This window comes from Sorghum bicolor, chromosome 5 (genome assembly GCF_000003195.3).
Source record: "Sorghum bicolor cultivar BTx623 chromosome 5, Sorghum_bicolor_NCBIv3, whole genome shotgun sequence".
Classification (NCBI taxonomy): Eukaryota; Viridiplantae; Streptophyta; class Magnoliopsida; order Poales; family Poaceae; genus Sorghum; species Sorghum bicolor.
This window is the reverse complement of record NC_012874.2, coordinates 67,272,955-67,330,721: the sequence shown is the minus strand read 5'-3', so window position 1 is coordinate 67,330,721 and position 57,767 is coordinate 67,272,955. Positions and strand designations below refer to the sequence as shown.

At 42.9% G+C, this 57,767-nt stretch overlaps 5 protein-coding genes across 6 annotated transcripts; 2 read left to right on the top strand and 3 right to left on the bottom strand.

Annotated features, from left to right (window-relative positions):
- Positions 1,777-4,365, bottom strand: LOC8079106. Its single transcript, XM_002449819.2, has one exon. The coding sequence runs from the start codon at positions 4,312-4,314 to the stop codon at positions 2,101-2,103; it is 2,214 nt and encodes a 737-aa protein (XP_002449864.1). The 5' UTR covers positions 4,315-4,365; the 3' UTR covers positions 1,777-2,100.
- LOC8068295 lies at positions 33,044-36,613 on the top strand. Its single transcript, XM_002451083.2, has 5 exons — positions 33,044-33,236; positions 33,382-34,027; positions 34,166-34,670; positions 34,813-34,894; positions 36,050-36,613. Exons 1-5 carry the CDS (start codon positions 33,204-33,206, stop codon positions 36,317-36,319), a joined length of 1,536 nt encoding a protein of 511 aa, XP_002451128.1. The 5' UTR covers positions 33,044-33,203; the 3' UTR covers positions 36,320-36,613.
- Positions 39,499-45,537, bottom strand: LOC8068294. Of its 2 annotated transcripts, XR_002453709.1 has the most exons (3): positions 45,221-45,537; positions 39,822-40,582; positions 39,499-39,740 (listed from the first exon to the last, which is right to left on the bottom strand). XR_002453709.1 is itself a non-coding variant. In XM_002449818.2 (2 exons), the coding sequence occupies exons 1-2, from the start codon at positions 45,428-45,430 to the stop codon at positions 40,184-40,186; spliced, it is 609 nt and encodes a 202-aa protein (XP_002449863.1). In that variant the 5' UTR covers positions 45,431-45,537; the 3' UTR covers positions 39,499-40,183. The 2 variants fall into 2 exon arrangements, 1 of the variants encoding a protein (XP_002449863.1); XM_002449818.2 differs by having other exon boundaries at positions 39,499-40,582.
- LOC8079105 (DNA repair protein RAD51 homolog A) lies at positions 46,343-51,513 on the bottom strand. Its single transcript, XM_002449817.2, has 10 exons — positions 51,406-51,513; positions 49,477-49,621; positions 49,260-49,370; positions 49,070-49,161; positions 48,891-48,985; positions 48,702-48,815; positions 47,915-48,044; positions 47,629-47,750; positions 47,394-47,516; positions 46,343-46,456 (listed from the first exon to the last, which is right to left on the bottom strand). Coding segments are annotated over exons 1-10 (1,041 nt in total). The 3' UTR covers positions 46,343-46,455.
- Positions 52,431-57,413, top strand: LOC8068293 (proteasome subunit alpha type-5). The gene is made up of 9 exons (XM_002451082.2): positions 52,431-52,588; positions 52,713-52,794; positions 53,402-53,482; positions 53,843-53,956; positions 54,037-54,138; positions 54,765-54,823; positions 56,361-56,463; positions 56,831-56,896; positions 56,986-57,413. Exons 1-9 carry the CDS (start codon positions 52,575-52,577, stop codon positions 57,076-57,078), a joined length of 714 nt encoding a protein of 237 aa, XP_002451127.1. The 5' UTR covers positions 52,431-52,574; the 3' UTR covers positions 57,079-57,413.

The following is a 57,767-nucleotide window of genomic DNA, read 5'->3' as shown; positions in this document are numbered from 1 at the left end:
CCTTCCCTTAGGTGTCTAAAAGCTAGGCTAAAATTTCATGATCTTTTGACACCGTTTGATAGGGTTTTCGATTTTTCTCCTAGAGTTGCACGTGCTTTACGGCGAATACCATACATGTTCGGTAGGCACCTCGTACATGTCCAGTATGAACTATGGTTCTGAGTTTGGTCTGCGTGAATATCGTACATGTCCGGTAGGCGCATCATACATATCCGGTATGAGCTGAGATAAAAATGGTACAAATATTTTCTGAGCGTATTTGAAACTGAATTCGTTTAGAGTGGTTCAGATCTGTCCGTATCCGAGTCCGAATATTCAAAATCTGATACGGTATCCGTATCTGAATACTTAAATTGTATATTTATGATGTCGACATCCAATCGTATCTTATCCGATAGGGTTGACATTACCTGTATTCGAATTCTAATCTGACCAGAAATATGAAAACAAATGTAATATCAGTAACATCCGTCCATATCTAATCCGTTTTTATCCCTAGATATGAGGACCTGAGCACTGTTTTTTTGCAGTTTCGCATCTCGCTCGTCCTTGATCCGTTTCGTGATCTGGTTTTTGCGTTGATGTGCCACAGCCCCAAGGATTATATCTAGGTACTCTTGTCACCATTTGTATTGGTAGATTGAGGAACCTACTTCTTTTCGATAGAAGTTGATTGTCTCATTTTCGAATCCTCGGTCAGCGAGTGTTTCTCGGTTGCAATTGTGGTCTCCAATTGTGTTCCTAAGGAACATCCACCCACTCTCTTTTTTTTGACTGTCAACGGGGGGAGACGTTCCCCACCTGAGTAAATTTTATTGAATGGCCCAAGGTGGCAGATAATATATTACACATTGTAAACTACACAAGAGGAGGGAATCAAAAACCAAAACCAAAACAAGAACAAGAAACATGGAACAAGGAACAAAGCAGCAGCTAGATTACAGGAAGAAGAAGGCGGCGCCTAGCACAAGGTTCCACCCACTTTCTTGGGTCGAGGACATCACCGTTGTTTGCGTCTTGGTTTCTGTGGTGATTCTGGGACAGTGGCCTAAAGTTTCAAAATAAAATTTATGGCTGCCGTTCACACCCCCTTCCCTGTGGTCACTATTTTTGATCCTTCAACTTCTATTAAAACTTGAGTGTAAAATTATATTAGGAACATGACTCCTACTTGCATTTATTGGGGCTTGCAGGGAACTATATAAACAATGAATTGGAGGCTATAGGCATCAACCAAGACAGCACAAAGGTTTAATCCAAAGCTCATAAGGAGCGATTAGGAGTGCTCAAGATGATTAGATTAGATAGTTCTATTAGGAGCTAGATTCTTGTATAAGGCAAGAATCAGAGAGTCCTTAAGGGTTAAGTAGGGTTGTGAGAGTACTTTTCCACTACTTTTTAGTTGTATTTATGGAATTTGTGATCACTAAAATCCTAATATATAATCGCAATTGGCTCATCATCGTCAACTAGGGATTTATACAAGTTGTGTCCATTGATTCTTGATATTATGTAAGTTTGTGTGATACTCGCAACATTCTTTGAAATCTCGAAGAGCTATTTCGCATAACTAGACATGAGATTGCAACATTAGCCACAAATCGACGGCCTGATTGGGGGGGGGGGGGGGGGTGGGATGAGGCAACACCCTAGCTACATGGCATGGTTAACCGGGCTGAAACCACAATCACAAGATCTAGCTCACGACAAACCCAGCACGGCAGCACAAGGGTAGTTATTATGACATGAAAGAGTAATGCACAGAAGATGAGATTCACACTTACAATACAATTCAGCATCGACGACAACTCATGTAATTGTAACATCAAACAAGCAAACCAAATACATGTCCTGGACAGCTGGAGCCGTGTGTGCTAGCACACGTACTGAACGCTACCAGATTATTATTCCAACACACTTACAAGGGCGGCACACACTACACTCATCATGAAGGCATGAACAAATGAAAAGGCATAGACTCAATCAGCACACCAAGTACAATTCAAAGGAATGCAAGGAAATAAAATGAACAAAGCAATCCAGGAATATGACACTGTCAGATTTTTCGCAATTACCAAGGAATGTCCACAGTTGTGTGGTCTAATTATTTCCTTGTTCTTCTTGTTCTTCTTGTTTTACTTCGTCTTCCCCCGGAGGCTCGGGCTTGCTGATCTTATCGGCCAATGTCTCCATCCCCATGGCTGACCAAAGCAGCCAGATGTAGGAGAGGAACTCCCCACCATCACCCAGGCTCCTGGCGTGCAGGTAGCCTGAGCACCGGGCGGCGGAAAAGCAGAGCATCTCCACCCACACACCCAAGACCACCTTCCATCTCTCGTTACCAAGGTTCTCGAGCTGGTCAGTGATGTTTTTCATTTGCAAAACCAGGTCGCTCACCTCAAAAATTTCGTCCGGGTCGGGCGACCACATGAGTCTAACAACCCGGCGAGCAGTCGCCTCCAAGCCTCGCCGCCGCTGCCTCCTCGCTGCCTTGTCATTCGACAACATGGCCGTGATGTCGTCGCTGACAAGGTTGAAGAGACCTGCCCTGGCACCAGGCAGCAGCATCTCAGAACGGATGAAGAGCAGGTAGGCCATGTACTCGGATATCACCCTTGCCAAATAAACCGTGTCTTGAGTAGTCTCTCCCAAGTAGTCTCCGGTGTTTTGGGGGGCCTCCTGATCTTGATCTAGAGTCTTGTAGTAGCAGAGATCCGTGGCCACATGCCAGATGAGCACGCTTTCGTCGAACGGCATCCTCAAGCTCGACTCTAAGACACTCCAATCCACGCCGCCATTGCTGCTGCCTCGGGTCAGCTGCTGCTCCTTCTTGTGCCTCTCGAGTGCCCACTGGCCCCTGAGATTATTGAACCTCCTGTATGATATTGGTCCTTTAATGTAACTTTGCCACCCATCCTTGACGTGCTGGCGCACAAGCTCAGTGATCCTTCTGGCTTCAGGTTTCTGTTTGACGTACCAGTGCTTGTTGACGTTCTCCTTTTGCATGCCAATGGCAGCTAGCCGCATTAGCTTGGTGGGCTTCTCCTGGCGACAACAGAATGACAAGAGGCTGACCTGGAAAACCACCTCGTGCCATGTGGCGTGAAAGTGAGGCACGAAGGGTAAAAACTCGTGCAGAGCAGTGACACCAAAGAGGATGTAGGTAACCCAGACATCGTTCACGTCGTAGCCACCCTTGTGGCTCTTGAGGAAGATGACCACCGAAGTCAGCGTCAGGAACGGGAGCGACGCCTGCAGGAAGGCGCCAAGTAAAGTGAGGGTTACCCGCCTCCTTGTGTAGACGATCACAAATGTGTTGAAGAGGCACTGCTGGATCATCTTGTATGAGTCGCTGGCCCTGAACCCAAGGAAAAACTTGAGCTCCTTAAGCCGATTAGTGTATGGATCTGACAGGTCCACAAACATCTTGTAAAGCAAGGACACTGGTGCGAACACAAGTCCCTCCGTGAAGCTGGTCCTGTTCCGTGTCTCCTTGTAGCACCGCCTTGCTAGTGCTACGAATCCTCCAAGAGTGGTGACCTCCCCTTGTACATCAATTTCTTGAGCTTCTTGGCCATCTTCTAAGATTTCTCCTTCCATCTGTTCGACCTTTATTTCGCCTGGTGCTTGCGCCGTGTGTCTTGTGGTCTTGCGCTTGCGCCCAACCCGAATGACAGGAGGAATGCTGTCCAGGAAATATGGATTCAGGTCCACAAAATAGGTAGTGAAGAGCCTCCACAGCATACCAATGAGACTCTCCCTCCTCTTGTCACGCGCTAACGACACAGCCGAGGAGGCCAGCATGCTGGTGAAGCTAGCACGCTTGAGGGCCCAAGGCTTGTAGCTGAACTTGACGATGCCGACGACGAAGAGCAGCACGGCGGCGTTCAGCAGCTGCCGCTCGCCGGACCACCAGTTGCAGAAGACGTAGAGGGCAACCGAGACCTGGGAGACCAGGGTCATGGCGTGCCGCTTCCACAGCTCGTTGTCCTCCAGGCTGTAGGCAGTCATCGTCGGCTGACCGCCGAGGTGGATGAGCAGGACTGGGGCCCAGATCACCTCCAGGTCGCTGCTGCCTCGGCTCCCACACGCCGTGCGCTGCCGCTGCCGGTTGAACAGAGTAGCCAGGGAATAGATCGCCAGGGCATCCCCGCCGACGTATGCCAGCCACACCAGGAACCTCAACTTGCCCAGGCTAGGGGATTTGCGCACCGTGTCGGCAAAGTAGAGGCTCAAGTAGACGAAGAGGCTGCCGAGCACCAGAACGCGCATCTGCCACTCCTGCCACCAATGCACTGCACTGATGAAAGCCATGGATGCATATGCATGCGGTACGGTGGTGCTGTTTTCACCGTACGTCTCTCTTGCTCCTCGACCTCTATATCTGCCCATTCTCCTGCTGCCTATATATATACCAACCTCTCTCTCTCTCTCTCTCTCTCATATATATATATATATATATATATATATATATAGTTAATCATCATGATTGTAGCACTACTTACCGAGACACGGCATTGTGTTCAGGAACCATGATTTGAGAATTGATGCATACCCCTCGTCCCAGTACCATGCGACAAACCAATAATTTATCTTGAAATCAGATGTTTGGTTCAGATGTGAGCCAGGAAAAAAAATGATGTGAGCTGTGCGTTGTAAAAAGGTTGCAAGCTATTTGGTTAAATCAACTATAAAACATATATATATATATATATATATATATATATATATATATATATATATATATATATATATATATATATATATACCCTTCAACGTCTCTCTATTTTCACCCATTTGAAAAATACAAAATGCTGCGAGACAAAAGCAGGTTCCAATGTGTTGCGAAAATAGTACTACGTGAAAGAAGCTACTTGTGAAAAAGCAGCTTCTGATTCTAGCCGTTTGGTTGCTGTTCTGCTTTTTTGCAGGAGAAACACTTTTCAGTAATTAAATCAAACACGACCATAGTTAAATGCCTGCAACCGTGTAGATGGTCAGATGGGTGGCATGGCGCTAGCAGAATGGGGCATGGCACGAATAGGCATAAATGTCCGAATTGTGTTGTGCCATGGCGTGTTGACAGGCCACGTCCTCCTTCAACCTATGCACGACGACACTATTTATAGTACTTTAGCCATATAGGCTTCAAGGCTTGTGGGGTTACACTTAAGGCCTTATTTGGATGTTGTCGTATTCACCTCAATCCACATGTGTTGATGTGGATTGGAGTAAAATTTAGTTCAAGTTACACTCCAACTCACCCCAACACATGTGGATTGATGTGAATCCGACTACATCCAAACAAGCCCTAAATATCTGTTCAAATTATATATCCCTATATGTAACACCCAAAATTTGAATTTCAATTAATAGGATTTAATTTGAATTAATTAAGTATTTTTGAGAGCATTTAAATTTAGCACTTAAATAATTTTGTGGAAAATAAAATTTATCATAAGTTTTAGAAACATGTTGTTGCATTCATGTTGGAGCACATTTTATTCTATGCTTGTTGTTTTTTTTATGAGAATTTATTTTGGCACACAAAACTCTAGTTGGAAAAGGTTTTAGGAAAAGAAAACAGAAAATAAAATAAAATGGAAAAGGAAGGAATAAAAAAAAAGAAAAGGCTCCAGCCCGACACCCCGCGGCCCAGTACCCCTTTCCCCTTCCCTTTCCTCTCCCCTCACTCGGCCCACTCCCGCTCCCAGGCCCAGCACGCGCACAGCCCAGCTCAGGCCCGCAGCACGCCTTCTCCTTTTCTCTCTCTGTTTCGCTGACAATCGGGGCCCGCGGGACAGCATCCCCATCTCCTACCTCTGTGCAGCCGAACCGGACTCAGCGCCGAATCAATCCCGCGATTTCCTTGCTATTTTCGCGTGCTATGCCCCCATAAAACTCCCAAATCAACCCCGCGACACTCCTTTCGCATCTAAACCAACTAATCCGTGCCCTAGCTTCGTCTTCCGCGAGAATTGGATCTCGCCGAGAGCCTTCTCCGCCTCCTCGCGCGGCCGACCCTCTTCCAAGCCCCCTCGGGTCACGATAGGAGCACCGGTGAGTTCGCAAGGAGCTCCGCACCATTCCCGTGCTCTCGGTTCTGTGTTTGGTGCCCTAAAACGCCGAGGCCGTGAACTCCGGTGAGCCCAACCATGGCGCCACCGCGCCGGAGGCCAGAGAGCCGGCCGGCCCGCCGCCTGGGAATCTCTGGAGTAATCTCGGCCGTCGGATCGTTCACGGACGGTCGAGATTAGAAGATACCCTTTCGCTGCGAGATTTGCTAAAGAGCCCCTGGGGTTTTCCCTTATCAACCCGCGGTCCTTGACGTATTCCACTGAATACGTTTTCTCAACTGGAAAGCGTATTTTTCTGTCGGCCGAGTTCAAATACGTTTTGCAGAAATTACAGAATTGCCACTGATTTTATAATGCTCATAAAATATTCATTTTAATTCCGTTTTTGTCCATTCAAATTGCGTTAGGTTCGTAATTATATGCTCTACATGTTAGAAACATTAATTTACTATTTTGAAGCTTTTATTTCTGCAGTAATATTTAATTAATTATTTCTCTATAGGAAATCTTAGAAAATTCATATCTTTCACGTTTTAATTCCGATTTTCGTGAACCTTACGTTTATGTGATCGTAGCGTTGCGTAGAATATTTTCATAAACTTTTATATTTGTTTTACCACTGTTTGGTGTATTGTTCTAATTATACCTTGTTTGCTTCGTGTATGATTGTCTACATTGGATTGCGTGTTGTTGATTGATGATTGGGATTAGACGGTGAGCTGTACGTTGGTGCTCAAGACCAAGCTTTTGAAGACCAGCAGGCTCAGGAGAGCTTTGAGCAAGGCAAGTATAACTTGGGATCATCCTTGCTACCTATTCACTTATAAATATAGATATATCATATGCATGCTATCACCTTGTCGACCTTAGCAAAATCATAGATGATTGTTACCTGTATTCCTTGCTACCTACTTGATATGCATTTGGTGTAGATGTGCTAGTGCCTGATGTGATTCCATGATCTTGTAAGATGATTAATAGCTATGCAATGAACATAAAAGAATGACAAATAACTGTATGAGATCTTGCCTGTACGTGATCACCCGGGATAACAGTGCAACCATGAGGGCTATTATGGCTCTGGCTTTAGCTCAGTATGAAGCCCTTTTCTAGCTTGTTAGCGGTTACCCGAAAGGGCGGAGGGGCTGAACCGTTTTGGGTATAGTGTGGCCTCTGTCTGTATGAGTATAGGCTGCGAGTCATTGTGCCATCGGAAGGGGGGCTCTATATCTGCGCGCAAAGGAAACCTTGCGGCCCTAACTTGTTAGACGAACTTTTGAAAGGCTTCATAGTGATCCCTGCCGACCTCCCTAGGAAGGGGGTTAAGAGATTAGCTACCTCGGGCGAAAGGGTAAATCATGACTCATGGGTAAAGATGTACAACCTCTGCAGAGTGTAAAACTGGTATACTAGCCGAGCTCACGGTCAGGAGCGGCCTTGGGGACATCTACATTAAGATGATGAGCTTGTTATGTTGTTATGTTCATTTGATTATCGTTTATGCTATGAGTTAATTATGCTTACATTTGATCATGGGATTAATGGATTATTTAAGCTTCCTTGACAATTGCTATTTAATTATGAACATGCTATCCACTATTAAAAGCTAAATGCAGTCAAACCAGTGTCAGCTTTTTGAGCCTCATGAACCCCTGGTTATACTTGTTGAGTACGATATGTGCTCACTCTTGCAATTTCCCAACACCTCAGGATATGATAATGAAGATGACTGGAATGAGGACTATCGTTATGAGTACTAGGTTTGGAGTCAACCAGTCAGCAGTGCCCTGTGTGGAGCTTCCGTTGAGAGCGTTGTTTACTTTATGCTATCATTTTTGTATGAGACTATGTGATATATTATATTCCGCTATGTAATGAACACTGCAATGGTACATTTGAGATTTGTCTACTTATGTGTGCGACTATTCCTGGGGCACATATGAGTCTTTTATGCATCCTATTTTGTTCTTAAAATATGGGTGTGACAAATTGGTATCAGAGCTTTGTTGACTGTCGGACGCAAGCCTAGTAGAAATTGGCCGTCATAAGGTTTTGAAATTGCTATAAAATCCTTGTTCTATAAACCTTGATATTTTCTTCTACACTATATCCTATTCATCTTCACCTTGTTGCTTATTTTAAACGACTTGTTCTCATCACCACTCCTTGCTCTGAATATGCTTTTAGAACCTTCTCTTACCACCTGCTTACATAGTTGAAAGAGAATTTTAGGAATCTTTGCCCTTAATAGGAAGAGAACGATAGTACCGCAAGTTGAGTTAATGCGTGAAATGTGAACCTTTGATGCTTGGATTGGTTTGCTATTATGCTTATGCTTGATTTGGATCTTTGTAATGAGTGCAATGATCTTGTGGATTTCCTCTACAATTTCATTTAGTTTATAGGCTTAAGGCATAAGGATTAATGAACTAAATAGTTGGGGTTGGTTAAAATTCTGTTTCTGCCCTTTGCTGTTTTATGGAGCAGTCTGCAATGAATCTGGTACATCTCAAAATCTGTTCAGGCAATGTCCATCAAAATTTTCTGGGAACAAGTAGACTTCCATATCCTTCCAATGCCGCAAGAATGATCATATTATCTATTATGAGCTGTGAGTTATGACTGTTTAAAGTTGAGGTTTCTGCGCAGTCTGGAATTCTGGAACAGTTTCGGTTGTACCCCGTTTTTGGTTAACCTCACGTTGGAATCTGGTAATATGATCTAAATGAAAGTTGTAGACAATTTCTTTATCTTTCCAACGGTGTACAGCATGCATCCTTTTGAATTCTGGAACTCGAGATATTACTGATTTTCTGATCTGCTGATGTTGGATGTTACCCAGAAAATTTCAGATTCGGTTAACTCTTGTAATTGTCATGTTGGACATTACTAAGATGTGTTTATATACCTTGGAATGCAGATGGCAGTGAGGGGAAGAGGCAGAGGCAGAGGCCGTGGCAATGGCAATGACAATGGCAATGGTGGCAATGCCCCAATCACCGTGGAGGAACTCATGCAAACCCAAAATCAGATGATGCACGTTTTCATGCAGCACCTGCAGCAACAACCTCCACCAACACCACCACCTGTTCATGTGAGGGACAAGCGTGGAGAGTTTATGAAGGGGAGACCCCCAGTCTTTACACACTCAGCTGATCCCATGGAGGCAGATGATTGGTTACGTGCCGTGGAGAGGCAACTGAACATAGCACAGTGCAATGATTTGGAGAAGGTGTTGTATGCATCTGGACAGCTTCAGGGAGCAGCCCAAACATGGTGGGAGTCATATCAAGCTGCTCGTCCCAACAATGCTCCTCCTGTCACTTGGTTAGAATTTTGCAGAGACTTCCGAGCACGACACATCAATGAAGGAATGATGGAGCTCAAGCAGGAAGAATTCAGATCTCTTAGGATGGGTTCTATGTCTGTGGCTGAGTATCATGACATGTTTGAGCAGTTGGCTCGCTATGCTCCAAACGAAGTCAGAGAAGATGCTGACAAACAACGTCTCTTCATGAAAGGTCTTTACTATGAACTCAGATTGCAACTGGCTGGAAATACCTACCCTACATTCCAGGCTCTGGTGAACCGTGCTATTGTGTTGGATAACATGCGTAAAGGTCAAGATAAGAAGAGAAGAATGTTAGCCCAAGGTTCTGGAGGCAACAACCGCCAACGTTTCAATTCTCAGCAGAGCAATCAACAGAGGTACCAGGGACCAGTTAGTCAATGGGATCGCAACCAACAATCTCAGCGTAATCCTAATCATCAGCAGAGTGGACAGCAGACTTCCCGCTCCGGAGATTCAAATGCCACCTCTATGAAGAGAAGTGCTCCCAATACCCCTACTAGGTGTTTTCGCTGTGGGAAAGAAGGTCATATGTCATATAATTGCCCGGAGAGATTCAACCAGCGGAACAACAATCAAAAGTCTAATTCTCATGGAGCAAAGGTGAACCATGTGGCTGCAGAGACAGTACAAGAGGGACCGGAGATTATGATGGGTACGTTCAGTATCAACTCTATTCCCGCTACAGTTTTATTTGATTCTGGAGCTTCGCATACATTCATATCACAAGCATTTGTTAGAGTTCACAGCATACCACTAGTTGCCATGAAAACCCATATGCTAGTAAACTCACCGGGAGGGACGATACCAGTTTCATATTGTTGCCCCTCAGCAAGTCTTTCTTTAAGGGGGGTAGAATTCCCTGTTAGTCCCATGGTTATGAGAACCTCAGGCATAGATGTGATATTGGGTTTGGATTGGATGAAGAAATATGCTACGGAAATTAAGTGCAAAGAAAAAGTAGTAGTTGTGACCACACCCAAGGGAGAGAGAATCAGTGTGGACGTAGCAGTACAAGCTCCACCCACGGCCACAGTGAATCATTTAGAGGATGATGGTGTTGATCTTCAGGACTGTGTAGGGAATAAATTTTCAGATAAGTTACGAGGTATGTTACCTGGTTAGAGACATTGAAGTTGCTAGTACAATGGAATTGGTATTTAGAAACACAAGCAACTTGAAAAAAAAAAGAGAATGTTTGGAGAAGGACATATCCACAGTGGTTTGTTTATGCACTGCTCAATCTCGAGGACGAGATTCTTTTAAGGGGGGTAGAATTTGTAACACCCAAAATTTGAATTTCAATTAATAGGATTTAATTTGAATTAATTAAGTATTTTTGAGAGCATTTAAATTTAGCACTTAAATAATTTTGTGGAAAATAAAATTTATCATAAGTTTTAGAAACATGTTGTTGCATTCATGTTGGAGCACATTTTATTCTATGCTTGTTGTTTTTTTTTATGAGAATTTATTTTGGCACACAAAACTCTAGTTGGAAAAGGTTTTAGGAAAAGAAAACAGAAAATAAAATAAAATGGAAAAGGAAGGAATAAAAAAAAAAGAAAAGGCTCCAGCCCGACACCCCGCGGCCCAGTACCCCTTTCCCCTTCCCTTTCCTCTCCCCTCACTCGGCCCACTCCCGCTCCCAGGCCCAGCACGCGCACAGCCCAGCTCAGGCCCGCAGCACGCCTTCTCCTTTTCTCTCTCTGTTTCGCTGACAATCGGGGCCCGCGGGACAGCATCCCCATCTCCTACCTCTGTGCAGCCGAACCGGACTCAGCGCCGAATCAATCCCGCGATTTCCTTGCTATTTTCGCGTGCTATGCCCCCATAAAACTCCCAAATCAACCCCGCGACACTCCTTTCGCATCTAAACCAACTAATTCGTGCCCTAGCTTCGTCTTCCGCGAGAATTGGATCTCGCCGAGAGCCTTCTCCGCCTCCTCGCGCGGCCGACCCTCTTCCAAGCCCCCTCGGGTCACGATAGGAGCACCGGTGAGTTCGCAAGGAGCTCCGCACCATTCCCGTGCTCTCGGTTCTGTGTTTGGTGCCCTAAAACGCCGAGGCCGTGAACTCCGGTGAGCCCAACCATGGCGCCACCGCGCCGGAGGCCAGAGAGCCGGCCGGCCCGCCGCCTGGGAATCTCTGGAGTAATCTCGGCCGTCGGATCGTTCACGGACGGTCGAGATTAGAAGATACCCTTTCGCTGCGAGATTTGCTAAAGAGCCCCTGGGGTTTTCCCTTATCAACCCGCGGTCCTTGACGTATTCCACTGAATACGTTTTCTCAACTGGAAAGCGTATTTTTCTGTCGGCCGAGTTCAAATACGTTTTGCAGAAATTACAGAATTGCCACTGATTTTATAATGCTCATAAAATATTCATTTTAATTCCGTTTTTGTCCATTCAAATTGCGTTAGGTTCGTAATTATATGCTCTACATGTTAGAAACATTAATTTACTATTTTGAAGCTTTTATTTCTGCAGTAATATTTAATTAATTATTTCTCTATAGGAAATCTTAGAAAATTCATATCTTTCACGTTTTAATTCCGATTTTCGTGAACCTTACGTTTATGTGATCGTAGCGTTGCGTAGAATATTTTCATAAACTTTTATATTTGTTTTACCACTGTTTGGTGTATTGTTCTAATTATACCTTGTTTGCTTCGTGTATGATTGTCTACATTGGATTGCGTGTTGTTGATTGATGATTGGGATTAGACGGTGAGCTGTACGTTGGTGCTCAAGACCAAGCTTTTGAAGACCAGCAGGCTCAGGAGAGCTTTGAGCAAGGCAAGTATAACTTGGGATCATCCTTGCTACCTATTCACTTATAAATATAGATATATCATATGCATGCTATCACCTTGTCGACCTTAGCAAAATCATAGATGATTGTTACCTGTATTCCTTGCTACCTACTTGATATGCATTTGGTGTAGATGTGCTAGTGCCTGATGTGATTCCATGATCTTGTAAGATGATTAATAGCTATGCAATGAACATAAAAGAATGACAAATAACTGTATGAGATCTTGCCTGTACGTGATCACCCGGGATAACAGTGCAACCATGAGGGCTATTATGGCTCTGGCTTTAGCTCAGTATGAAGCCCTTTTCTAGCTTGTTAGCGGTTACCCGAAAGGGCGGAGGGGCTGAACCGTTTTGGGTATAGTGTGGCCTCTGTCTGTATGAGTATAGGCTGCGAGTCATTGTGCCATCGGAAGGGGGGCTCTATATCTGCGCGCAAAGGAAACCTTGCGGCCCTAACTTGTTAGACGAACTTTTGAAAGGCTTCATAGTGATCCCTGCCGACCTCCCTAGGAAGGGGGTTAAGAGATTAGCTACCTCGGGCGAAAGGGTAAATCATGACTCATGGGTAAAGATGTACAACCTCTGCAGAGTGTAAAACTGGTATACTAGCCGAGCTCACGGTCAGGAGCGGCCTTGGGGACATCTACATTAAGATGATGAGCTTGTTATGTTGTTATGTTCATTTGATTATCGTTTATGCTATGAGTTAATTATGCTTACATTTGATCATGGGATTAATGGATTATTTAAGCTTCCTTGACAATTGCTATTTAATTATGAACATGCTATCCACTATTAAAAGCTAAATGCAGTCAAACCAGTGTCAGCTTTTTGAGCCTCATGAACCCCTGGTTATACTTGTTGAGTACGATATGTGCTCACTCTTGCAATTTCCCAACACCTCAGGATATGATAATGAAGATGACTGGAATGAGGACTATCGTTATGAGTACTAGGTTTGGAGTCAACCAGTCAGCAGTGCCCTGTGTGGAGCTTCCGTTGAGAGCGTTGTTTACTTTATGCTATCATTTTTGTATGAGACTATGTGATATATTATATTCCGCTATGTAATGAACACTGCAATGGTACATTTGAGATTTGTCTACTTATGTGTGCGACTATTCCTGGGGCACATATGAGTCTTTTATGCATCCTATTTTGTTCTTAAAATATGGGTGTGACACTATATCCAATACATATGTTGATATTTCTTATGATCCATTTGATATTTTTGTAAGCACACAGAAGATATTGACGCACCACTTCGGTCGTGAGTATCGATCGAGGTCAAATTTATATTTACCCTCCGGGAAAGCGTATGGCTAAGATGATTGATAAATAAGATTTCTTATGATTAAGTTCTAAAGCAATTGCACGACTATGCCACATGTTGCCTTGTTGCCTTACGGTAAAGGATAATGGTAGATAAGGATAATGTAGCTAGGTAAAAGCGTAGAAGACGTAGCTAGTGCGAGAGGGTATGTTACTTCTGCTACTAAGCACAACTTAGCTATAAACTATAATAGCTTAGTTAAACCAAGAAATAAAAGGATTCGATAGCACATTGGTGAGTAGTCCAATCTAACCAACCCATAAGATTAATTCGAACAAATATGCAACAAGCCCTATGCTTTAATAACTTGACCTATTGTGGTGAACTACAGAGGATGGACGGGCCTATATATATCACCACCTGCCACCTACAAAAACTGTCTAAGGCCTAGCCATAAACATAGACAAGTTATAGCCTAAGCACAATGTTTAATCCATAAACTCACTACTTCGGTATGAGCTCCGATGAAATAAGACCATAACCACTAACACAAATGATTTTTTGAGGCGGTGCCCTTTATTAACCGAGACGGTCACACAATCCAACCGCATCATAAAATACCTGATGATTAATGGGGCAGTCATTTTTATTTATTGAGGCGGTTAAAATTAGCCGACTAGTAAAATCGATTTACGAAGACAGATTTTTATTTGTTGAGGCGGCCTAGTAAAATCGATTTACAAAGACAACTTTATTTACCGAGACGGTTGAGAAATGCCCACCTCCAAAAATAGATTTACGGAAGCGGTCGTTTTAAGATAACCATAATAGTCTATTTTTGGAGACGGTCAAGGCGTCTGCCTCCGTAAATGCATTTTTGAAGGCGAGCACACTATAAAACCTGTCTCCAAAAAATACTAGCTTAGCTTCAAGCCGAGGAAAAAGCCCATATCTATTCTTCTACTGGGCTCATATATAAGTCATACTTAGGGTTTCTTTCCTAGTTCCTTTCTTTAGGCGCCCCTCCCTACTAAGCCTTATCCCCACAGCGGCGCCCCACTTCCTCCTCTGACCCTTCTGACGACGCCCTCTCCCCATAGCTGCACACTCTCCCTTCCTCTAAGCCCCTCCCTCCCAATAGTGGCCCCTCCCTCTTGTGCGACCCTCTACAACGGCCCTCCATGGTAGAGGTCCCGCGAGGAGGCAGCGAGATCTAGCGCTCCCTTGTAGTGGTGGCCCTCCCCTACGAGCAACCGGCAAGATCTAGCCTAAGGAGGTGGCGGCAGCACGCGGGGTCTGACCAACTGCTCCTTGAATGGCGGCGGCGCGTGGATCTGGCCAGTTGCTCCTCTAGTGACGCACAGGGCCTGACCAGCTAATTCTCTTCTCTATCCCCGAGTGCCACGGATATGTGGTGGTGGCACATGTGAAAGCCGGATCCGGTGGCAGGGAGGCCAGATCTGGCTCAGCTACCTCTTCTCTCTCCCCGAGCGGCGCAAATCTGGCGAATGATGGTGGCGGCGGTGCCGCCGTCACGTGGATGGGCTCGCTGGGCTTGTCCAAGGTTTTTTTTGTTTTTTAATTTATTTCTAGATACGGGCAAACCACCGCCTTCATTAATCCGGCATTAACCGAGTCCTTTTGTTGGAGGTAGTTGTGTTGCCTGCCTCTATTATCCAATTTTGCCCGGGGTTATGCACTATGTAGTAGTGAACACTTACTAAAAGCGGTGAAGTCCGTGCAAGATATAACCACACTAAACAAGGTAGTTAACTATGATACTAAGCTGATGACAAAGCTCCAAGTACAGTAAACAAATTAAAGTAAGTAAGCTTGAATGAAGTACTTGAGTAAAGTACAAGTATATATTCCAAATAAGGACTTTTGCTCTAGAATAACTCATAAAAATATTATTTTTTCTTTTGCTAAGATGTAACTGTATTACAAGTGTATGACTTTGCTAGAAGTTTTTATAAGAACAAATTTTGAAAATCATTCTACCAGAAGATGATATTGTATATTTTTTAGTACATTACATAAAATACACCAGCCATCCTGAAATATAAGGAACCCAATTTTGTCCTAAGTTAAAGTATAGTAACTTTGACCAAATTTAAAGAAAATAAGATTGACATCTACCACAACAATAAATATCTAATTAAGCTAATTTAAAGTCCTACTTATTTTCTTCTTTTCTATAAACTTGGTCAAAGTTACTATAGTTTGATTTAGGATAAAACTAAATTCCTTATATTTTAGGATAGAGGAAGTGCACATTATAACGTCATGTTCAATCGGGCACACGTCCACATAATCCAGGTGTTGGACCATACATCTTATCAATAGATCTAACTATGAATGAGATCGATATGATCCTTATCTATCACATTAGAGATAATAGATCCAATTACAAAGATATTTTGCCTACTATTTTGTCTACTTTAAAAAATAAAACAAAACATAAATACATATTTCTCCTGTCCTTCTAGGACTAGGAGTAGGAGGGAATGAATATGTACTAATAGACATTCAGATCAATGATTCACAGTTATTTTGGAATACATAGCAAAATCCTATGCTGATATCAATATGCTGAACTAGTTCTAACTAGAACCATGCCTACGCATTGTTGCAGAAATTATGAATGATATTTTTTATAAAGGAAGGATTTTACTAATTCACAGTCATTACATCGAGTTGATACAATAAAAGTGAATTCACTCTAGTGACAATCAATTAGATCGCCACCCATGTGCCCGGGAGAAAAACACCGTAACTGCCTGCATCAATTGTTGTAATGCCTTCTGCACCAAATCATGTGTGTAAGGCTTTTGGAGGATAACCCATGTACGCAGCCAATGGATTACCGAATAAACCACCTGCAAAGGAGAGTAAACATGTTTCTTTTCAAATACCAAATCATTTCTGCATAACCAAAGCGACTATCCACCGCTCCCAACAAAATTAAAGGTTTGAGATCCTTATGAAACCCTCGAAGCCATATGAATGATTTGGAATAAAATTAGACTATATATAATCACATATATGAAGGGATAAACCATTATAAATTAATTTTAGTATAGATGGTATGGTATACCAGTGTGTGGATAACTAATTGTGTGCTAATCGATGACGTGTTTCGTTGACGTGCATATAATCGCAGATGTTAGTGGGTTGTAATTGCACCTGATAGTGGGGATGCTGAGGTGGATGGTATGTGTACTCTCAGTGTGTCCGGCTCTTATATTATCACAAAACTGCAAAGCAACAAGAGGGAAATCACCTTGGCGGTGGTGCCTCCCATCAACGTAACTTTTGCATGTTCTTTGCGTGCGTTAATAATCGAATGTCCACTTGTTTATCTTTTTCTTTAGACATTCATGATCCCTTGGCAATGTTTGCGTGCGTTAAAAATTGAATGTCCACTTCTTTATCTTTTTCTTCAGACATTCAGGACCCCTTTACTTTTTCCTACAGCAGTATTCTTTATTTGGATATGATCGATGTTGGCAATATTCCAGCAAGCACGCAATGGTAATCGTGTTCTTTAGCTTTTTATATGTCTTTATTTAGGCCTTGTTTGGTTCCCCTCACTAAATTTTAGCTAGCTAAAATTATTTTAGCTACTCTTGGATGACTAGTGAGACTAAATTATTCTAGCTCTTTTTTAGTCAATGTGTTTGGAACTTTAGCTACTAAAGTGATTAAAATTTATTTGGCTAAAATTTAGCAAGAGAAACCAAACGGGGCCTTAGTAACGGAGAAGCAAGGCATTCCTGTCTTCAATTTACTTTGTTCAGAGAGCAAATTGTGGGGCTGGCCGAGAAAGTACTTTGTTCAGAGAGAAATGGTAGTTCTCCTCCAGACGGACAAGAATCATTTTTTAAAGAAGGCCGACCGGTACTTTTCTTTTGGACAAACAAAGTTACAGTAATTATTACATTGCACGTGCGAGTCCGATCCAGTAATGATCTTGTAGTTAAGCCGGCCAATCAATATTTTTGTTGATATACGAAGGAGAGATAGGAGGGACAACTTGGTTTAATTTCTATGCAACCAACAAGCTAGGTACGGGAGTTTATGCAGTGGTAAACCAATGTGTGTAGCAAGTAAATGTGAGGGAGAATACAAAATGGAATGTGACCCATTAGTAAAAGGTACAATCAATAGTAATAATAACAATAAAACTTTCGTCAGATAAATAGAAGACAATTATTGTATAACTTAACTCTTATAATTTAATTTATAGTTAAGCACGTCACTCTATTATTAGATGTTATTGACCAAATGAAATGAAAGCATCTGACCTCTTCTAGAGATGCAGCCAGCCACGTACAAGCAGGAAAGCTAAAAGAGAGTGAAAAGCATGTTACTGGCGCCGGCTTGCCGCAATGGGATGGACAAATATCCCCATTAAAGTTAGTGCAATAAAGCATTAACCCTAGATAGCAATGATGGCCGGCCAATCATCCAAAGAGGATAAACCAACCATGTGCCGCCTAGAATAAGTCCAGATACAAAAAAAAAGGTTTCAACTCGATTATTATTTTGGTTGCCTGGGTAATCTAGAAACACCGTAATTCATATGTTTTTATGGCGCGCGCAGCCGTGCTTCAACGACCTCCTCTGGATGTTTAGAGAAGAGCAACACCTCTGGTGTCTTGCTGGAGCTTGAATTCTAAGAGTGTTAGGTCAAGGTCAGGGAGACGAGTTGGGACTGTCTTAGTTAGTTTCCTCGCTCTTTCTAGGTGAGGTCTCATCTCTGAGTTTCTTTAGAGTGAGTTCTATTCATGTAAAACTCAACCCCTCTTGGCTCGGCTCGGAGTGAGGTGGTGGTGATTATAAGGGCTAGTTCTTTCTCTCTATAATACAAAGATACGAAGCTCTCCTTCATATACGAGAAAAAAAAAGTTATGTCTGGGCCACATCCATTTTGCACTTCAGTTCTATTCATCCAACTATAAATGGGCCTATACCATATTTGGCCCAATTCTAGTTAGACCAAATACATTTGTTTATGCAACTCAAGACCTAACATATTTCGAGCCTCATTATGTTTGGCAAAGTATATTTTTTTAATAGATCCAAATTATGATTTAACCTAAATAAATTCAGGCCTAATTACGCATTGGCTCATGCCCATGCAACATCAACAAGACAAAACAGGTACAACAAGCTCATATCATACAGATTCATAAACAACAAATAGATAGGTAATAACTTGTTCACATTGGTTCCTATTTGTTCCCGCACCATCTTATCCATGGGCCACACTTGCACAACTTCCACAACATCACTCTTATATCCACGGGCTCCATGGCCCTGAAAACAAGGAAATCACATACAACGCATGCAATTAAACTGAATATCAGCATAAGCAAGCACCGGTTGAAGGAAAACCAAATAACATAATCAACCATCAGTTCACTGAAAGCAAAAGTGAGAGAACCTGGTGAGACTAAGATCTAAAACCCATGCATCTGATTCTGATCAGCCGCACGTGTTCTCGCCATGTGTCCATCGTCAAGCCAGACAGCATGTGAGTGCCGTTGCCCAGTAGAACCACTTGTTTTTCTATTTTCTTTTATAAACACCAAATTTTCATAAATCTGAATTTAGTACAAATTCAACTTCGAAATTTAGATAAATTTAGAAACGCCTAAAATATCCAACACTAAGTTTAACTAGAATGGAAAAGATACATATGCCACAAAACAAAAAAAAGAACGGGAAGATACGAAGTCATCTTATCGAGTCAAGACGGTTTATTTCAGCGTATCTGCAAAACAAACTAATTAACCTCGAATGTTTGGACATATGCATGAAATACTAAATATAGAATATTTATAAAAGTAAAAACATAACTAGAGAGTAATTTGCGAGATGAATCTTTTGAGCATAAACACTATACCACAGCCAAAGTATAGCGTCAAACAACGGTCACTAAAACGTAATACTAACGTCGAACAATCGGTCGCTACAACGGAGGAGGTTGAGATTGGATCTGAAACGCCGGATCTGTGTTGCTGGGATGGGCTTAGTAAAACCATCAGCCAGTTGATCATTTGTAGAGATGAACCGTACCTCAGGAGCTTCTGAGCAACATGTTCACAAACAAAATGAAAGTCAATTTCTATGTACTTTGTTCGAGCATGAAACACTGGGTGTGAAGACAAATACTTTGCTCCCAAATTATCACACCATAACCGGGCTACTCGGGAGTGAGGAACACCAAGCTCTTGTAGAAGCTTCTAGACCCATATCATTTCAGCAGTGGCGTTGGCGAGAGTTTTGTATTCAGCTTCAGTGGAGGAACGGGACACAGTGGGTTGTTTTCTAGCTCTCCAAGAAATGAGATTGGCACTTAAAAACACAGCAAAACCACCTGTGGATCGTCTGTCATCGACATATATAGCCTAGCTAGTCTGCATCGGAAAAGGCACTGAAAACCATGGAGGGTGATCTTCGAATTTTGAGTCCGATGGTCAAAGAGACCTATATATACCGTAGTATTCTTTTGACAGCACTCCAATGAACTGTAGTGGGAGCATGAAGGAATTGGTAGACTTTGTTCACAACGAAGCATATGTCCAGCTGAGAGTGAGTGTAAGGTATCGGAGAGCACCTACCATGCTACGATATTTGGTAGTATCCTCAGCACCAAGAGGCTCTCCATCGGTCAGACTGGGCTTGTCAGAGGTTGATAATGGGGTGTCGACAACTTTGCAGTTTTTCATGCCTGCCCTAACTATGATGTCAGAGGCATATTTCTGTTGAGACATGAGGAGCCCGTCTTGTGTCCTTTTAACTTCAATTCTGAGGAAGTAGTGAAGGTCACCAAGATCCTTGAGAGCAAAGTCATGTTGCTAGTCTTGGAGGAGGGCATTTGTAGCTGCTTGAGAGGAACTTGCCACAATAGTATCATCAACATAGACTAAAATAAAAATAAGTTTGCATAAGACATATGGATTCATGTAAGAGGCTGTTCACATTACAAAATTTTATCGAAATTGACTAGAATTTTTTGCATATGATTTAATGTAACAAGCAGCGACTTCATGCCAATTGATATTGTCAGATCCAACATGGGCCCCACATCAAAATCAGGATACTCGAAATAAAATCTCGCATTGACACTTTAAAATTTTATCAAAACTGATTGAAAATTGTTAAATAGGATTCATTATGTCATGAAGCTATGGGCTGGTTAGCACAGCAAGATCTACATGTGGGCCCATGTCTGAAGCCGAACCCTACAATAAAAGCTCATGTTCACACACCTTAAAATTTTATCAAAATTGACTGAAATTTATTGGATAAGATTCAAAATATCATGAAGCTAATATGTGCCATTTGGCATAGCAAGGTATGCACATAGGCCCGACATCAGAAGCTAGACCCTACAAATAAAAGCTCGCATCCATGCCTTAAAATTTTATCAAAATTGACTGAAATTTGTTAAATAGGATTCAAAACATCATGAAGCTAATATATGTTGGTTAGCATAGCAAAATCTACATGCGGCCTCCACATGAAAAGCTAAACACATTTGAAATCATTATACAACACTATGATATATTGAAAATTCAACATCAACCCATAGATTTATGACCTATTGAAACCCAAGAAGAAAGAATCCAATTCCAACCCATGCAATCCAACCTAATTCGACCCGATAAGTAAATCGACCCATTCACAACCTTCCAAAAATGCACCCACTTAAGAACCCAGCCCATTAAAACCCATTTGAACCCAACCTACTAGCAGGCCACCGTGGCCAAGGGCCAAGGCCATGGTGGACTAGATCGTAGTGGATTTTCGGCCCATGCGAAATCTTGTTGGGGCCTCTTTGACATGGCCTAGCGGGCTTCAGACGAGAAGGCAAAAGCCTGATCCAATTTCAAGTAAACTCCCCAGCCTCCTCTGGGCATTTTGGTTGCTGTTTCAGTGTTTCGCAATCCACGAGCAAGACCAAGTTACGGCCTGCAGAGACTGCTGTCTGGTTCAGGATCATCAACAGGATATAGATAATTCTATATTTTCACGAGCTTATGGACTCATGATCCATGACAATGGCCTAATTGTCTGGTTTCTCTTTTGTCCAACTCGTCGTCGAAAGTGTTGTTCAACGGTGCTCCTAGACATGAAATCCACCATGGACGCTTGTTATGGCAAGACAATTGGTCCCCTTTCACCGTCATGGTAGAGGAAGAGTCCCGAGAGGGTCTTCAGAGAAAATGCCCTGAAGATGCAAGAGATTGTAGCCGATAAAAAGCTTCAGAAGAGGTACATCGACCAATTTTATTCAACAGCTTAGATCGACGTCGGCTTTAGAATTCTTTGGCTCCAATAGATGGCTGTCACATAGATTTGTCGGTTTTGCTTAGTCAAGAACGTTTCTTTTGTTTCCATAGTCGTGTGAGCGGTTGTGTGCTCAAATTTGGACTTTGTAATAATTGGTCTGATTCTACCTTTTGGTAGATCAAGTCGGATATTTTATCTATTATCTAAAAAAACAGCAGCATCTACTTTATTATGGGCAATTTGGCTACCAAGGAATGAAATAGTTTTTGATAAACGCAAACCAAAATCTCTTTTGTAGGTACTTTTCAGAGGGACTCACTGACTATGTCAATAGGCAAGTCTGCAACGGCATGATGATCTTAAGATAACTAGTTTCTGCAGCTAAGCATCTGGAGACGTCAGCTTTAGATATTTTTAGATTTTTTCGGTTCCAACGGATGGCTCTCGCAAAGACATGTTGGTTTCGTTTAGAAAAAGAACTTTTTTCCCCAAGTAGCCGTGTGTGTGGTTGTACGTCGTTACAACAAACTTTGCCTCTTTGCTAGACGTTGTAATAATTGGTCTGATTCTATCCTTGGATAGATGAAGCCGGATTTTATATCCTTTTATCTAAAAAAAATGTATTGGTTCAGGGTTTTCAATTCTGCCTAGGTCCAGCTAATAATTTGATGAGGTGATTCATCATGCATGAGCTTCCAATTAGCACAATCCAAATCATAATGTTTTCCACGCAAATTATTCAGACAAACAGAAACAAATCCATACCGACCTCCCTAGTCTAGCAAAACCATGCAAAAGATGAAGTCCAATCTCCTCTACATACCTAATTTGTAAGCTTTTTGGGGCTCAACCAAAATAGAGTGCAAAATTCTCTTAACCTAAGGCTGTCTCCAACAAGAGACTCATTTTGGAACCCAAACCTAAAATGGGTCTCCAACACAATACCTATAGCCCCCACAGAGAAGACCCATTTTGGGTATCAGGAGAGGCATAACCCAAATTTGGGTATCCTCTCTCCTCGAGACCCATTTGCAGAGAGCGTTGTCTTTTAGGTTTTGTTGTTGGAGAAGACTAAAAATAGGTATGGAACCTTTCACCTGTAGCGCTACCCAAAGGACAAATGGGTCTTGTATTTTGGGTGATGATTGTTGGAGATAGTCTAACAAGTGTTACATTCTTATTATTGAGAAGATGTAAGTCGACGCGAGCTGTCGATCTCGTACGGCCAACAGTCAAGTCCCTTGTAGTTGCCGATGCACCTGACAGGTGGGCCCGAGCCGCTCCCGATGTCGATGACGAACTCCTGTTTTGTATCCAACGATGCGCCGACCACGCACCGGCTCCGTGGGCAGAAGGCACTCAGAAAGATCCACCGTGGGATGTCGCCGGAGATCGTCCGGCGCCGCCAGCTCCCAATTCCTATCGTCTGCTGCAGCGTCCATCCGGCGTCGTCGTCGCCGGTGGTCAGCACCCACACCTTGATCTTGGGGCCCCAAAACGACTGTACCAGAGACAGCCGCCGGCCGTCGTCGGACGTTGCCAGGACCAGTTCGGCGGGACTGCGGATGCAAAAATGGCACTGCTCCGGAAGCTCCGTGGTCCACGTCCGGCCAGTGCGAACGTCGAGGGCGAGCGCGCATGTGATGTTAGGCGCAGGCCCGGCTAGCCAGTGCACGACGTCGTCCCGGCAGACCACCGTGCTCCGGCCACGCATCCACACACAGAGACCGTCCTCCACCTCCCCGGCAGATCGCTTTACTGGCCCCCACTTATTACCATCGCCGTCGCCGCCGGACGCGGCGAAGACCTGGTACCTCAGTGCTTCCGCCGCCTTGAACGTGAAGACGAACTCAAGGTTGTCGTATCTCCGCACGGCGAGTATCCGTGCCACCAGCCGGTCGTCGCCGCCACCGTGGCCGTAGCCGGTGAGCAAGACGTACGAGGAACGCCCGCCTGTGTCGGCCGGGCGCAGGAACGTGCAGTCTCCGGTGATGGGGTTGCACAAGCAAAGGCTCCGGTTCTGGTAATGGCGGCGGCCGCTCCTTGCCATGAGCAGGATGAACCCGTCGCGGGAGCACAGCAGCTCCCTGTACAAACCTCTGTAAACGCCGCCGCAGCCGGAGCCGGACCCGGACCAGGCCGGTATCAAGGAGTGCGCGGCGGCAGTCTTGTCGTCGTCGTCGTCGCCGCCGCCGCCGCCACTGTCGTCGTCTTTCCATGGGAGCACCGACTGGAACGGCCCCGGCGGCGTTCGCCGCAGGCACGCTGCGTATCTGTTGTTGTGGAAGACGCCGAGGAGGAGGTGGAACCCGAGTGTCGGCGCGTTGTCCACGATGGCGCGCCGCCATGGCTTGCAGACGCCGGCGCAGCAGAAGACGGCGGCGGGCTCAAGGTAGAGCAAGATCTCGATGAGGACGTCGGCCGGTAGCGATACCCACGCGTCCACGACAATGACAGCCACATCTTGAGGTTCTTCCCGGACTTCTGCCGGCGATGGAAGAGACGGCGCGTGCCTGGATTCGGCAATCCAGCAGCAGAATAACTCGCGTAACGACATTGCGTATGTTACGCAGATCGATCAAATCGGTCTATATATTCAGGAGGTGCTTTAGGGTTTACCCGAGGACATTAAACAGTCTCCGTCTCTCCGATCAGAAATTGTAGGTTGTATGAAACTCGGAACGTGATTATTTAGGACTAATGATTAGCTGAGTAGTAAATACTTAACTAGTGATTAGCCTAACCATGTTTGGTTCCACTAGCTAACAACTTTACACTCTCTACATACATGTAAAGAAAATCGTTTAGGACAACAACACGGTCTCCAAAGCCTAAATTTGACTTCTTGGTATAAATATATTTATTAAAAAATGATATATGTATATTTTTATAAAAGTATTTTTCAAGACAATCTGTTCATATGATTTCTACATTTCCAAACTCAACAATTTAAAAGTTATTCATGATTTTATATTTTTAATGTTTGGAGTGGACCCAAATATATTAGGGGAGATCATGCAGCTCCCCCTTAATTTGAGGGGAGATGAGTGGGTTTTTCTGTTGACCGCCAAAAAAAATTGAGGACTATCCGAGGGCTGTTGGAATACAAAATATGATTTATCTTTTATAGGGACGACGACGTGTAGGAGAACTGCTAGAGATGCTGTAAAGTCATTCAGGTCTTGTTTAGATGCGAAAAGATTTTGGATTTCGCTACTGTAGCACTTTCGTTTGTTTGTGGCAAATATTGTCCAATTATGAACTAACTAGGATCAAAAGATTCGTCTCGTGATTTACAGGTAAACTGTGCAGTTAGTTTTTATTTTCATCTATATTTAATGATTCATGTATATGCCAAAAGATTCGATGTGACGAGGAATCTTGAAAACATTTTGGTTTTCGGGGTGCAAGCCCTCAGTTCACTGGATACTGGTGATGAAACCTGATGGTCTGCAACGTTAGTAGCTTGACAGGCAGAGGGTGGTATATGGGCTACACTTGACCGGCCTGCCTGTTATTAGGAGTGGGAAGGGAGCGTGGGCCGTGGTCAAGGCCATGTGGGCTGAACCCTAGTGGACAGTCGGCCCACGGGAGATGGCCTGATGATGGGCTGCTGAAGAAGGAGAAGGAGAGCACGCAAAAGTAGCCCGATCCAATTTCAGTAAAGTCGGATGGAAGGTGGTGGGCCGATCTGGAATTGGCAGGCAGAGGCCTCAGTAGATGGGCTACACTGGACCTGCCTGCTGAACCTGGCGAGGACGCAAAAGCCTGGTCCAATTTGAGTATGCTTTTATTTTTGTCGTCGCCTGATGTCTTTGCGAGCGGCGTCCCACGGCGTCGCGGTCGCTGAGGTGGTGATGCGAATTTTTTTTTTATTTCGCTACTGTAGTACTTTCGTTTGTTTGTGACAAATATTGTCTAATCATAGACTAACTAGGATCAAAAGATTTTTCTCACTATTTACAGGCAAACCGTGTAATTAGTTTTTGTTTTCATCTATATTTAGTGCCGTAAGATTCTATGTGATGGAGATTTTTGAAAACTTTATGAATTTAGGTGGGAACTAAGCCTTGTTTAGTTCGCAAAATTTTGGTTTTTTTTTTTTGCTACTGTAGCACTTTCATTTTTATTTGACAAACATTGTCCAATCACGGAGTAACTAGACTCAAAAGATTCATCTCATAAATTTCAGGTAAACTGTGTAATTAGTTTTTATTTTTATCTTTATTTAATGCTCTATGCATTCAACCAAAGATTCGATGTGACGAGAAATCTTGAAAATTTTTGCTAAGGCCTTGTTTACTTCCAAAATTTTTTTGCAAAATAGGAATAGTAGCACTTTCGTTTGTATTTGACAAATATTGTCCAATTATGGACTAACTAGGCTCAAAAGATTCGTCTCGTCAATTTCGACCCAACTGTGCAATTAGTTTTTATTTTCATATATATTTAATACTCAATGCATACGTCTAAAGATTCGATGTGACGGGGAATCTGAAAAATTTTACAAAATTTTTCGGCCTTGTTTAGTTCACAAAAAATTTTAAGATTCCCCGTCAAATCAAATCTTTGGTCGCATGTATGGAGTATTAAATATAGACAAAAATAAAAACTAATTGTACAGTTTATCTGTAAATCGCGAGATGAATCTTTTAAGCCTACTTACGCCGTGATTGGACAATGTTTGTCAAATAAAAACGAAAGTGCTACGGTAGCCAAAACCCAAAAATTTTACGAACAACAAAAGAAGGCCTAAACAGGCCTTGTTTACTTCCATGCAAAAACGCAAAATTTTTCAAGATTCCCCGTTACATCGAATCTTTAGATGTATGCATGAATTAAATATAGATAAAAATAAAAACTAATTACATAGTTTGGTCGAAATTGACAAGACGAATCTTTTGAGCCTAGTTAGTCCATGGTTGGACAATAATTACCACAAACAAACAAAAATACTACAGTGTCGCGAAATATATTACACGGCTCTCATCAGGTGTTGCTACGAAACGATCGAGAAAGCTGCATGGCGCGCCGCTGCCGGCGCTGTAACCGACGACGCCCGCTGTGGAAGTTTGCTGTGCTCCACGCTGCTTGGCAGTGGCAGCCCAGGGCCCCCCTGCCTGCCTTTTGCTGTTGTGAGAAAAGATGAATGCCAGCGTACCGTCCCCCACGTGATCCGGAGCCATACATAGTACTGTACCCATTAATCCTGGAAACAAGGAATCCCTATATGTTTGCATTGCATGCAGTCTACTACTAGGGCCTTTGTTTAGATTTAGGGCCTGTTTAGATTTGGTTATTATAACACTGTTATTTATATTTGATAATTATTATTCAATTATAAATAGGCTCAAAAGATTTATCTCGCAAATTATAAATAAATTATATAATTAGTTATTTTTATCTATATTTAATGTTTCATATATACTCCCTCCGTATCTAAATTAGAGGACGTTTATGACATAAGTGTGATTACCAAGGAGTCATTAATTGGAGGGTATTTTTCCTTCTTTGCCTTTATTAAATAGAGCTGTGGATGGATAATAGACATGAAACAAACTGAGTTTGATTGGCTATCGTAGGGAGGAGTTGGTGCCAGACATCGGCCATGCGTGTGTTAAAGACAACGGAGCGTGCGAGGGAAGCCGGGCCGACGCCGCGAGTTCCCGAGGAGTCGCGATTCGCGTGGAGGGGCAAACGCGTCCATCTCCAGCCTCGCAGTCTCGAACGTCTACTAAATGTGCAACCGGGTGCGGCTCCAGGACGTATTCTAAACAGGATATAGAGGGAGTATGTCGTAAGATTTTATGTGATAGAAAATTTTAAAAAGTTTTTTATATTTTGGGGTGAACTAAACAAGACCTAAGCTGAAAACAGTATGTATGTACTGAAGTGAACATGATTCAGAAAAGCGCAGAAACGACCAAACGAGATGCACAAATCTGTGGGGTTATTACTATAACAGAAGCTGATGGTTAATACTACTATCTTAAGCCACTTATTATATATTACCCTATAATTGTCCCTGGATCACCAAGTAATGAAGCTGTAAAACCTCAATCCAAGTGGAAACGAGGAAAGAGAATCACCAAGCATTTCAGAGTTTCAGACCTGTAACACCCTAAAATTTACTTTTTTTGAAATATAGATAAAATTATTTAATTTGTATTTTTGTGCTCATGAAAATATAGGAAAAATAATATTTTTCATTAAATTAAAAATTATCATAAGGCTTAGCAATATTATTATGCATACATGCTGGTGCATATGTTTTGATGTGATGCTTGTTGCTCCTTTATGTGTTGATAGTAAGAAAAATATTTAAAATACGTTTAGTAGATCGATCTTCCTTATTCGGCACATATTTATCTTTTATCTACAACCAAATTCCTTGTTTCTAAGCTCAAATTTTTATTAGGACCTTTCTAAAATATTTTCTTTATCACTCAAAGCACTTCTTTTAGTTCCTCGTCCATCAATCAATCTCTAAAAACTTACCAGGAATTATTTCAGCACTTTTCTGGAACTTGTTCCCATTTGACTGTGAGCATAATCTAATTTTTAGATGCTCCAAATAATCTTATCATGAGTTTCAAATACTTTATTTGAGTGTCTCATGTTTCATAGTGTCTCTGAAAATTTTCTTCGAATTTTCAGAGCTTTCGAAATATTTTTCATGACTTAAATAATAATTCTAGACTTTTCTAGAAATATTTTATTTACAAAAATAATTAATTTCGAAATTAATAAATCTTTCATTTTACCCCAACGCTCAACCCATGATCTCATAGGCCCATATATTTATTTACTAGAGGGCTTTAATAATTAACTAGGCCTACTAATAAAGATGAAGTGTGTAACATTGATTAGTACCATATCGCTAGTTGACATGGAGGTGAGGAGTTTTTCTCTCTATATATACGTACTAATTCCTTGAGTTAAGCATACCAAAACTACCCTGGAGAAGTCCTCATATAAGAAGTCCTCATATATGGCGTTGATGGCCGTGCGGTACGAGTTGCCATTGTTCGTCTTCTCGGAATCAACCGGCGCTTCCGTGGCTACAGGAAGCCTAATCTACTTTTCTCCACGTGAAGACCCGACGTCGTTGTTTTTTTTTTCTCTCGCCGTCACCAGCGATCCACCCCTTCTATCCCTGCCCGGTGAGGAACTTTCTGTCTTCGTAATTCCGTTTCTTAGTTCTAGCTCGGCGTTATCACTGCCCTGATCTTGTTGTTAGACGACCCAACCTCCAGCCAGCTCTCTCCAATACGTCATAGGCTGCCTACTCCTCCCTCCCTACGATGCCTTCTGCCGTGGATAGAACCGCTGACCGTGTTTGTGTGACAGTTGGCCATAGCTGCAGCTGACCTGCTGTTTCTTGCAAGCCGCCTGCTTTGCTTTTCGTCTTTTATTTTCCTCCTACAACAGATGCAAACCTTCGAGCGAATAGCACCGTACGTGCATGAATGCCAATAATACATGTTAGCAAGTGCCAAGGATGATAAGTTTGTAAGCTTAGTAATGTAATCTTCTATCTAGAAGCAAAGGTTCCCATGCCGAATACTTATAATTAAATATTAATTTGATTAATATGCATACAACTATAGTTTTATAACTAAAAGCCACATAGGTGTCGAACTTTGGTAATTATTAATATAATTAGTTACTAACATAATCATGTTTCTCAACCTTAATTACTTAGCTTGAACATGATCATACACAATTCCAATAGATTTCCACACGTTACTTCTTTTTATAAAATTAGAGATTAATTTGCTTAATTTATACAACCACATTTATAAATAAAATATTATTAGTTTTAACTTGATTTTCTAATTCAAATATAATTTAATTTAATTTAATTTAATCTAGGTATTTCTCTAAAGTATCTTATAGATATTTTATATAACTATTGAAATCAACGAAGCATGTAAATTTTAAAATAATCATTTCTCTTTCGTCGTAGCTCCAATTAGAGTGCTTCTCATGTTTTTGTGATCGTAGTGACGCGTAAAACCATTTTATAAACGTTTCTTACTATTTTGCTATTGTTTGGTGTCTGTTCTAATTGTAGCTTTGTTTGCTTCATGTATGTTTGGTTTCGATTGTTTGTGTGTTGATGATCGATGATCGAGAATAGATGGTGAACAATTCGTGGTGAACAAGAGTGCTTCAGTGATCAAGATCAGTATTTGGACAACTAGCAAGAACAACAAGAGCAATTGGATTAAGGCAAGTATAGCATTTGGATTTTATATTCTGTGACCATGATCGTGTGACTAGATTAATGTTAAGTAATAAATGATAAAAATGACTTTTTAGCCACTTGATGATTTATCTGTAAGTGATAACCGGGACAACAGTGCAACCATGAGGGCTATAATGGCTCTGGCTTTGGCTCAGTATGAAGACCTTTTCTAGCTTGTTAGAGGTTACCCGAAAGGGCGGAGGGGCTGAACCGACACGGGTATAGTGCGAGCCCCTGTCCCTATGTGTATAGGCTGCGCGTCATTGTGCTATTCGGAAGGGGGTATCTATATCTGCTCGCAAAGGAAACCTTGCGGCCCTAACATGTTAGACGAACTTTTGAAAGGCTTCATAGTGATCCCTGCCGACCTTCCTTGGAAGTGGGTTAAGAGGCTGATCACCTCGGGCGAAAGGGTAAATCATGACTCATGGGTAAAGATGTGCAACCTCTGCAGAGTGTTAAAAACTGGTATACTAGCCGTGCTCACGGTCAAGAGCGGCCTTGGGGATTCTTGCATCGACGATGATGATTCTTGTGTGTTATATATGTTCATTATTTATTATTTAATGCTCTACATTATTTATGTCACATTGATCATGAGATTGTGGGAGCTATACAATCTAGTTGCTATACTTGTGGAGTTCGACATGGACTCACTCTTGCAATTTCCCCCATACCTCAGGAGAAGTTTTGGGCTTGTGATCAACCAGTCAGTTGGATCCTGTAGAGAGAAGTTAATACCCGAAGTTGGAGTTGTTTATCCGCTGTTTGCTATCAAAGGTTATCTCTTTTATACTAAGTACGTTATATTTGTAGCTATATGTGAGATTTGGCTTCTAAAACTCACATATAGTGTATATCTGGTTTTGTCCTTAAAATCGGGTATTACAAGACCGATGGTTCCAAGGCAAGTGTGGCAAGCCAAAAAAAGTCTAGGCTAGCAAATTAGTTGCCACAGTTTGTCATGCCTAAAAAATCTTGTCACTCTTTTTAACTCTATGACATATGGAGTCCAAAAAAATAATATCTAAATTTAGTTGTCAACCAAACACTTGCCAACTTAGTTAAATTTGCCTAAGATAAAGTGTGGCAAATTGTGGCTAGCAACCAAACAGCCTCCCAATCATCCGATGTAGAGGGATGAAAATTGCTGATCGTCATAGGGATCCACATTAAAAATAATTTGTGCGTGAATGCATGGTCATCCTGGATTTCTTATGATTCCCATTTGCAAAGGCATTGTTTAGATCACCCTAAATCAAACTTCTTTCAAAATTCTCCGTCACATTGAACATTGCAGCACATGTATGGAATATTAAATATAAACAAAAATAAAAACTAATTACACAGTTTGCATGTAAATCACGAGATAAATCTTTTAAGCCTAGTTAGTTCATAATTGGACAATAATTATCAAATAAAAATGAAAGTGTTACAGTATTAAAAACAAAAAAAATGGAACTAAACAAGGCCAAAGATGGTCAGTACTCCCTCTATACCCATAAAAAAGTCGTTTAAAACAACGACACGATCTCCAAAGCCTGACTTTAACTCCTTGCTTTTATAAAAATATTTATTGAAAAATGATATATGTATACTTTTATGAAAATATTTATCAAAACAAATTTATTCATATTGTTTTCATATTTCTAAATTCAACACTTTAAAATTATTCATGATTTATATACCTAATGTTTGACTAAAATCTAAAATGAGGGCCTTGTTTAGTTCACCCAAAAACTAAAATGTTTTCAAGATTCTCCGTCACATCAAATCTTGCGACATATGCATTAAGCATTGAATATAGATAAAAAACTAATTAGACAATTACCTGTAAATCGTGAGACGAATCTTTTAATCCTAGTTAATTCATGATTGGACAATAGTTACCAGTTGCGAAATCCAAAAACTTTTCACATGGCCTTGTTTTGTTCCAAAATTTTTGGCAAAATGTGTTAGTACCAATTTTGTTTGTATTTGACAAATATTGTCCAATCATGAACTAACTAGGCTCAAAAGATTCGTCTCGTCAATTCCGACCAAACTGTGTAATTAGTTTTTATTTTCGTTTATATTTAATACTTCATGCATACCTCTAAAGATTCGATATGAAGAGGAATCTAAAAAAATTTTCAAATTTTTCTGGGAACTGAGCCATGTTTAGATTGGAAATAAAAAATTTTTGGGTGTCACATCCGATGTGTCGGAAGGATGTCGGGAGGGGTTTTTAAAAACTAATAAAAAAACAAATTATATAGCTCATCAGGAAACTACACGACAAATCTATTAAGCATAATTAATCTATCATTAGCACATGTGAGTTACTGTAGCACTTAAGGCTAATCATGGAGTAACTAGGCTTAAAAGATTCGTCTCACGTTTTTCAATCAAACTGTATAATTAGTTTATTTTTTATGTACATTTAATGTTCCATGCATGTGTCCAAAGATTCGATGGGATGGACGAAAAAAATTTTAGGTGGAGAACTAAACAGGGCCTAAACAACTCGCGCCCAGAGAGACTCGCCGACTGACACAGTGAATTCATGAGAGTGCAGGTCCTGCCTGACCTACCCAGCTACTAGGAGCTCTACTGAAACCACAGGCAGCGGTAAAACAGGTGAGGTGAGCACGGGTTAAAAGTTTATGATGCGAGCAACGTGGCGCGCGTGATGGATCATGGGTGATACAGGGCTGCAGGGCCGAGTGACCACAGAAGGGTCAAAGCAAAAACTGCTCGCTGTAACGGCTGACGACGAGCATTCAGAATGGTCAATGAAATACACCTACTACTACTGTACTACTGGACATTCAGACTGACAGCTTGGTCGTATTGGACACTTCGGACAATGTATGTATAGGCAGTATTTTCATAACTAGCGCGTGCAGGATTCCAGGTAATGTGATGAGTGTGTGACAAAGTACTGTCAATGGTGACTAGTCCTCTCCTAATTAATAGTGTTATGTAGCAAGGTTAGAGCAGGGACCCCCTGATCATAGGCCACAAGCCCACATAAGCTTGGCCTGTTCATAAGCTTGGCCTGTTTGCTTCATACACACACTGACACACATCACTATTGCACTTATCAGCTCTGTCAGGGTGGAGCTCACATAACCAAGAACACACTCCCATGGAGCTCAAGTCCTCGGCCTCCACAAGAAGAGTAAGCAAGCAACAAACACTTGCTTTCACCACTTGCTTCCGCTCTGAAGATCAGCAACAGAGCAAGCACGAAGCTGTTTCTTGAATCAACTACTCTCATCTTCACCTCAAGAACAGTGTCATGTTCCACTGATTCATTGTTGCAGAACTCGTTCCATGGAGTAGGAGCAGCAGCAGCAGCACCACCACCACCAACCGGAGGAGGAAGACGAGGCGGAGGTGAAAGCAGCGTGTTCGAGCCCACCTTCAGTGATCCACTCTCCACCCTCAAGGCCTCCGCCGAGTTCGTCCGCTCCTCCTTCCCCATGGCCACCCTTGCCAGGAGCAGCAGCAGCAGCAACAGCCACGGGCGCCACCACGAGGCCTCCTCCTCCTCCACCACCACCACCTCCTCCTCCTCGTCCTCCGCGGCGGCCTCGGCTCAGAGGCGGCGAGGCGAGTCGCAGCAGCAGCAGCAGGCCGTGGCCGTCCCGGCGACACCGGGGCGGCCGCTGCAGTTCTTCACGAGCCCCGCGCACCACCAGCTCGTCGCACCCAGGCGGTCCGTGCCGTCCAAGTGGGAGGACGCCGAGAAGTGGCTGCGGCAGTCGTCGGCTTCTGACCACGGCAATGGCAGCGGCAACGGCAAGGCTGCATTCTCCAGGCAGCGGAGCAGCGGGTTTGGACACCGAGGCGGCGCCGGAGGCGAGGACGAGAAGAGGGCGGCCGTGACGGTGAGGAGGTCGGTGGACGCGCTCCGGGACGCCCACTCGCTCGCGCTGTACACGCCGCCGGCAGAAGTGCTCCTCAAAGGTGTCATTTGCATTGCATCTCTCGCAGGATTTGTAATTTTTTGCTCTGAAATTTTCAAGAAATTTTGGCGTTTGAATCTGTTCCCGCACGAATGCTGAGCTTGCAACAAGATGCTGATTTGTAATTTCAATGTTGCAGACAAGTTCACCGACAACGAGGAGCCGTCCAAGGAGAGCTTCGTGTTCCGGAGCTCGTACTGCGAGCCGGTGCCGGTGGCGAAGGGCTCGGCGGTAGTGGGCGCCGCCGACCACGACGACCACCAGCGGAGGGACGTCGGCACGGAGATGACGCCGCTGGGCAGCTCGTGCCACACGCCGCTCAAGAGCACGTCCCCGGTGCGGCACAACACGCCGGCGAGCAGGTCGGGCCCGCTGGTGCCGTACACCGGCGGCGGGATGGACATCTCGGAGCTGGCGGATTGCCACCTCGCCAAGCTGGACCTGGGCGTGCGGTTCGACGCCATGCTCGTCAACTGGAGCTCTAAGGAGGAGGAGGAAGAGGAGGTGTCCAAGAGCCTCAGGCACTTCGAGGCCACCGTCGGCGCCGGAGCTGGAGCCGGAGCCAGCGGCGGGCCGCCTTGTGATAAACGCGGTGGCGGCGACTGCCGTTGGGATGATGATGACAGGGCCAAGAGCTGCATTAGGTGTGTGCAAGTGCAACACACAGCACGGCACATTGCATAGTGAATTAGTGATGCAAGATTAGACAAGAGATTCTGAATTTTGATAAGAGATTCAGCGATTCTGACATGATTTTAATCTGTTTTTTGTGCTCCATTCGATTAGGTATCAGAGGGAAGAGGCAAAGATACAGGCTTGGATTAACCTGGAGAGTGCCAAGGCTGAAGCACAATCAAGAAAGCTGGAGGTACAACAAAATTCAGTATCATCTTTGTGCAATTTTTGATAGTACTGATTAAAAATTCATCAGCAAATATCATTTTCCCCTAATTCATGTCATAAAATTTTGATATGACGGCATCCTAGTCTGCATTATTGTTCAAGTTTAGATTACACATAGAAGGCTGTAGGTGCAATGATGCTAGTTTGCTATACTGCTACTAGGAGGACTAGTTTGAACTAAGGTTCAGTTTTAGGAAGGAAAGATTTAGGGCCATTTTGGAGAGCTGTCTATGTAGGAAAAATGGGAATACCTTCTTCCAACCCAATCTGACCCTGACTATACTGCGTGTGGAACCAGTTGAACTGCAACTTGGGCAGAGAACTCCATGTCTATTTGAATCTATTGATATTATATATCCTGTTCAGACATCTCATATTGCCCTCTGAATCCAATATTGAATCCATAATGCCCAGCGTGTCAGTAGAAACAGAAGCCAGTGTTCAGAAACCATGTGTTTAAGCTCGGTATTTCCGAGAAATTCCAGAATTGAAAATCACAGAAGAAGGTTGGGATTAGACCACAGCCCTGCCATTTCCTTCTTCCTTCCTTCCTTCCTGCACCTCCCCACAGCCTCAAACAGAGCTAAATCCACGGCGAATTCTTGTCCGCCCACTTCGTGTCGCCTTGCTAATCCGAGTTGCTTAGAACGGTGTGAGGCATGATTGTTCATTGCTTTCTATGCAATACAACCCCACTCACCTTTTTACCCACGCGGTTCATCGGAACTCATCAGAGTTGTTTAGCTGGTTTTGTTCTGAACTTGGACTAGCCATTCTCAGAGCCATGTGAAGAGCTTCGATCCAAGAGCGCTGAGCGATATCGTGCCCGTTGCTTAACCGTAGTTTAAGATGGAGGCATGTGCTTTGGTAATAATGTAATTATGATCTGTGGCACTAATATACTACACTTACCCATGCGTATGCAATGTACTCCTAACACTAGTACAGACATGAAGGAGTTCAAAGTTTGAAACTTTCTCCCTCCATGCTGCACTGCTCAAGGCAACAACAATATAATGCATGCATGACATACCGCAATGTTCAGCTGGTGATCAGGTTGGTCAGGTTTCGGTCAAGATCCTGACATTTTTGCAATGTGCCTGCCTGCTCTGATCGTCAGGTGAAGATTCAGAAGATGAGGTCGAACCTGGAGGAGAAGCTGATGCGGCGGATGACGACGGTGCACCGGCGCGCCGAGGAGTGGCGCGCCACGGCGCAGGCGCAGCACCTCCAGCAGCTGCGGCGCGCGGCCGCCGACAACACCCGGCGGCTCAGGGCCACGAGCCACCACCGCCACCTGCCGGGGAGCGACGCGCCCTCCTGCGCCTGCTTCCCCTGCAGCAACAACAGCAACAATGTCGTTAGCGGCAACCTCCTCAACTATTACTAGATGGATGATCAGAAGAAGAACGTAGTGTAACTAGGTAGGTTGCTGATGTTGCAGCGGGTAATTGAGGTGGGTGACATCTGAGAATGGAGAGATTGGTGGAAATATGCCAAGAAGTTTGGAACTTTTAAGGTGATATATACCATATTGCTGAAGGAATGCTGATCCATAGTTGAGACTTTGAGACGTGTCAAGGTTGATTCTTTTGTCCTATCCCCTTTCGGTTATGTCTGAGTTCGGAGGGCTTGTTTGGATATTTTCGTATTCATGGGTGGATAAAGATAGAACTTAAATCAACTTGCATCTTAATCCGCCTCAATGTAGGTGAACTGAAATAGATACAATAGTATCCAAACAAGTCTTGAATATTATGATGTCACGCTTGCAAATTCAGAACCAACACCAGGAACAGCAGCTTTCTCCATGCTGATCAAGCATTAAAAAAAGTACGCTTAAAGCTGAATCATTTTTTTTATCTGCTTAACAGTACAAAAGATAAGAGGCTAGCGTGGAGTGAAAAAGATGGTTCGCATCGTTTCATAGTGTCCCCTCTCTCGCAACATAATATAACTACTGTTATATACAATCTCTTTTACGTTTGCTAACATAAAGCTAGTGCTAGCTTGTATTATTGGATACACCCTCAAAGGAGTAATTAAAACCACAGTATGGTGAATTTACACGGTAATCCAATAATATAACTAACATATAAAAATTAACATAAATATTCCTTGTTATACTTGGCAAAATATTTGCCAAAATTCCTCTTGAAAGCTTCCACTAACGGAGACATCAGCATATAGCATATTCGCTTAAGTTTATCAGACAAATCTGTTAGCCATTCAGCAATGTTTTTCTCTCATAATAAATCAACTATATTTTCTATCATAACTTATTGGCCTAACAGAATAAGGCGTTGCTAATATGATCATTACAGAGTGGTCCAGGCACGTGTACACATCCGTAGAGTGAGGCGTGAAAAGCTGTTAGCTGTTGGGGGGAAAGTGAGAGGAGACATGAGCCCATACTTCCTTGTCATACTCCTATCCGGCTATCTCTACTAGATGTTCAGTTATCTGTTTGGTCTCAATTTGTATGTGATAAAATTTAAATATGAATCTCTGTAGTCCGTTTTTAAAATGGAAGCTAAAAATAGATATATATATTTGAACCTACTTTCCGTGATCTCTTGTGTATCCCAATCTATGTTAGTTTTCGTAAAAATGGTGAAATGTCTAACTGTTATTCATATCGTTAGGAATATGTACAAAATGAGAGTATTTAAAAATTTAGCTACTATAATATTTTCGTTTTATTTGCCAATTAGTTTCCAATTATAGACTAATTATGCTTAAAAGATTCGTCTCGGCAAATTGTGCAATTAGTTTTTGTTTTCGTCTATACTTAACATTCCATAAATGAGTCTAAGGTCTTGTTTAGTTCACCCTAAAAATCAAAAAGTTTTCAAAATTCTTCATCATATCAAATCTTGCGTCACATGCATGAAATATTAAATATAGACGAAAATAAAAACTAATTATACAATTTGTCTGTAAATCGCGAGACAAATCTTTTCACTTTAGTTAGTCTATGATTAGACAATATTTGTCACAAACAAACAAAAGTGCTATAGTAGCAAAATAAAAAAAAATTACATCTAAATAAGGCCTAAACATTATAGGTGGAAAACTGGACAAGGCCTTAAACGCGCGCGATTAGCTAGCACCGGCGGTCGCCGGAAGCAGTAACAAAAAGACGGTTAAATCCAAGCAGAGGAGGCAGCTAGTAGTACAGGTGTGCTGCCGGCGACGTGGGCGACGGAGGGGACAGGTCGTCGTCGGGGAGCGAGCCCTCCTTTGACTGCGGGATGGGGGTCAGCATCCGCATCACCGGTGCACGCGCCGGCGGCGGATGGGACACGGACAGAAAAGCCGGACTGTAGCTGTGGACCCGCGAGCGTCGGGAGGGACAGACGACAGAGCAGCACGGCCATCTAGGACGGCAGCGGCAGCGGCAGCGGCAGCGGCAGCTTGTCGTCGTCGTGGAGCCGTGTGTGTGTGTCCATCTCGATCTCGGAGGGAGAGACAGAGGACCCCGAGGCAGGATCGAACGAACGAGGCAGTTTGTTCGTTCAGCAGCAGTGTTTATCGTCTTTGAGCCAATACTTTCAACCGGGCTTATCAACCGAGGCCTTGTTTAGTTTCGAAAAGATTTCGTATTTCGGTACTGTATTATTTTCGTTTGTTTGTAGTAAAAAATATTATTCAATTATAGATTAACTAGACTCAAAAGATTCACCTCGTGATTTACAGACAAACTGTATAATTAGTTTTTATTTTCATGTGTATCTAATGCTTCGTGTATGTGCCCCAAGATTCTACGTGACAGAGAATCTTGAAAAGTTTTTAGATTTCGGAGTAAAGCCTAAACAAACAAGCAGCAGCAGCACCGCCACCGCGGCCATGGCAACGGCCGGCATGGCCACCCACGCCGTGACCATGGAACCTGGCACTGTGCCTGTGCCTGGCTGCCTGCCCTGCCTGGGATTCCATTCATCTATCATGCATGCCTGTACGTGCTGACAATTGCCTCATGCATGCCCCTCTGTCACTGCCCACGTGCAATGTAGAGTATGTATGTATCCGCTGCCGCTGCTCCCCCGTATCCGTATGGGTACGTCCAAAGGAGGACGTACACTCAGCGGCGCCGGCGGGCGGCATCCGATGGCGCTCGCCGCCAAGTGCACAAAAGACACAACCATCGGTAGTGGCGAAGCCAGAAGATTTCAGGAGGCTAGATAATTTTTATTAAATAAAAATATTTAACTATAAAATCATAGAATTTTATATAAATATAAAAAAAAATTTTTTACATTTTGACGAGGAGTCCGGCCGGCCGCCCGGGTGGCCGGGCGGTGGCTCCGCTAGTGACCATCGGTATATAATAACAGTCTTGCATTGGATCCACGTCCACAACAAGCATTGCATTTGCAACGTGCGACTGCGATATGCCCTCACCTGAGCAACTGGCCAACAAGCATCCAACGAGTGCCAGGCAGCACAAGGATCATCATCCTACTACTACATTGATTTCCAAGCACGGTTCACGGACACCACATTTTTCCACAAGGAATCGGAGCTTTACCGTGTTTCCAGAAAGAAAGAAAAAATCAGCTGTCGTCGTCGGCTCTAAATGTCATGTCAGCAATTGTACGCAACGCAAAGCTTGCTCCAAAACATCACAATGTACAGTACGTACAGATATACTTGGCTGCTCTGCTATAGCTAAAACGGTTCAACTGCATTACTCACGCAGTCACACTCCGTTGCACGCTCCATTGCGATGAAAACAATAACTATTTACAGTGTACGTACAGACTTCTGGACGGCAATGAATTGCGGCTTTCAGCTTCACTTCATATATACTGAAAGGAATACTGCAACGTGTTCTATCAAACTGAAACTCTGCACATAAAATCAATCCTTCAACACCTAACGTTACGCACCTGTGTATTGAGCAACATTACGCATGTAGTCTTGCCCAGATTCGTCCAATGATCTGAAAACGATCCGAAAAGCAATAGTAACCAGCTTGTCTTGCTTTTTCCAGTACTCCATGTCCACCCATCTTGCTCTCGGCCACCAAGGCCTCTAGTAGTCTTTTTCTTCTCTTTATTAATCTTCTGCATTCATTTCCCAGGAATTACTTCTTTCACCTTACCGTAGTAACTGGACCAGCTTCAGTAACAGAACAGCAAAGCATGGCAGAAACCACCATAATCAAACCTCATATGTATGTCATTATTTGATCAATCTGGTTCCAAATTACATCGTGGTGTCTCGACCACACTAACGCCTTTGACAGTCATCACCCAGAGCTGTTGTTTTCTTTCGACGACAGGCTATCAAGCACATCGCTTCCTCGGTAGTTCGTCGCACCAGGATCAGGGCTAAACGACTGCTGGTTGTTCAGAGCACACGCTGATGTTGAGGAACTTTTGTCTGCGGCAGCACCCCAGACATGGAAATCTGTATTTTCCACGAGGCCCTCAGAGGCGATCCTTGCATCTCGGAATGGTCCAATGCACTTTGCTTTTGCAAACTTAATGCAAGCCTCCTTTGCTGCCTCGAGACAAGCAGCCATCTCTCGCTCTTCACATCTCTCTCTTTCTTCATAGTCAGTCGGGGCAGCTACAAATAAGCCTTTCCACCAGGGAGGCTTGCATTTGCGTGATGCACTGATTGAGCACCCTGATCGCGCACCAGCCTGCAAATATGTGTATCAGCAGCATCAGCATGTTATTGTTTTCTTTTTTTTTGGGGGGTGGGTGCAGTGGGGGTTGGAACTCTTATGTTTTATTGAAACAGAATCTAGTACTAAGTACACTACACAAATTAAAGCATGTGTCAAATGCGAATGGTACATGCAACTTAAATGAAATATGATAAGCTCAGCCTTTCAGGTCTGCAGGAGGTAATATAACAAGAAATAGTGTCATATCCATATTCCAGGGCAGCATAAATAGATTTCAGAGAATTTGAATTTACTTCTGGGATCATTAATTGACGTGCATAGCTCTTAAAAAAAGCATCAGTAATCCATGAAATTTGACAGACTTTCCTCGCCGCTCTTCATAAAGCCACAGTAAGACATCAAGTTTGAGAAAACACTAGGTAACACAAGCATTTGTTTAATAAAGGCTGATATCATACAGAAGATAGCTAAATCTCATACAATGAGTTCTTTTCCCTCGAACACGTGGGAGAGCTACACATCATTATATATTATTAATATTACATACCATGAGCCGTAACTGCAAATTATGTTTTCCATGTTAATCATAAATTCTTTGATTTAGCCTTGATGTTATATTCGATGACAATATCAATACGAGAATCAGGTTTGCCATGTGTAATGTGGAGCAGTGTCAACCACAACAACTAAAGCTAAGTAGCCATGAGCTGGTTTGACCTCTTTAATGTATGCAGCTGCTATACTTATTGACTGGCAGAACTTGAGCCAGGCAACTCGGCCAGCTGCGACGATAAATAAAAAAAATCCCTTGCAATGAGCCTCAGTGGTGAAACTAAAGATGAATAGCATTTGAGACAAAACAGAAGTGAACACAGGTTTTCACTTACGAAAATAATTGAGAAGATAAACTGAATAATAAAAGAAAACATAACTCATCCAATAAAGAAATACAATATTGTGTGTGTAAAAACATGTATATTTGATTCTAACTAATGTTGTGGAAACAATTGCAAGGGAGGCTGTTTTTCCAGAAGACAGGGCACCGGCGTTTGATTAATAAGCCAACTAATCACTGTTAGATAAAAATAGATTGTGATTAATGATTTGGCTCAGTGTGGAAAAGCATCATAGCTGAGACAGATGGGATAAACTGAAAACTACATCGAGAGAAAGCAAAAACAATTGGAGCCATGGGAGCACAAAAACCTTTGCATCAGAACAAGTTCAAGCACTCAACTGGATAACTCTATAACCGGCATTCCACAAAGAAAGCATCAAAACGTAAAACATCACAGGTGAAACATAGCCCAATGTTATGGAGAACTTCAACCTCATCCACTCACTCCAGATGCCAGGAGATGGTTTGCTCTCTTGTCAACTGGAAAAATCCACTGAAAACGACATTGAAAGATAAACACTAATTTCACATTGAACGGAAACAAACAGAAATGGGGCATGGAAGGACAAAAACCACCCTATCTGAATAAGCTCAAGTTCCCAACTAGCCTTCTTTTACTGATTCCATAAGACCATAACTAGCATTCAAGACATTGTCAACCCCAACCATTCAACTCCAATAGCCAGGATCTGGTTTGCCCTCTTCGATGTCTAATATCAGAAGGGTCACTAAATGCTATACAATAGTGTAAACTGTGCTTGCCACATGTCAATCACACTCTGTTTCAACCTTGACATTAATAAATAATATTAGATGCAGATACCGATACAAGAAGTGACTTTGGACATGTGTACTGTGGAGCAGTGTCAACCATAACAACTAAAGCTAAGTAGCCATGAGCTGGTTTGCCCTCTTTAATGTAAGCAGCTGCTGTACTTACTGACTGGCAGAACTTGAGGCAGCCAACTCGGCCAGCTGCAATGGTAAATCAAATGCTTTGCACTTTTGGTAGGAGAGAGAGAGAGAGAGAGAGAGAGAGAAGGGAGGGGGGCTCTGTCTCAGTGATGAAATCAATGACAATGATCAATAGCATTTAAGACAGAACATAAGTAAAAATAGATTTTTCACTAGAAGAGAACATAAGCTGCACATTCTTGGAAAGCTACATTGAAGAATGAGAGAAAACACAACTCAGATGATTAAAAGTTATTATACATACATTTTTTTGTGAGTACAAACATTTATAGTGTATTACAATTCAGGTTGTGAAAACAAAATGTAGGGGGGGGGGGGGGGGGGGCTGTTTACCCAAAATACAGAGCAGTAGCATCCAGTTAATCAGCCAATAACTAATCATTGTCAGACAAAGTCGAGTGTGGTTTGGTTCAGTGTGTAGAAGCATGATAGTTAAGATAGCTGGGATAAAGTAAAAACAACAATGAAAGAAAGCAAATACAAATGGGGCATGGAAGGACAAAAATCCATCCACCTAAATAAGTTAAAGCACTCAACTGATCTACGTTTACTGGCTCCACAACCGGCATTCCACAAAGAAAGCATCAAAACTTTAAAAAATAAAGGTGAAACATAGCCCAATGTTATGTGAACTTCATCCCCAACCACTGAACTCCAGATGCCAGGGGATGGTTTGCTCTCTTTGTGAACTGGAAATCTGGGATAATCTGAAAACAAAATTTAAAGAGAAACATAAATTTCACATTAAACGAAAACAAACAGAAATGGGGCATGAAAGGCCAAAAAAGCATCCAACTAGCCTTCTTTTAGTATTCCATAACCAGCATTCCAGAAAGAACGCATGATCACAAAGGAACCACAAGCAAAACAAACATAGTCCAATGTAATGGGACATTGTCTACCCCAACCACTAAACTCCAGTAGCCACTAGACAGTATCTGGTTTGCCTTCTTTGATGTCTAATATCATAGAGAAGGATCACTGAATCCTATACCAATATGTTCTTAGCGTGAACTGTGCTTGCCACTTGTCAATGACACTGCTTCAGCCTTGACACTAATAAATAATATTAGATGCAGATATCGGTACAAGAGTGGATTTGATATGTGTAATGTGGAGCAGTGTCAATCACAACAACTAAAATTAAGTAGCCATGAGCTGGTTTGCCCTGTTTAATGTATGCAGCTGCTATACTTACTGACTGGCAGACTTGAGCCAGCCAACTCGGCCAGCTGCAATGCTAAATCAAAATCATTTGCATTTTAGGTAGGAGAGAACAAGAGAAAAAGAGAACGAGAGCGAGCGAGCGAGCGAGAGAGAGAGAAGGGATGGGGACTCTGTCTCAGTGACAAAATCAATGATTTGAGACAGAACATAAGTAAAAGTAGATTTCACTAGAAGACAAGAACATAAGTTGCACATTCTTGGGAAGCTACATTGAAGAATAAGAGAAAATATAACTCAGCTGATTAAAAGTTACATTTTTTTTGTGAGTAGAACCATTTATAGTGTATTATAGTTAATGTTGTGGAAAAATATGTATGGAAGGCTATTTTCCCAAAAGACAGCACTAGCATCCAGTTAATCAGCCAACAACTAATCATTGTCAGACAAAATTGATTGTGGTTTGGCTCAGCATGTAAAAGCATGATAGTTAAGACAGCTGGGATAAAGTAAAAACTACAATGAAAGAAAGCAAATACAAATGGGGCATGGAAGGATGAAAAACCAGACACCTGAGTAAGCTAAGGGGGTGCTTGGTTTTCTTGCTCGGGACTGTACTGACCTTGATAACTAGGATATCAGGTTTGTGGTGTGTTTGGAAGCCAAGCTAGCTTTTCTAAGGACATGTGCGAGCAAGGTTTGGATTGCTACTTGAAGAGAGCCAAATTCGCTTGCTCATGCTGGCAAGGTCCTCGGTGCCAACGCCGGCGAGGTGAAGCAAGGGGATTGCTACTTGAAGAGAGCCAAATTTGCTCGCTCATGCTGGCAAGGTCCTCGGTACCAGGGCCGGCGAGGTGAAGCAAGGTGGGCAAACACCAAGCAAGGCCTAAAGCACTCCACTCGCCTAGGTTTACTGACTCCATAACCGGCATTCCAGAAAGAAAGCATCACAAACAAACCACAAGTGAAACATAGCCCAATGTTATATAGCACTGTCAACCCTGACCACTGAACTCCAGATGCCAGAAATCGGTTTGTTCTCTTTGTCAACTGGGACAAAACTGAAAACCACATTTTGAAATCAAACAAATATAAATGCCACATCAAAAGATAACAAACAAAAATGGGGGCATGAGAGGATGAAAAACCAACCTATCCGAATAAGCTCAAGTGCCCAGCACCTTCTTATACTGATTCCGTAACTAACGTTCTGCATTCCTCAAAGCACATACCATCGCAAAGTAAAACCCATGAGCGAAACAAACGATTATGGGGCAATGTCAACCCCAACCACTGAACTCCAGTAGCCAGGAGCTGGTTTGCCCTCTTTGATATCTGCAGCTGCTAAACTTACTGCTTCGCATGACTGCTGCGAGGCACCTCGGCCAGCTGCAAGAGCAAACATGATCACAATTGACAGGCAGGCTTTCCAGTATTCATACCTGCATCGACAAGCTAGCTACACGCTGGATCTATTCCCATCCTACTCGCGTGGCTGCTCACGACCACGCATTGCGCCCCCCCCCCCCCCCCCCCCCCAAAAAAAAATGCCATCGCTTTGCCAACACAGATACGGTCTAGGAGGTGAGATGACGGGGGGGATGGGGTTTTACCTCGCACTGGGAGACGAGGTTGGCCTCGGCGGCCTCCCAGGCGGCTCGCCAGCTGGCGGCGTCGCGGAAGGCGAGGACGGGGCCCTCGCCGCTCGGTGCCGGGGAGCGGACTGGCGCGCGGAGGAGAGGGAGCGGCGGGTCGAAGCGCACCAAGGTGGCCTCCGCGGAATAGTCCTCCGCCGAGCCGTCGGCGCTGCCGGCGAAGGACATCGGGAGTCGATGGCAAAGCGCCGGCGGTGGCGGCAGGAGGGGAGGCGTGGTGAATGCTGGCTAGCAGGCTAGGGCTTTGGGATGTCCCTTGGATTGGGCCTAGGATGTGGTCATTCTCTTTTGTTGGGCTCTACCGGGCCCTGCAGACTGTTTTTTTCCATCTCCAATGTGTTGGATACTTCCCACCTGTCCGTTTAATTTAACGGTTCCCTTGTTAAATTTTAGCTAGCTAAAATTATTTTGTCTACTTTTATAGATGACTAATGGAACTAAACTATTTTAACTTTTTTTACTATTTTAGCTCCTTTTAATCAATATGTTTAGAACTTTAACTACTAAAATTTAGCTAACTAAAATTTAGCAAAGAAAACCAAACAGACCCTAACTCTTTAGCTAAAAAGAATTAACACAAACTCTATTGTGCGTCCATCCTGGGCGGGCTGGCCCACGCGCCCCACATGCCACCTGAGAGGAAGAAGATGGTGGCAGCTAGGGTTCTGATGTTAGGGATGTCACGGCAGAGTTTATCGGCGAGCTGCCCTATAATTTTTCGTCACCGGGTGTCAACCCATTTTTCATTAAGAGGATTAGAGTTCAAACCGTACACGAGGTCGATGTTCTAGGCGAGCAGCCTCAAACATCGCCCAAGAAGGAAACCTAGTTATCTACTGGATTCACGATAGGTTGTTCATCTTGTTCGTTTGGCTGATAAACCATGACAGAAAGTAATGTTGGCTGATTTGTTGTGAGAGAAAAATACTGCTGAATGTATAGCAGATTCGGCTGATAAGCTCAAACGATAGAATGTAAAGCATGCTTATGTGCTCAAAATAACACAGCATGCTTATGGACTTCTTTTTACAACAGGATGCTCGGATCACAGTCACAGGTGCAATTATTGCATCTGTGTTTCTGTACATCAAAGGTGGGGCAACACAGCAGTTGACCCAAGGAATGACAAAGCATACAGCAGACCAGCATTAGAGACGAAGCCACTGTCAACTGTAAGCAGAGATAAGATGGTCTTTTTTTTTGACGATTGCAAATAAATTTATTGCCCGCAGCAAGAAGCTGCTAAGATAGTTACAGAGTTGAGGTCTACTTGGAGTAGAGCCTGAAACAGAGTACAAATGGGGCCACAAACAGGCCTAATACAATTACAGTTTTGAAATGTAATCATGGAGCAACGGGCCTGTTTTGCTAAAGTATCAGCTGTAGCATTTTGACTTCGGTTGATTTTGAAGAGTTGAGTTTGAATAGTGGCTGCAGCATTGACGAAAACTTGTGTAAATGGTTTGATTCTCCATTGGGGCGGGTTTTGTTGATTCTCCTGATGGAGAAAATGCACCAGCTGCTGGGAATCTGAAAGAAAGCTACAGAATGGAATTTGAAGAGCCTGAACAATAGAAACTCCAAGAGCTAGGGCTGCAGCCTCAGCCATGAGAACGGAGTGGCAGCGCTGAAGTTTAGCTTGGACATAGATGTATTGAGGCGTCTGTACCTGAAAATTTAAGATAAAGATGCCTAGACCAGCATTGTTAGTGTATATATTTTGATCATCAGGTGTTACTGCTGCATCAACATAACATCTTGAACCCTGTAGGTTTGCTGGTAGGGGGCAAAAGTGTGGTGTTGGCTGTTGTAGATTTGCCTGCAAAACAGAAAGTTGATTACCTTGGTTTTGAGCAATGTGAGGTGATGCCTGGGTTGGAGTTTGGTCATTTTGTGTCATGTAGGCTTGGATGGCTTGATGAACCTGAGGTGGTGTCCAATCCTTTCTGTTGAAGTGGTAGTCATTCCTGGCTTTCCAAATGAACCAGAGAGTATAAAGAAACTTGCTTAATAGAGCCTCAGGAGTGGTATCATTTACAATAAGGGTTAGTGTTGATTGAACACCATCAATTTCAGGGGGAAAGTTAGCTGTGTTGATGGAGGGGTTGGGCTGTGAGCCATACCTGACGCGCAGTCCTTGACATCTGCTACGCCTTCAGAAGCTATTTGAAACCTCGCTTCAGCTTCAGCCAGGCAGGGAGAGCTTATTACTTTACAAATCCGCTCCTCCCCTCTTCCCTTGCGAAGAGCAAGCCTGATGGAGAGTTGGAGACAATATATCGACATTTTAAGAAACAATATGGATAGGAACAGAACAGAACCTGGGTTTTGGAGAAAACCAGTTAGTGATAGCTGGCACAGTGTACCTTGTTGTGGAAGCATGAGCCATGATGTTGCCACCAATGGGCTTGATCTGTGGTCCGGCAAACATAGCAGAGCCATCCACTTGTGCTACTACTTGATTGGTGATAACCACAGCAACTCCAAACTGCCATGGTCAATCAAATCAAATTAAGAAAAGCAAACAATGTGAAGGGATGTCCAGTGTCAACAGCATTTTCATTTGACTGAAAGCTAACACAAAAACCATAAAGAGAAAAGACTTGGTGTTCTTGAATGAAGACAAAAAAAATAATAACAATTTATACCAACCTCATCTGCTAACTTCTGAAGGCTTCTCAGGAACTTAGCCATATGCATTTGCCTAGCCGATAGCTCCCCTCTTCCTGAGAAATCAGTTCTGTACAGAGCTGTGGCACTGTCAACAACCATTAGAGCAAACCTGTAAATGTAGATATTCAGATTAGAAATTCTGACCAAGCTACCTCCATAATCACTAGTCTTAACAAATATATTCTGATCAGTGACAAATTTAGCTGGATTCTGCATATCCTAATGTGATGTGATCGAGAAGCAGCACATCATGTATTCAAGTTAGACTAAGTAGCAAACACTGCATTGGTATATCCCTACAGACAAACCAAGGCATACAATTAATTAGCTGTATGTAATGAAAGGTTTGATATGATAAACAAACATCAGCTGATTAAACATTTTATGTTTTAGCGAGTTAGCTCATATGAACCACAACATGCCATGAATAAATTTGGGATATTCTTTTTGTTAAATAAAGGAAATTTGGGATATTCCTGTACAATGCACAGAGTGAAAACGGACAAAACTAATGTTGTAAATAGTAGTGAAGTCTAGTTCAATATGAGAGTTGCATTTGTATTTAATTATCACATGGAACCGTCATGTGGGTCCAAAGGATCAGTACTTTAACTAAGGCATGATCCCTTTGACTCATAAGCAAAAGATAACCAAATCAATTTCAATTTATTCACCTAGTGCACAACTGATAGAATGTGAAGCATGCTTATGTGCTCAAAATAACACATAGTTCACATGTAGACGCCAAACAATAAGTTGGACTTGCCTTGTCTCTATCATCATGGAAGCTGCCTCCAGCAGAAGTCTGGATTGATGATCTGTATTATAAGCTCTGGCATAAGCCACATTCTCTAGCACATCAGCACCATTAAGCCCAAACCTAGATTCCAGTATGAGCATGTTTAGCGATCAAATTTATGTTATAATAATTAAAAAAATGCAGCTAAGGTATCACCTGTCAGCTATCTGCAGGAGCCTTTGTGGTCTGAACGTACCCTCTGCATCAATGTACATAGCCTTTCCTTCACCACCGCCTTGGTCCAATGGAAGCTGCAGTATAAATTATTCACATATTTTACACCAACAAAACAAAACGGGAAAAACCAAGAAGGGGTTGATAGACAAAAATCTCACCTGACATGTAACACAAAGGGTGTGACACAATTGAGTCTTTCCAGAGCGGAACTCACCATATATCTCTGTGATAGATCCTGTTTCTATCCCACCTGTTGCAGATATGTCATAACAGAACGCTAAATCAGTGGAAGTAACTAGTATAAGTTCTTTAGGGAAAGTAAGATCATGGAATCTACAAGCTCATTACCCTCCAAGATCTTATCAAGCTCTCTTGATCCAGTTGTAACTTGAATAATCTCCAGCCGCTGGGCATGTAGTTGGCTGGCACTTGTAAATCCCAGTGGAACTATCTTGGATGCTGCAAAAGGCTTGTAGACAGTTATGAGTTCAACAGTGCCCAACACAACTTCCCTACAACATAGCCTCAATACAGTTTCAATACATGTACAGTCCATATTACTTGCCTGCTTCAATTATCTTGTCAACTTTAGCTTCACTTATTCCTTTGATCTGCACAAGATCTTTCCTTGGAGTGTAAGCCACAGCCTCCACGGTGTGCAGACCAGAATCTTTCAGCTTTTTCACATCCAGTGCAGCTATTCCAGAAGCCTACACCACAAATGATACACAAATTTAATGTTAACAGAGCAATGAGCCTTTTTTATGTTTCATTCAAGAAACTAGTTACAGACTTACAGTTAATCAGCTACCTAAATAGCACTTAAACAAGGGAATAGAAACAAATTACAAAATGCAATCATAAGATCATTTGCTACTGTATATTGACTAGAATTGAAGAACACTATGTCCTTAGGCAATGAACTGCAATTGTGCCATTTATTAGCTAACAGGCCAATATAGTTCAGGCAACAAATTCCTCATTTTCTGAGGGTATTTGCACAGGGAAACTATTTCAGGCCAATATGGTTCAGGCAACAATGAACTGAAATTATTTCAGACTCATCTGAAATGATGTAGGCACAGGAAATCAACTGACAGAAGAGCAGTTCCCACGAGAAACAAGATGGTGACTTCATGCTTCATTTTTCCAAGCAGATTCCAGAAGCAACTACCTATGCCCCATGAATCCATTCGAGAGCCTAGTCATGATTCCAATTGAAAGCACATCATCTCAATACAGCAGTGAGGCCTTGTTTAGTTGGCGAAAAATTTTGGGTTTGGCTGCTGTAGCCCTTTCGTTTGTATTTGACAATTATTGTCCAATCATGGACTAACTATGCTCAAAAGATTCATCGCGCAAATTATAGGCAGACTGCAATTATCTATTTTTATCTATATTTAATGCTCCATGCATGTGCCGCAAGATTGCATGTGATGGGGAATCTTGAAAAATTTTAGGATCTAAGGCCTTGTTTAGTTGAGGAGGTGAAAATTTTTTGGGTACTTCGTTTTTATTTGGTAATTATTGTGCAACCATGGACTAACTAGGCTCAAAATATTCGTCTGTGCAATTAATTATTTTTTACCTATATTTAATGCTCCATGCATGTGCCGCAATATTCGATGTGTCAGTGAATCTTGAAAAAACTTTGGCTTTTGGGGGGAACAAGGCCTGAATGACACTGTTTATTACTGAAAATTGTGCAATCCGTGGTCGAAAGGACCAAACAAACCACAATAAACACTCAAGCTTGACCGCCATTCATGTGAAGTGGCGAATTATCAGGAACCTAGGTTTTTCGCAACCAATAATCTGAGGCGACAATGTCAATTCAACCACGCATGAACTGGAAATTCCAGAATCGCTCACAATCTTCGCGTCATTCAAGGGAAAAGGCGGGTTGATCAATCGAGAACCTAGTCTCTCGCAGCCAATAAACCGCGGCAACAGCTGGGGAAAACCATTGCCCCGCGCACAGATCGGAACATTCAAGAAACCTGGCCCTTGGCTCACCCATTTCTTCGGCCAACAGTGGCGGACCCAGAAATGGATGAAGAGGGGGGCTAAATAATTTGCTCGCTAAATCCAGTATATTAATAGATATAGCTTAAGATTGATAATTCAATATTGATTTAAAGTGCTCAAAAGCAAAGATTCATAAACTAAACATAGAAAAATACCAAATACATTGAGTCTTTTGCTAAAAAGAAAATTGTTAAAAAAAATTTGAGTCCAAGAGGGGGGCTGCAGCCACCCCAGCCCCCCCTGAGTCCGCCAATGTCGGCCAAGAACGCAGCCCCACACCCAAAGAACCCGCACCCGCGACGAAGACCACCTCCACTCCCTACTAGCGCGGAACGCGAAGCCGGAGCCTCAGGAAAGCCTCGGCCTCGGAAACGCCGCCCATTCCGGGGCATCGCGAGGGGAACAAGCACCGGACCCAAGATGCCGTGTAGGGTTTGGGCGGGGGCCGAGGAAGCTGGATCCGAACCTGGAGCTGCTCGATGGGGAATGCCCCGTGCTCCCCCTCCCCCTCCTGCTCCGCTCCCGCCGCCGAAGCCGAGGCCGCCGCCTTCTGCTTCTGCTGCGCCGCCGACATGTAGGGGTGAAAGTGGTGTGGATAATTCTCCGAACCGATCCGATCCGAATTCGAATTTTGAGGATATGGAGAAGAACTTTTAACATCCGTGCGGATACGGATAATCCGAATCCGATTATCTGCGGATACGGGGTAGGATATGGAATAGGTAAAATCCGGCGGATATGGATTATCCGCAAATTTTATGCGGATTATCCGATGTTTAAAATAGGATATCCGAAGGTTTCTCTTCCAAGACTAAAGAATTTAGGATTTTAAAAAGTTTGTTAGTTGAGGACTTTTATTTTATGAGGTGGTTGTTTAATGTTCTAATTTTTAAATTAAGAAATTTGCTAGATGCTATTATTTATTGGCTAATAACTTATTATTTTTTGGTGAAGATATCATGTTAAGTGTTAATTATTAGTGTGAGAGCAACAATATGGAATGCAGTGCAAGATTATTATCTATTGCCTATTCTTGTTCTGTACTAAATAAATTCTTCACAAGCATATAATTCTCTATGTATGCACATGTTACTCGACTATTAAAATCCATCTCCGATCCGTTTCCGCTCCATATCCGTACCAGTTCCGACTACCGAAAAAAACCGTATCCACATCCACATCCGTGTATTATCCGCTCCGCACCGAATCCGACAAAGAAAAGCGGATTAGAATATGGAAAAGACATTATCCGCACCGATCCGATCCGTTTCCATCCCTTCTCCTTCTCTCACCTCTGCGGCTCGTCCATTTGCTCTGTTTCTTTTCGAAGAGAAATGGAGGGATCTCATATGGGCCTCCGTCTAATGGGCCAACCAGAGGCCGTCGGCCCGCGTGTAAGATGACCCTGGGCTGGACCGGGCTGAGAAACGAAGCCCAGCCCAGAAGAGACTGGGAGGCGTCCGATCCAGCGCGGGCGGCCCATATACAAGGCGGACCGCGCCCTGTCCGCACCGCACCGCCGTCGCCTGTGTGCTTCGCTTCAACTTCCTCGGCAAGCAGAAGAGGAGGGAGGGAGGTCCTGCTCGCTCGATCCAGACGCATCCGCCGACCGCCGTCACCGGAGTCGCCGACAGGATGTTTCTCACGAGGTGACTGGCCGGTTTCGGATCCCTCTGTCCTTGAAACCCTCTGGATTCAATCCGCTGGCGGTGGCGGCGGCGCGTCGTGTGCTGACGCGGGGTGCATTTTTTTTTGGTTTGGGGGTGTTTGCAGGACGGAGTACGACCGCGGGGTGAACACGTTCTCGCCGGAGGGGCGGCTGTTCCAGGTCGAGTACGCCATCGAGGCCATCAAGGTGAGATCCCCTCTCTCCCTCTCTCCTTTTGCTGTCTCCTTCGTAGCGGTCTGGCGGAAGGGTGGCGTGCTGTACCCGATTCGAATTTGAACAGCGGGGACGCCGGAGATGCCGAGTGCCTGTGCGGGCTGGTGGGGACTTTTGTGACGGCGAGGCTAGATTTGTGGGGTTGGCTGTTGTTGCGTGAGCTCAAATCTGAAAGGGGCGCAGTTGGGGGTTTTTTTAGGATTATTAACAGAATTGCTGGGATTTGCGAGTTGGGGGTGTTATAAACGAAGTTAGGAGTATGGCTCACTCGATCTTACTGGTTGAGGTTTGGGATTGTGGAAGGTTTGTGGTTGTGCGTCTAGTTAGTTTGTTACTGTGTCAATTTCAGCTTGGCATGTGATGGCATGCTCTTTTTTTTCATCAATAGCACCGGATTGTCATTGCATTAGTAGCCAGAAAAAAAAGTAGCTCAAGGACTAGCACTTGCACTCAAGTACACACACGAACCCATACTGAATTTTGTGCAATATCCCAGACCTTTACTTGTTGAGATTTATGTGGGTTTTGTCTTTTGTGTGACGAAGTGATGCTTATGTTGCTGTTCCCTTTGCTCTTGCAGTTGGGATCCACTGCGATCGGGTTGAAGACAAAGGATGGTGTTGTTCTCGCCGTCGAGAAACGTGTGACCTCTCCACTGCTGGTACTTACTGAGTTACTTTTTCCTTCCTCTTAGCCGGTACTACTCTGCTTGATTGTATGGTGGCAAACATTGGGATGTTAAATTGGGAACAATGAATTGCTTGCTGACTGAACGTCTATGATTGAATTGTTGTGACTTCGTATACAAGGTTTATTATCTTTAGGTAGCTCCTCTTTCACAAAGTTGTGCGGACTCTAATTCTACTGCAGTTTTTGTTGACAATATTTTAACCTACAGCTTTGTGTTATGGTAACAAGAATGGTTTTATCAGAGGATACCACTTAGCCTCTGGTTTTCATAGGTTGTTTCATGTTTAAATTGTTAATGAATTCAGCTTTCCTTTGCTCTTTGATGTTATAGGAACCAAGCAGTGTGGAGAAAATCATGGAAATCGATGAGCACATAGGCTGTGCCATGAGTGGACTTATTGCTGATGCTAGAACGCTAGTGGAGCATGCTCGTGTTGAGACTCAGGTACTTTCCTGGGTTGTCTACACATATTTACATGTTTGGGAGCTTTATCTGTTAATCTCACTTGACATGTTTACCATCAGAATCATAGGTTCTCATATGGGGAGCCAATGACCGTAGAATCTTCTACACAAGCTATCTGTGACTTGGCTCTGCGCTTTGGCGAAGGTGATGAAGAGTCAATGGTTAGCCTCATTTATGTTATTGTACCACCTCCAGAATGCAAGAGCAAGAATAATTTGCTGCTGACTACCTCTCATTCCTTCAACTTCAAAATATAAGATGGATTTACACCAATACCGTTGTTTGCTGCATTTCAAATTTAGTTTGATGTTGCCTGCTTATATTCTGACTGTAGGAAGTTGAATCTAGTAGAACATTTAGGTGTTCTAGTCAGCTCTATTACTCCCATAATGACTATGAAAAGAGATAACAGGCATTACTGGCCTTTATGAAATGATGAGGGATTTATTAATATAGACCTATCCTGCCTGAATTAGCTCTTTCATCTGTAAGTATTATCTTACCGAAGGCCTGGACCTATGAATTGCTTTTGTTAAGGTTCAGTTGCAAAATGTCGAAAGTTTTCTCCATTTGCCAACTATTTTGATATGGCAACACAGTACTTGTTTTCACAGCATCTATACACCCACAGTTTCCTGCATCGTGGACATACAAATAGCTTATTTATACAACCCACTAGTCTACATTTATATTTCCATGCAAATAACTTGTAGAGGGGTGTGCTAAAGTCATAATCACTTCATGTATCTTGGAGTGGGCGTTCTGATATGCTTATTTGTTTGTGCAGTCACGACCATTTGGAGTCTCTCTCCTAATCGCTGGACATGATGAGAATGGACCTAGCTTGTAAGTGTTGATCCATTTAGCTTACTGGACTGATTTTCTGAATTGCTGTCTTTAGAATCCATGTTTTTCTTAGATAGGGGAGCTTTACTTCTTTTTATTATGCAAATCATTGTACTATAATGCATTGAAATTGCTTTTATATGGGATTTTTTAGAGTTTAGGCTGTCATGTAAGGTGGGTTGCTTTACTTCTGTTTTCTTCAAAAAAAAAACAATGTACTGCCCTGCATTGTAATTTCTTTTTGTTGGATCTTTTTAGATTGCCATGGTAAACACTAGTTTGTAGTGGATATCCTTTTGCTGCAGAGAGTAGACTTGCCATTTGTTGGGCTCACACGAAATATGGTTGTTTGCTAGGCGATTTTGTTCTAGGTCATTATGCATCCTTGTCTCCTTGAAGGGCAATTAAAGTAGAGTTCCTTTAAATTAAGGGAAAACATGAAGTCCTTGAACTTGCGACCAAGATTGTTCCAAACCTCCAATGGTTATCTACATCATGCATTGAACATGTTTGACTCACACGAACTATGGTTGTCTGCTATGCGGTTTTGTTTTAGGTCACTGTGTCCTTGACAAGGAAATTAAAGTAGAATTTCTGTAAAAATAAGGAAAAACAGAAAGTCTTTGAACTTGTGACCAAGATTGTTCCAATGGTTATCTACATCATGCATTGAACTATGTGATTCGCATTGCTAGATGAGCTACCTTTTTTTCTCGAAAACGCAGGAGAGCTGCGCTTCATTATATTAAGAAGAGAGTAAAGGGCAAGAGCCCATACAACACTCACACACACAAACACACACGCACACCACCAGTCTCAAGGGTTACTATCGCACCGGAGACTCCATTACATAATACGACCACAGCTGAGCCAAACACTCTAACTACCGGGGAGGAGGGCAGCCAAGAAGGATAGCCCCCGAGCCCCTGCCATAGACCACAAGCGGCTTCATTTCCGGCTAAGATCAGCGCTTGAGCTAAGTTAGGGGCTGCTCCATCAAAAACACAACTATTGCGATGATTCCAAATTGTCCAGGCTCCAAGAATAATAAGTGAATTCACTTCTGTATATGGACAAGGTCTTTACTCATAATAAGCAAGTGTAAAAAGGTCAACTTTGAGCCTAAGTATAATAGTATTTTTTGGTGAGGTTTTATGTTCTCAGGCTTTATATTTCATGATTTGGTTAGATGGTTAGATCCATATGCGTATAGTTTTTAGGTAGGAAAGTATTTCTTTCCCTGCTTCCCAATAAATCTTGCGGAAAATTTCTTTATTTACCACTGGAAGTTTAGCTAAGTCCCGTACATAAGTTCACTGGGTATACATGTTGGCTGAGACATATATTTTGGTTGATGGAATATTGTGTGGAGACCAGGCACTTATAATAGACCCCTTTGTATGTTTTGCTCATTCTGCAAAGATGGCATCCTTATCTCTCTATGTTGTGAGGCAATTCTTTCTGTCATGATCAATTTACAAAAAGTCACTGGACTTCACTCCTCAATTCCTCATGTTTTGCTATCTTTGTACTGCAGGTACTACACTGACCCATCTGGAACCTTCTGGCAATGCAATGCAAAGGCTATTGGATCAGGCTCTGAAGGAGCTGATAGCTCCTTGCAGGAGCAGTACAACAAGGTACGGTTCAAGATAAATGCTAAGCTAATGAATTGTACATTTCCAATGAGATATCCTGCCTGTGAACCTTAGTTATAAGGAGTTATCTAACTCAATCCAGGGGAAAAACGTGTCCTAGAGCATTAGATTAATTGCGATGCTGCTTAGAATCTGACTATGCTACGCACATAGAATGGCATCACAAGAATTTGCTCCACAAGGATGTAAGGATGGGATGATAGTAGTCCTTTATGACTGTGTCCAAAAAAAAAATATGTGAAACTGCATGCATACTGCAATGTCACAGCAGATCCATAAAAAAACAGTGTTGGTTGTTGCACGCATGGAAGAAAATTGTTAGTAATGCCTTGCTGATATCTTGGTGCAGGAACTGACCCTCCAGGAGGCAGAGACCATAGCCCTTTCTATCCTGAAGCAGGTTATGGAAGAGAAGGTATGGCGTGTCAAACTACTCCATATTCCATTCTTCAGCTCCATTGAACCATTCATCTAAATGTGAACTTGTCATCTTGTTCTAAACAGGTGACCCCAAACAATGTCGATATCGCCAAGGTTGCCCCCAAGTACCACCTCTACACCCCTGCCGAGGTTGAAGCTGTCATTGCGAGGCTGTAAAACACTTCAGATTTCTCGATTTCCCATCATCAATCACGGTCGTTGTATGAAGCATGGACATCTTGATGCTGGCCTGTCAGCCTAGTGTGTGTTGCTATGTTTGTCACCATGTTCTGTCAACTCCACAAGGGCAGTTCATGATAGATTAATTGGCAGCCCGGTCAGTTCAATGATTTAAGTAGCATTGAGAAGTTTGTACTGCCAGAAAGAATGTATACTTCTTTTTACGAATTTAACTTCAATTTCTTCTTTTCCCAGCCAGTTCGTGACGTGTTGACTGGTTTTGCAACCTGCAATTTCCAGTGGTGTGTGAATTACTGCGGTGGTGGTGGCCATATCCGGTGCCTTTCACGCGCAGGCTATATTTTTTTGTTTTCTGCCGGTGGCCAATACAGTTTGGTCTGCCCAGAAAATTTTGGATCCATTTGGTTGAAGGCTAGAAATTGGCATGACCAAACGAATTTAGAATGTGACAAAGGACATGTTATGAAATGTTAAATCTAAAACAATTAAGAAGTTTTGTTACGAATACGATGGTTTACTATAGATCATAACACTAGAACCAACATAGCTTGCACTCACATGTTATATAAAAACAGAAAGAATATCTTATCATATCTATATGAGCATCTTGACACAAATTATATATACTCATGCAACTAATTCCTTCGTTAAAAAAAGAATACTAA

What these genes read in the sequence shown, in the direction of transcription:
- LOC8079105 (XM_002449817.2), bottom strand. Translation starts at nt 51,513, where the DNA reads ATGTCGGCGGCGCAGCAGAAGCAGAAGGCGGCGGCCTCGGCTTCGGCG. An exon ending in CTCCTGCAGATAGCTGACAG is followed by an intron (nt 48,816 to 48,890) that starts GTGATACCTTAG and finishes ACTGGAATCTAG; the next exon opens with GTTTGGGCTTAATGGTGCTG. An exon ending in TTCAGAAGTTAGCAGATGAG is followed by an intron (nt 47,751 to 47,914) that starts GTTGGTATAAAT and finishes TGACCATGGCAG; the next exon opens with TTTGGAGTTGCTGTGGTTAT.
- LOC8068295 (XM_002451083.2), top strand. Translation starts at nt 33,204, where the DNA reads ATGGAGCTCAAGTCCTCGGCCTCCACAAGAAGA. An exon ending in CCTCGGCCTCCACAAGAAGA is followed by an intron (nt 33,237 to 33,381) that starts GTAAGCAAGCAA and finishes TCATTGTTGCAG; the next exon opens with AACTCGTTCCATGGAGTAGG. An exon ending in AGGGCCAAGAGCTGCATTAG is followed by an intron (nt 34,671 to 34,812) that starts GTGTGTGCAAGT and finishes CCATTCGATTAG; the next exon opens with GTATCAGAGGGAAGAGGCAA.
- LOC8079106 (XM_002449819.2), bottom strand. Translation starts at nt 4,314, where the DNA reads ATGGCTTTCATCAGTGCAGTGCATTGGTGGCAGGAGTGGCAGATGCGC.
- LOC8068294 (XM_002449818.2), bottom strand. Translation starts at nt 45,430, where the DNA reads ATGTCCTTCGCCGGCAGCGCCGACGGCTCGGCGGAGGACTATTCCGCG. An exon ending in ACCTCGTCTCCCAGTGCGAG is followed by an intron (nt 40,583 to 45,220) that starts GTAAAACCCCAT and finishes ACATATTTGCAG; the next exon opens with GCTGGTGCGCGATCAGGGTG.
- LOC8068293 (XM_002451082.2), top strand. An exon ending in GTGTGACCTCTCCACTGCTG is followed by an intron (nt 53,483 to 53,842) that starts GTACTTACTGAG and finishes TTGATGTTATAG; the next exon opens with GAACCAAGCAGTGTGGAGAA. An exon ending in TGCAGGAGCAGTACAACAAG is followed by an intron (nt 56,464 to 56,830) that starts GTACGGTTCAAG and finishes ATCTTGGTGCAG; the next exon opens with GAACTGACCCTCCAGGAGGC.